Below are 72,089 nucleotides of genomic sequence, written 5' to 3' on the forward strand. Positions count from 1 at the left end.
AACACGATCGGTCTTGTAATAGAGGAAATTGGGCATCACTCAGAATCTAAGCCTAGCTGCCCCCAGCCCCTCTGATATCTGAGGACAAGCTGGAAGCTTTAACGTGACAAACATACACACACATCACTGCCCAGATTCGCAAGCACAGCATGTTCATGGATCCCTTAAATATTAGCATGGGAATTAAGTTCAATTAAAATCCGTGGCTGGCTGTCACACTACTTACCCCGTAATTGGCACAGACCTTGGGTCTTTCCAGAGCTGTATCTCCTCTTGCTCGTGAAGTGGTGCAGCTTCAAGTTCCCAAGTGAATTGCACACGCACACAGCGCTCCCACCAGTAGCTGGCCCTCGACACTCGGTGTCTCCAGCTGCTGGGTCCCTAGGACCTGTGTTCCCTTCTGCCATTGCTAGCAGGCAGGCCTCGGGACCCACCTCCCCACCCGGTACAGAGTGGGGCCACACAGAAAAGGATTTGGGAGCGCTCTCAGAAAGAAGGTAGGACAGACGGCGGGGATTAGGCGCAGGGCTCAGGCAAACAAGCAAATCAACCAGCGGTTGGCTTATGTGTGACTAGCTCCTTCATCCCCGTCTTCTCTCCATTTTCCATGCTTATACATCCCCCTCATCTTCCTCAACTCCTCTCTTTCTCTGCCCTTGGCTGCTCCCAAGCAAGGGACCTACCCCCCGTTATTTTTCCCCCCTTGCTCCCAGGTTTGCTACATCCGTAAACAGATTTGGTGTTGCAGGTGCTCTTAGCTAGGTCACCCTGGACTTCCATGGCATTACTGATGCGGTTTCCTGGGCACTGCTGGCCCTGGCAGATCCCTCTCCCCAGGATGACGCCAACTCTTTGTTCAACTACCTGTGAAGTGTAGCATCTCTCCCATCAAGCCCCCTCAACTACCCGTGAAATGTGGCTCTTCCTCATGGCCCTGTAACTGCTGTCAGCTTCTCAGTCTGTTTGCTCTGCTCAGCAATTTCTCTTGCCATGCTCAGGCGTTTCCCACAGGCTGTTCAGGGAGCTAAGGCTTACGCCAGGCCCTAGGCATCAGCCTGTGTGCCTTAATGCCTACCCCCAAAGTTGGCTGCATGTCCCATCATTTTTTCCTCTCCCTGTTCTAACTTCAACGTGCCAGTCTTCTCCACCCCATGGTGGCTCTGAGCACCCTCCTCTCTGACCAGGCCCGGTTTCAGCCCTTTTGAGTGGCTCTTTCCCTTTGTGCCCTACTTGACCGCCTGCAGCCTCGTTTTGCAGGCGCCGGGCGTGGAAGTCCTTGCCTCGCACGGGAGACTGAAAGGGACTGAAGCATGGTTTGCTGTGAAAATTGGCAACTTTATTTCAAGCGCTAAGTCACCTTCAGCATTTGTGTGTCCTCGGACGAGCATGGACAGGACAGAGCAGGCCTTTGACACTGAGGCTGCCTTTGGATGAGCAGCCATTGCCGGAGAAGGATCCAGTGCTGCTATGCTGCAGCCTCCACTGGATCCTGCTCAGCCTGCTGCTCAAGCCTTTCTTCCTCTCAGGACCTGCAGGAGCTCCTGCACCCAAGTGAAGAACTCCACCAGCCTCTGGAGTGGAAATGGGCAGGAGCTAAACCTGCCCGACTGTGTTGGTATTGGGCTTGGCCTCTGAAAGGGAGTTGAGGCGGTGAGAAAATGACTCCATGCCCGTGATGTTGGACTGCCCCTTCCTGCTGGGCGCAGTCCCATCTGTAGCAGGATCCAGTCGTAAAAGTGCTGAGCGGAGGTGTAGACTCCGGGCTATTTTGCTCTCGCACAGCCTTTCCTCCAGCTGGTCACTCCAACGAGCCAGAAGTAGTCAGCGTTGTTATCTTTGCAGGTGAGAGGACCACCGCCGTCACCCTGCAGCGGAGGAGAGAGGATTAAGTTCTTCTTGGGTGGCCTCTGTCAGCACTAGATTTCTCTGAGTTACCAAAATATAGACAATAGAAATAGCTACTAGTGTTAGTAGATACATTTTCAGAATGCTTTCTCTTGCCACACCAATCGGGCTAGAGAGGTTGTTAAAGCATTCTATTAAAGGAAATAATCCCTAGATTTGGGATTCCTGCAGTGCTATCTTCTGACAATGGGCCTCATTTTGTTTCAGAGGTGGTCCAGGGAGCGTCAAAATTTCTCCAATTTGAATGGGATTTACATACCCCATGGAGGCCACAGCCTAGTGGGAAAGGAAGGAATAAAATGAACCAGACTCTTAAAAGGCACATCTCAAAATTATGCCGAGAAACTCGACTTCCATGGGTGGATGTTTTACCAACTGCTTTAATGAGGAACAGTAGGGAAAGTGAGATGGTTAAATAAAATACTTCACGGGATGGGGTTCTCCTTAATGGGTTGGTTACAGAGCTTAGTTCAAACTCTGATTGTGTTTCTAATACTGATTGTAGTAGTTTGTATCGTTTTGGGATGTATCGAGAGTATAATCGTTCGGGCTGGAATGTCACGATCCTCACCCCTAATGATAACCACAACTCGGGAAAGAAAAAAGCCCCTTCCTCACAGGATATGCGCAGGAAAAAGAGAGGATCCTGTGACTTCAAGTGAAGACGAGGCACCTAAGAGGCAATGGGAACGAAGGCAACTAAGCTCAACTGTAAAAAGTACTGGTAACTGTTGCTGGGAACGTAGAAATGCTGAACCGTGTGTTTACCGAGGGGTGCTAGCCTTGTGGAGTTACCACCTAGCACCCATCTCTGCGCAAACATGAAATAAACTCGCCTCTGTGTGTGTATCGGCCTCTTGCACACCGGGTAAAGAACCCAACTGCTGGGACAACACTGGGAGCCAGCAGCTCCCCCCCACAGGCGAGCATCTCTGCTGCAGGGCCGGTGGCCCCACAGCCACCCCCGGGCCTGAAGCGCTGGGGGCTGCCTAGTCTGAAGAAAATAAAGGGAAAGTCCGGTGAGAGTCTGCACGCGAGGAAGAGGGTGGCAGGAACATGATCTCTGCCTCTCTAGTACCACACACCTCTCTCCAGCTTCCGCCTGACGTTGCTCAGACACGGTCTCTCTCACTTGTTTGGGTTTCTGCCTGTCGCTTGCAATATTTGTCTCTTCTTCTGATTTGCTCTTGAGAAGCGATGGGTTTTCTTGAGAGACATTGCCTTTTTTCCCCTCACGCCCATGAAGCTTTCTCCAAACAGAGATAACATCCAGCCAACACTTTGGCTCCTCGAGACAAGGCTCGAGGGGGGAGGGAGAGAGGGGAGGGAGAGGGGGGAGAAAAGAAAGCTTTATCCTGATAGAAGGTGTTTTGGACGATTGCTTGGAGCAAAGTGTTAGAATGGAAGGTGGGAGAAGAAAAATACTGCTGCTCTGTGACAGTGAAATCAGCCAGCAGGAAAGGAAAAGGATAATGAATACTCACATGCATTGTATGTTGGTTTTGGATTTTTTCTTAATGAGATGGATGCCTTCCAGTCCATTGGTGATACCGTAAATCCTCCTTTTTTGCACCTTGAGGACCTCTGCCGCTCTGTTCAAATCTAAGACCCCATCAGGAGATTGGCTCAGCAACTGAATGAACTTCTTTGTTAGAAGGGCAAGTGATGTATCATACCGAGTCTTTTCTGAAGGAGATTTTGGAGCTTGGCAAGAAAAGAGAAAAAAAACCAAAACAGGGAAATCAGTTTTCTCATTTTGGTTCCGAAAGCAGCATCCAGAAATGAAAGGATACATATTACAGATATTTCTTTCATTTTTACTACAGAAATCTCTCAAACCTCTGCATTAAGACACAGCTTACCACTGGGTATTTATTTGTATTTCAAGCTGCACTTTTCCAAAAGTCACAGGTACATGAGCAAAGACATACATTTTTTTAAATGCAAGTATTTCCATGATGGATACATATATGCAATATTCTACTTAGGTTTTCACTATGTGAAGTCTTAAGAGTATTTTTAGTATCTATTTATTCTGGCAGCAATACCAAAAATTCCCCTATGACTCTCCTCCATCAGGCTGATAGCCAGCTTTCATCAGGGTTTGATTTTCCCCTCTTGTAAGACGAGTGTTTCACATGCAATTAAGCAGGACTTGGGTGTACTTCAGTGGGTGAACACAACGACAGATTCCATCAGCGCCAGACTCCACGGCACGGCGTACAGAAAACTCAAGTGAATTAGAGGAGATTGACGCAAGACACAATGTATAATCATCATTTCCCCATAACCAAACAATGCTCAAACTGGGCAAGAGTCTCCCTCCACTTCTTTTAAATTAGAAGTCAGCACACGGCTTGGATCTTACTAGACAACGCGCTCTTTTCACGCACAAATGTAGCAACAGATGAGCTGTTAAAGAGTTTAAATATGGAGATCAGAATAATTTTTAACTCTAAATGTTTGAGGACTTTGTGTCAAGGGAAATGAGCCAGCCATTATTAGAAGTCTGCTGGGCTGGTACATCTCAAACCTTTCATTTGCTTCAAGTATTACGCAGGATGGATCTTAGGCTGATCTGGTGGTCATTTTCATGTTTTCAAGGTTCAGGTCCCCCACTTGATTGCAGAAGTCAGTCAAAACTGAAATCCTACCCGAAAGCAAACCTTTAGGCTACCCTGAAACATTTTGAAGGAAATGATGGCTTTTCAGTGAAAACCAATTCATTGCCTCTTTGCAAAGAGAACCTGCTGTATCTCATTCTTTGGTAGCTTCAGGGCTTGTCTGCATGGGGAACTGGAGGAAAATTCCTATCAATTAGGCGACATTCTGAATTTAGACCAGCATGATTGTTGTTTGTTTGTTTTAATTTGGGGTTTGGAAAAGAATGAGAGGGTCAGAGTGAGAAGGGCAAGAGGCTACTTGACCCCCAGCTAAACGGGGATGTGCTCCTGGTCATGCAGCAAGGGGGTTCTCTGTACGGCCTTAGCAACACTGCAGCAGCATCCTATGCACCGAATGGTACTGAACTTCTGCGAGAACGCACTTCGGTTTAAAACGGACTTCATTTAGCTTAACGAAGTTCAGTTTAATGAAGACAACTGTGCTTGTGTAACTTGTCCGCATTAAGTTCGTCTCTTCAGCTAATTTCACTTTTCCCATCTGCCTCAGCAGAAACAAGACTTAGACTGGTGAGGAGGGACAAGCACCCTCCACACCTCTTGCTCTCCCATCACTACCACTGCTGCCCCAGTCCTCCTCTTTCCCCATTCCCCTCCCTCTGCAAGCCTAACTCTCCTGCTGAAATCCCCCAAACAAGATGGCAAGGCTACACCCCCAGCGCCTGTTGCAAGAAACCTACTGCCCGAGGCAACGCAGGCGTGCAAAAATGAAGACTTGCAGCAACTAAGCAGCGGCAGTAGTAATCTAGTCGTACCGCAGGGAGAGAAGGCAGCTCACAAAAAGCAGGCAGCGTGCAACGCTGCTGGGGCACAGCTACCGCTCTTTGCAAATCCCTGCCTGGGGGAATAAGCCCTGCCCATCAGCTGCTGTAACTCCAGTGAGGAAGGAGGCGGCTGGCCCGATTAGCCCTGCCTAATAACTGTGCGTTTGAGCCCGTCGCAGTATCTTGATTCCTCAGCATCTACCTCTCCTAAGCATCCCCCGCTTCGTGTCCTTGGGTGAAGAGGAGGCCCTGGATGGCGAGGCTGCAGGCTGCCCGGCGGGCGGAGGGACAGAGCTGGCAGCCAGGAGCCTCTGCGGCCTCTCAGCGGCTCTGCACCAACCGATCGACGCACGCCGCAAACCCGTTGCGTGCTGCTGGCTGCGGGGGCGAGGATGTTGCACACACATCCGGGCGAGGACAGTAATAAACACGCGTCTTTAGCTAGGTAACGCAGCCTGTCGTGCTGGTTCACACTGATCTCAAGCTAGTAAAATCAAAAACTCTGTGCCATACAGCGTGTTACCAGTTCCCTTACTTGTTGGACTATCTGGACTTCTTGTCGCAGCTCTTCCTTTCCCCTTTGGAGTCTTTAGTCCTTCAGCCAGATACTGGTGGCCACTTCCTCCTAGCTCCAGCCTTCGTTTTGCCTGTTTAAAAAGAAAAAACGAGTAATTTTTTTTAATTGATGGGTTGTTAAGAAGTGTATTTTGCTTTATCAAACACAATATTGGGCTTACAGGAAAGGTGGACAGCAGTGAACTTTTCGCAGCAAAGTTCTGTATCAGTACAGGTTCATACCTCATATTCATCACAAGGGAATCTGAATATTTATGGGAACCCAAAGGCAGGCTTCAATGTTTCACTCTCAGAGGCTAGGTTGATGGTTTTGTTTGGAAAATTTAGCAATTTTTTTTAATTTGAAAAGCTGAGTGACAGTTGTATGACCCGCTTCAGTCCAGTCTGGACCTTTTCAAATACATATGAAAAATGTCTACCTCCACTTGAGTTGAGAACGTTTCGGTTAAGAAAACCAAAGACAAACGCTCAAGCACACAGGTATGCACCCAGAAACCTACATTTCTTCTGAAAAACTCCTTACGTCCATTGAAGTTTGGGCACAGGTAGTGTAAGTGCAAGGGGAAGGAAAAATGTAACTTGAAAGGATGGCTTTGAGAGGACGAGTAACTTCCACTACTGTAAGCTTTCCATCAACGACATACGAGACGTTACATCAAGAGCAGCATTGGACAACTGTTCTCCTCTGCTCGTCAAGAATTTTTGTCCTCATTGAAAGCACAACCACTACATTTATTTCATATTAACTAGCACGTTTGCATTAAAGCTGCCTACATAAAAGCAAGGTGGAGCAAAAGTAGTATCAGAAAGACGATGCCTGAAAATCAGCTAAATGTTGCATTCAGCTCAATGGAAAGCTCTGTACACCTTGAATAATAAAAATCATGAATGACACTGTTAAACTGTGCAACACACAAACTGCAACCAAAACCACCACCAATATGAATTTTGTTCCTAGACAGAAACACAATCTACTATCTTTGGTAACAATTCTATACCCTGCCGTGCTACTCGGGTTACTGAAACTAAACCTGGGGATACTTGTTATCCTAACAATAGGAAGGACATTACCTGGGAAGACACAGGAAAAAAAAGACAAAGAAGTTTTATGTCTAATGAAGTTTAGCCAAATAACTGTTTCCAAAGAACGTTGTTTATTCAATTAGGTAGAGTAATTCAGAGTATCTTATTTGCTTGCTCTTTAGACTTGCCCCAAAGGGCTGGATCATATTCTGCTCCTCAGTGAGCCAAGATAAAATAATACATTCCGCCATGGAGTTGGAGACAGATATTTCCATATTGTGGATTTAGCTTATGTGTTTTACTTAGGGTCTGTGACCAAGAGAAGACTCTAAATAAATTAATTTATATGCGTTATTTATGGATAGCTCACTAACATCTTTGTACTGGACTCCGTTCGCAAACCTCAAACTTATTAAAAGGTGAGTTAAAGCACATGAAATGTGTACAAGCCCTCGGTGTAAAAGCATGTACAGAGTGCTCAAGCCACTCTTCTGTATATTTTGTGCGAAGGGGCAAGGCACTAATTCCTCGGTGACAGAGCAAAACTGAACTAACTGCATCCTTCTAACCAGCACAGGCACTGGGCGCCGGGCAGCCCATGGGTGGCAGCTTCTCACGGCGCACAACACCTCTGCTCCGCTCCCCGAGGCATTGGCTCCGCCATCAAAGGACACAGATTTTAAAAAGGTCGGCTGTTAACAAAAGCGTCCAGCTAACATGTTTAGCCAACGTAATTGGATTAAATTACGATTACAGCTATTCCAGACGGAGAAATACATTTCACACTTTTTTTAAAGGAAGTGTTTTTCCACCCTGAACACTGTAAGAGCAAAGGCAGGAGGGGTGAAAAGGGAACAATCCAGGGCGTGGGAAGACTAGGCCAAAGGGATACAAGTAAAGATAAAAGAGAATCTCAAAAGCAGGTGTGAGAAGGAGGGGAAATCCTAAAGACTTAAAATCCAGAGATTTGCATCAGAAGAGGAACTCCGGTTTGGACTACACATCAACACTTTTTGTCTCAACTTGTTTGCAAGACAAGACCCAATGGTACTTCGCCCCTGCTTTTGTCGTTAAACACTTACAACTTTCTCCTGTGAACTTCAAAGAATCACGTTTGGTAGTGAGAGAAGACAAACAGCACCTTTCAGCTGTGCGCAGCAGCCCAAGCCTGTCCGAGTGTGTCGGGCTGTTACAAACAACCTGCTCTCGCCGGTCTCACCAGCGCGCCGTAGCTACGGGCAGCTACCTTGAGGTCACAAGGAAACTCCCCAGTCTGGTACGGCCCACCGATTACTACCCGCTGGTAGTTTTGCAGGTTGGCAGCGAGGAGATTGAGCAAAGAAGCGTGAAAGGGATGAAGAAGGACTTTAAGGCGCTGGGGAGACTGATTGACGGATCGGGTGCGCAGGTGGTGTTTTCTGCAATCCCTTCAGTGGCGGGGAGGAACACTGAAAGGAATAAGAAAGCAAACATGGTCAACGCGTGGCTCAGAGACTGGTGCCACCAGAGGAATTTTGGATTCTTTGACCATGGGGTGGTCTCCGTGGCACCGGGCCTGCTGAGTGCAGACGGTGTTCAGCTGTCCCCAAGGGGGAAAAGAATCCTTGCCCGTAAGTTGGCAAACCTCATCAGGAGGGCTTTAAACTAGACTCGAAGGGGGAAGGGGATGAAGCCAGGCTACCCAGAGGTGAGCCTAGGGGTGACATGCCATTGTCGGGGGCAAGACCGATAGCCCAGCTCAAGTGCATCTACTCCAATGCACGCAGCATGGGCGGCAAACAGGAGGAGCTGGAAGCCATCGTGCGGCGGGGCAGCTATGACGTGGTCGCCATCACAGAAACATGGTGGGACGACTCGCATGGCTGGAGTGCTGCGATGGAGGGCTATAAGCTCTTCAGGAGGGATAGGCAAGGAAGGAGAGGCGGTGGGGTGGCTCTGTACGTCGAGGAGTGCTTTGATTGTATAGAGCTGGATGATTGTCACGATGGGGTTGAATGCTTATGGGCAAGGATGAGGGGGAAGGCCAACAAGCCGGATATCCTGCTGGGGGTCTGTTATAGACCACCCGACCAGGGCGCAGAAGCTGATGAAGCGTTCTACAAGCGACTGGCAGAAGTCTCACAGTCGCAAGCCCTTGCTCTTGTGGGGGACTTCAACTTACCGGATGTCTGCTGGAAGTACAACACAACTAAGAGGAAACAGTCCCGGAGGTTCCTCGAGTGTGTGGAAGATAACTTCCTGACGCAGCTGGTAAGGGAGCCTACAAGGGAAGGTGCCCTGCTTGACCTGCTGTTTACGAACAGAGAGGGTCTGGTGGGAGAAGTGAAGGTCGGAGGCCGTCTTGGGCTTAGCGACCATGAAATGATAGAGTTTGCAATTTTTAGCCAAGTAAGGAGGCGGGTGAGCAATACCGCTACCATGGACTTCCGGAGGGCAGACTTTGCCCTGTTCAGGACACTGGTCGGGAGGGTCCCTTGGGAGACGGTCCTGAAGGGCAAAGGGGCCCAGGAAGGCTGGACCTTCTTCAAGAAGGAAATCTTGAAGGCGCAGGAGCAGGCAGTGCCCCTGTGCCGTAAGAAGAGCCGGCGGGGAAGACGGCCGGCCTGGCTGAACAAGGAGCTTATGCTGAGGCTCGGGGAAAAAAAGAGAACTTACCACCTCTGGAAAAAGGGGAAGGCAAGTGAAGAAGAATACAAGGACCTCGTTAGGTCATGCAGGGAGGGAATTAGGAAGGCGAAAGCCCAGCTAGAGCTCAACCTGGCCACGGTCGTGAGGGACAACAAAAAAAGCTTCTATAAATACATTAACAACAAAAAGGGGGCCAAGGAGGATCTCCATCCTCTACTGGATGCGGCGGGGAACATTGTCACGAAGGATGAGGAAAAGGCTGAGGTACTTAATGCCTTCTTCGCCTCAGTCTTTAACAGCCACACCAGGTATCCTCAGGGTATCCGTCTCCCTGAGCTGGATGACAGGGATGGAGAGCAAAATAGGCTCCCCATGATCCAGGAGGAAGGAGTTAACGACCTGCTATGCCACCTGGAGACTCATAAGTCTATGGGGCCTGATGGCATCCACCCAAGGGTGCTGAGGGAGCTGGCGGAGGAGCTTGCCAAGCCGCTCTCCATCATTTATCAACAGTCCTGGTCAACGGGGGAGGTCCCGGATGACTGGAGGCTTGCCAACGTGACGCCCATCTACAAGAAGGGTCGGAAGGAGGATCCGGGGAACTACAGGCCTGTCAGCCTGACCTCGGTGCCGGGGAAGGTTATGGAGAGGCTCATCTTGAGGGCGCTCACGGGACACGTGCAGAATACCCAAGGGATCAGGCCAAGCCAGCACGGGTTCATGAAAGGCAGGTCCTGCTTGACCAACCTGATCTCCTTCTATGACCAGGTGACCCGCCTAGTGGACGAGGGGAAGGCTGTTGATGTTGTCTACCTGGACTTCAGCAAAGCCTTTGACACTGTTCCCCACAGTATTCTCCTAGAGAAGCTGGCGGCCCGTGGTTTAGACAGGTACACTCTTCGCTGGGTAAAAAACTGGCTGGATGGCCGAGCCCAGAGAGTTGTAGTGAATGGGGTGAAATCCAGCTGGCGGCCGGTCACAAGCGGAGTCCCCCAGGGCTCAGTTTTGGGACCGGTCTTGTTTAATGTCTTCATTGATGATCTGGATGAGGGGATAGAGTGCTCCCTCAGCAAGTTTGCAGATGACACCAAGTTGGGAGGGAGTGTTGATCTGCTTGAGGGTAGGAAGGCTCTGCAGAGGGATCTGGACAGGCTGGATCGATGGGCTGAGACCAACCGGATGAAGTTCAATAAGGCCAAGTGCCGGGTTCTACACTTTGGCCACAACAACCCCAGGCAACGCTACAGACTTGGGGATGAGTGGCTGGAAAGCTCCCCCGCAGAAAAGGACCTGGGCGTGTTGATCGACACCCGGCTGAATATGAAATGAGCCAGCAGTGTGCCCAGGTGGCCAAGAAGGCCAACGGCATCCTGGCTTGTATCAGAAATGGTGCGGCCAGCAGGAGCAGGGAGGTGATCATGCCTCTGTACTCGGCTCTGGTAAGGCCGCACCTCGAATACTGTGTTCAGTTTTGGGCCCCTCACTACAAGAAAGACATGGAGGTGCTGGAGCGTGTCCAGAGAAGGGCGACGAAGCTGGTGAGGGGTCTGGAACACAAGTCTTATGAGGAGCGGCTGAGGGAGCTGGGGTTGTTTAGCCTGGAGAAGAGGAGGCTGAGGGGAGACCTTATCGCTCTCTACAACTACCTGAAGGGGGGTTGCAGAGAGGTGGGTGTTGGTCTCTTCTCCCAAGTGACTAGTGACAGGACTAGAGGAAATGGCCTCAAGTTGCACCAGGGGAGGTTCAGGCTGGATATTAGGAAAAATGTCTTTCCTGAGAGAGTGGTGAAACATTGGAATAGGCTGCCCAGGGAGGTGGTAGAGTCACCCTCCCTGGAGGTATTCAAGGAGCGTGTGGATGTGGCATTGTGGGATGTAGCTTGATGGACATGGTGCTGTGTGGTGTTGGGTGGGTTGGTTTTTGGTCTGTTGTGCCTTGTTGTTGTTGTGTGGTGGTTGGCTTGCGTGGGTTGTTTGTGTGGGTTTTTTTTTTGTTTTGTTTTTGGTTTGTTTTTTTTTTTTTCAGGTTGGACTTGATGATCTTACAGGTCTTTTCCAACCGTAGTGATTCTGTGATTCTGTGAGTACCGGACTACTGAGCGGCTTCTGCAAAAATACCCAACGGCAGAGACAGCACTACAGGATAGTTATTGTGTAGGGCACAAAGCATATGGAAAACCTGAGAGAGAGATACAGAGCAAAATATTTTAGAAGAGTTTAAAAGAGCTTGGTGAAGTTACCGAGAGGCGATTTTAGCAAACCCCAGGGGATGTTTAATTTCTGGCCAGATGCTACACGTCACTCAGCAAGTGCCTTCTTCCCCTTCCTGTTTTACAAACTTCATAACAAGATGCAGGATTGAAGTGGCATATTCTCTCAATTTCTTCTTCCCCGACTGTGCTGGTTTTGGCTGGGGTAGCGTTAGTTTTCTTCATAGTAGCTAGTATGGGGCTGTGTTTTGGATTTGTGCTGGAAACAGTGTTGATAAAGCAGGGATGTTTTCATTACTGCTGAGCAGTGCTTACACAGAGTCGAGGCCTTTTCTGCTTCTCACACCGCCCCACCAGCGAGTAGGCTGGGGGTGCACAAAAAGTTGGGAGGGGACATAGCTGGGACAGCTGACCCCAACTGACCAAAGGGATATGCCATACCATATGACGTCATGCTCAGCATATAAAGCTGGGGGAAGAAGAAGGAAGGGGGGGACATGCGGGGTGATGGCGTTTGTCTTCCCAAGTAACCGTTACGCGTGATGGAGCCCTGCTTTCCTGGAGATGGCTGAACACCTGCCTGCCGGTGGGAAGTAGTGAACGAATTCCTTGTTTTGCTTTGCTTGCCTGCGCAGCTTTTGCTTCACCTATTGAACTGTCTTTATCTCAAGCCGCGAGTTTTCTCACTTTACCCTTCCGATTCTCTCCCCCATCCCACCTGGGGGGAGTGAGCGAGTGGCTGGGTGGTGCTTAGTTGCCAGCTGGGGCTAAAGCACGACATCCATGGCTTTGGTAAATCCTGTATCAGCCTCATCTCCTCAGTCTACCTTCTAGAGCTGTATGGTGGAGCCTTGCTCCCATGCTGGAGTGCAGGGCAGTCACGGGAGGAAAGCAGGAGCCGGCCCCGTGCGTTGCATTTGCTGAGCGGGGCTAGGTCCCTGGAGGCTAGAGGGCATTGGCCGGTCCGGTTCCAGCAGGGCGATGTCGTTCCTCTGCGTGATGTTACTGTAGTGCTCGTGAACCAGTAGCCGCTTGATATTGCGCACTTGGGCCTCAGGGCCCAGCTGAGGCAACCGGGTGGCCCCGATCACCACGCGCCACATGGTGATGTGCCTGGAAGGCAGAGGGAGAGAGGGGTGAGAGGGAGCGGAGCCATGTGCTGCAGCAGCCCTGCAGTTCCCTGCCTTCTGCTCCACAAGGCAGAGAGGCAAGCAGCGCTAGGGAGGGGGCGAGTGCCCTGGCACGCCTTAGGCACAAGGAATGTCGAGCTGGAGGCTGCTAGGAAGCAGTGGCACAAGCCCAGCCTTCTCCCAGTGCCTTAAATATTAGCAAGGGAAGTTAAGTTCAACTAAAATCCGTGGCTGGATGTCAAACTACTTACCCAGTGGTTGGCACAGACCTTGGGGCTTTCCAGCTCTGTATCTCCTCTTGCTCGTGAACTAGTCCAGCTTCAAGCTCAAGAGCAACTTGCCCGCGCAGCCAGTGCTCCCACCAGTAGCTGGCCCTAGACACTTGGTGTCTCCAACCGCTGGGTCCCTGTGACCAGAGTTCCCTTCTGCCATTGCTAGCAGCCAGGCCCCCGGACCCACCCCCCGCACTGGGTACAGAGTGAGGCCACACAGAAAAGGATTTGGGAGCGCTCTCAGAAAGAAGGTAGGACGGACTGTGGGGATTAGGCGCTGGGCTGAGTCAAAGAAGCAAACAAGTTGGCTTAAGCGCGACTAGCTCCTGGATTCCCCACCCCCACCCCCTTCTCTCCATTTTCCGTGCTTATACAGCCCCCTCAGCTTCCTCAACTCCTCTTTCTCTGCCCTTGTCTCCTCCCAAACAAGGGACCTAGCCCCGCTTCTTTTCCCCCCCTTGCTCCCAGGTTTGCTACATCTGTGAATGGATTTGGTGTTGCAGGTGCTCTTAGCTAGGTCACCTTGGACTTCCACGCCATTACTGATGGGGTTTCCTGGGTACTGCTGGCCCTGCCAGATTCCTCTCCCCAAAATGAGCCCAACTCTCCCTTCAATTATCTGTGAAGTGGGGCCACCTCTCACATCAATCCCCCTCAACTACCCGTGAAATCTGGCTCTTCCTCATGGCACTGTAACTCCTGTCAGCTGCTCAGTCTGTTCTCTACGGTCAGCAATTTCTCTTGTCACGCTCAGGAGTTTTGCACAGGCCGTTCAGTGAGCTAAGGCTTACGCCAGGCCCTAATCGGCAGCTTGTGTGCCTTAATGCACACCCGCAAAGTCATCTGCATGTCCCATCATTTTTTCCCTATCCTCGTTCTAGCCACAGTGTGCCAGTCTTCTCCATCTCACGCTGGCTCTGAGAACCCTCCTCTCTGACCAGGGACGGTTTCAGCCCTTTTGAGTGGCTCTTTCCCTTTGTACCCTACTTGACTGCCTGCAGCCTCGTTTTGCAGGCGCCGGGCGTGGAAGTCCTTGCCTCGCACGGGAGACTGAATCGGACTGAAGCATGGTTAGCTGTGAAAATTGGCAATTTTATTGGAAGAACTGAGTCAGCTTCAGCCCTTCAGCACTGCCAAGGAAATGGCGGTGGTACGCTGCCGGCTGCACTGGATCCTGTCCATCCTGCTGCTCAGGCCTTTGTCCCCCTTAGGAACTGCAGGAGCTCCTGCAGCAGTTTAAAGAATTGCACCAGCCTCTGGAGTGGAAATGGGCAGGGTGTAAATGTGCCCGATTGAGTTGGTATCGGTCTTGGCCTCTGAAAGGGGCTTGAGGTGAAGCCTGGCTGTGGCGTTGGAGTAGCCGTTACTGCTGGGCGCAGTCCCATCTGTGCCATGATCCAGTCGTAAAAGTGCTGCGCGGAGGCGTAGACTCCGGGCCGTCTTGCTCTCGGCACAGCCTTTCCCCCAGCTGGTGACTCCAACGAGACAGAAGTAGTCTGCATCGTTATCTTTGCAGACGAGAGGACCACCGCCGTCGCCCTGCAGCGGAGGAGAGAGGACAAAGGTGTTGTTGGGTGGCCTCTGTCAGCACTACGGCTGGCTCCTTCTCTCTCACAGCACCGGCCAGAGCTGTGCTCTGAGGCACAGAAAGGCCCCGCTCAGGTGCCGGGGCCTACAGGAGCTTGTGGGAGGGGGTCGTGGGCCTGTAAGGTAGGGCTCTGTGGAGGAATGGCTTAGTAACAAGGGACACGATCTGATTCCCATGAGCAACCCAGTCTCTGATGAGGGGAAAGGCTCAGAGGAAACCGTTAACTGTCCTTGAAAGCCTGTTGTGATAAGAGACAGTGGAATGGTAAACAAGAAGGAGCTACATTCGCGAAGAGGAGAGGTAAGAGCACTGTACCAATCTCACTCGCCGCCTTGGCGCGTGAACAGAGGCTGTAAGCCAATCAGACAACTGTTGCGGACGCGTGTTCTTGGCATCTGTCTATATATACTCTGTAAGCTTGAATAAAGGGGAGAACGACTATACTCATATTGAGATTCCATCGTTACTCCGGGTCCGTCTCCCACTCCAACAGGGCTCTCTCTCATCTCTGCACAGCGATCCTGCGTGTGTGGAACGCACATGCTCCAGGCTTGGGATGTGGAGCTGCGTGCTGCCAAGAGCACTGGATGGGCTTTGTGGGCAGAGTCGCAGGCCTCTGGGGGAAGGGGGGCACTGGGCAAGGAGCTGCAGGTGGGGAAGGGGAGGTCAGCCCCAGCAGCGGTGGGGACCCAGCGGTGGGAGGGTGACTTGCCAGGCAAAGCACGCGCTGGGGTCTGCGTGGGACGGTTGTGAGAGGGCTGCCCATGCTGCTGGGGCTTGACTCGTAGCACGCTCCTACCTGGCAGGTGTCGATGCCACCCTGCGCATAGCCAGCACGCAGGTTGTGGGTGTGGATGGCCCCTCTGTACCACCCGCTGCTGTTACAGAGGTTGACATCAATGAGGCGGACCTTGGCCTCCTGCAGGACATCAGTTGATCCTCCAGCTGCGAGCACAGAAAGGAATTAACACCAGGCAGCTCGTTGCCATTTCTCCTCCCCTGTCTGGGTGAAGCCCTTCCCTAGGGCTTGGCTTTGCACCTTGAAGGCACTGTACCGGTGGTCCCCTTGTGCCTCCCTTTGGGGAATGGCTCAGGCCCATCTCTCTAGAGGCATGCGTCCCCGCAGCCTGACTCTGGCTTTCGCCTCTGCTCTCAGGAAGCCCAACCCGTCTCCCCTGCGTGCCAAGCTTGCGCTCAGGACACGAGTACTTTTTGGGAACTCACATCTTGCAGTCGTGGAACCCCAGCCGCTGGCGTAGCAGGTTGTCAGCTCTGACACTCTCAGCGAGGCGTCGGGCACACAGGCAAGCTGGATGGAGTAGCTGCACTGCACAGGCCGGTCCAGTTCCAGCAGGGCGATGTCGTTCCTCTGCGTGATGTTACTGTAGTGCTCGTGAACCAGTAGCCGCTTGATATTGCGCACTTGGGCCTCAGGGCCCAGCTGAGGCAACCGGGTGGCCCCGATCACCACGCGCCACATGGTGATGTGCCTGGAAGGCAGAGGGAGAGAGGGGTGAGAGGGAGCGGAGCCATGTGCTGCAGCAGCCCTGCAGTTGCCTGTCTTCTGCTTCATAATGGAAAGGGGAAAGCAGCGCTACGGAGGGCGTGACTGCCATAAAGGGCTCCTATAAAAAAAATGGTGAACCACTGCAAACAAGCCCAAGGGTGAAGAGCTCCGAAAGCCCCCCAGCGTGGAGCGCTCCCAAAATAATACCAAACACTGCAGGGATCCCCCACACACAAAAAAAAGAATGGTACAGGATTCCCCCAAAAAGGTAATGGTGACAAGCTCCCAAAAGCCACAATGGTGAGGCACTCCTGCGGGGCTGCACTCCAGAAATCCTAGGTATTGTAATGTTCCAAAAAACAGCAAAACCATAAAGAGCTCCCAAAAAGCAAGATCGTGAAGCCCTCCAGCAAGCCCCAGGGTGCTAAGTTCCAAAAAAGTACCAGGCTGCAGAGCTCCAAACAAGGCCCAGGATGCCCGACTCCCGAAAATACCAAACGCACACTGCAGAATCTCCCCCCAGAAAAACCCCAAATGGTGCAGGGACGCCTTCCAAAACACCACCAAACGGTGCAGGACTCCCCCCAAAAAACACCCAACAGCGAAGGACTCGCGCAAAAAAACACCCAAAGGTGCAGGACTCCCCCCCAAAAATTAACGGTGAACGGCTCCCAAAAATCCAAATGGTGCTGCACTCCCCCGGAGCAGTGACATGAAGGCCTCAAAAAATCCCGCGTTTTGTAATATTCCAAAACATAGCAAAACCATGAAGGCCTCCAAAACACACAATGGTGAAGCCCTCCAAACAAGCCCCAGGGTGCAGAGCTCAAAAAAAGTGCCGGGTTGGAGACTCCCAAACACCCCAAATGATGCAGGACTCCCCAGAAAAACATGCAAATGGTGCAGGAGTCCCCCCCAAAAAAACCCTAAATGGTGCAAGACTTACCAGGAAAACAAAAAAGAAACGGTTTGCCCTCCTCTGGGGTGGAACAGTGAAGCACTCCAAGAATTCCCCGTTTTGTAATATTCCCCAAAATAGCAAAGCCATAAAGGGCTCCAAAAAACAAAATGGTGAACCACTGAAAACATGCCTGTCACGTTACAAGGACTGAGCAATTTGGCAGAAAATAAACCCCCGTGCGTTCCAGCTTGTCCTCAGATATCAGAGGGGCTGGGGGCGGCTAGGCTTAGATTCTGGGTGGTGCCCATTTCCTGTATTACAAGTCCGATCGTGTTCTATATAAACATATACACACACACACAGAGTCATGTATAGATAGATAGATATAATCTTAACGATTACGGATGCACTTGTAACTCCATACACTTTCAGTCTAGCCACGTTGCATGAACTAGCACGGCCACCCTTAAGGAATTTAACTGCGTTCAATGAGAACTCTTACTGCCCACAAAGGTGGTACAGATAGTTTGAATATGAGTAATACAGCCTGGCTACAAGCGCGCTAGATCACAAAACACGTGGTATAGCCAAGTGTTAGTATGCGAAAGATAGCCACCTACAAGCGCATTAAATCACAAAACAACTCTACAGAGGTTGCCAAATCTCCCGGGGGGGGACACACTTGGTATAGCCAAGTGTCCAAATCTTACTCAGAGGCATCCCTCTGGGGGGGAAGAGAGGTTCAGCCCGTCGACTGATCCCAGATGTCAGAGCAGGTCTGCGATGGTATCTTCCCTAACATCCCTCCTCTCTTAAGCTTTTATACTATTCTTACTTTACAGGTGGAGCTTGAGTGACTCTAGTCATATTTGTCTTTGTTGTAATTGGTGTAAAAGTTTCTCGCTTTGCTTTTAAAGGTAGAGACCAAGAAAAATTCAGAGCGCAGGCTCAGTGAGGGGTGGTCGCACCTTGGAGGTGGGTAGCTTTGGGATGGAGGTGCGTTTTTTAGTATTATAATGAGATTATAATGAGTATTTTGTCAAAAGGTGAGAGACTGTCGGCCCATTCCCAGGCACTCCGCTACACACCATTACACACACTAAATAGGTTATTGTATCTTTGTACAATAGCATTGTCTTTGACCAGGTACCTATCCTAGTTATCAGGGTGAGTCTCCATCGCATTGTTCCATAGCACCTTCCAGTTCCTGTCTTATCACAGAGCCTGGCCGCGGTGTCTCTACTCTGCTCCACCCTCTGTACAGTTTCTCTTAGAGTCAGCACACCAAGCTCCCCTGGCATTGCCAACACCTAAGGTTGCCTAGGGAACTTCTGCGGGATGGAACTCTTGCATGACCACCCCGAAAGTTTCTTCAGTGCTGTACCTTTCCTAAAAATGCAAATATAGATTTAATTTCCAAGTCACCTCCAGCAATAATTCCACAATGCCCAAGGGTGAAGAGCTCCGAAAACCCACCAGGGTGGAGTGCTCCTAAAACAATACCAAACACTGCAGGAGTCCCACCAAAAAAAAGATGCAGGAATCCCCCAAAAAGGTAACGGTGACCAGCTCCCAAAACCCAAAATGGTGAGGCACTCCTGCGGGGCAGCAGGCTGAGGCACTCCAGAAACCCCGGCTTTTGTAATGTTCCAAAAACCAGCAAAGCCCTAAAGGGCTCCAGAAAACAAAACAGTGAACCCTTCAAACAAGCCCCATGGTGCAGAGTCCCAAAAAAGTACCGGGCTGGAGAGCTTCAAAACAGACCCAGGGTGCAGGACTCCACAAAATACACCAAACAGTTCAGAAACTGCCCCCAAAGGGTGCAGGAGTCCCCCAGAAAAACACCAAACGGTGCAGGACTCCCCCAGAAAGATAAGTGAATGATTCCCAAAAAACAAATCGTCAGGCACTCCTGCCGGGTGGCGCGGTGAGGCACTCCAAACATCCCGGGTTTTGTAATATTCCAAAACATAGCAAAACCATAGAAGGCTCCAAAACCCAAAATGGTAAAGTCCTCCAAACAAGCCTCAGGGGGCAGAGCTCCAAAAAGGACCGGCTTGGAGAGCTCCAAAAAAGCCCCAGGTTGCAGGACTCCCAAAAAACCCACCAAACTGTGCAGAATTTCCCCCAAAATAACCTTAAAATGGTACAGTACTCCCTCCAAAAAAACACCAAACGCTGCAAGACTCCTCCAGAAAATACTAACTGGGAATGGCTCTGAAAAACCAAATGGTGAGGCACTCCTCCAGGGCGGCGTTGTGAAGGCCTTCAGAAATCTTGGGTCCTGCAATATTCCAAAAAATACCAAAACCACAAAAGGCCGCCGAAAAACAAAACTGTGAAGCACTCCAAACAAGCCCCAGGGTGCAGAGCCCCCAGACACACAGAGGGTGCAGGACTCCCCAAAAGAATACCAAATGGTGAACAGCTCCCAAAACACCAAATGGGGATGCACTCCTCCGGGGCAGCGCAGGGAGGTGAAGCACTCCAAAAAATCCCGGGTTTGGTAAAATTTCAAAAAATAGCAAAACTGTGAAGGGCTCCCTCCCAAAACAAATAAAATGGTGAAGCCCTTGAAAAAAGCCCCAGTGTGCAGGGCTCCCCCCTAAAAAAAACCCAAATTGTGAAGGACTCCCAAAAGCCCCAAACTGTGAAGGACGCCCAAAAAAACAAATGGTGATGCAGTCCTCCAGGACGGCGCGGTGAAGCACTCCAAAAAATGCCAGGTCTCCTACTATTCCACAGAATAGCAAAACTGTAAAGGGTTCCCAAAATACAAAATGGTGAAGCCCTCCAAACAAGCCACAGGGCGCAGAGCTCCAAAAAACCACCGGGTTGGACTGCTCCCAAAAAGCCCCAGGGTGGAGAGCTCCAAACACCACTACGAGGGAGGACTCTGAAAAAGCCCAGGATGGAGCACTCTTAAAAAGCACCGGGGTTAAGCGCTCCAAAATATCCAACTGGTGAAGCAAACCAAAAAAGCCCCGCAAAGAGGGCTCCCAAAAAGCCAAACAGTGACAGACTCCCAGAAAAACCAAATGGTGAAGCACTCCTCTGGGGTGGCGCAGTGATGCACTCCAGAAATGCCGGGTCCTGTAGCATTCCAGAAAATAGTGAAACCATGAAGGGCTTCCAAAAAAACGAAATGGTGAAGCATTCCAAAAAAGCCCCGGGGTGCAGAGCTCCAAAACACCCAAGTGATGGAGCGCTCCCAAAAAGCCCCATGGTGAAGCGCTCCCAAAAAGCCCCCGACAGAAAGCTCCAAAAGCGCCACACAGTGCAGGACTGCGAGAAAAGCCCCACGGTGCAGTAAAGCACTCCTCCAGAGCCATATGCTGATGTGCTCCTCACATGCTTCAAAACTAGCGTGGGCAATCCTAGATTGGGGGCAATCCTAGAAAACAGCAGTGGAATAGGTATTTTTATTCCCTTTCGGAAATTCCCAGCCAACAACTCTACAATGCTCCTGCCAATCTCCTAAAGACAGTCATTCCTAGCAAGTCCTGTCAAAGTCCTTGAATGCATCCCAATTCTTCATCTCCTAGGGGTTCCTGGGAAATTCCTCATTTCTCCCTCCTTTTGCTGTGCCAGAGAGCCACACTACACATTTCCACAACGGAAAGGCTGCCTGCGCAGAGCCAGACTGCACCTGATGGGGACACAAATGCCACACCTCTTCCCAGACCCCTGCTATTTATTGCACAGGGATTAGTCCATTCTGTGGCCAACTGCTCTTCATGCTTCCTAGAGAGCTTTCACCCTTCACAGGTGGCACCTCCACAGGGGCACAACCCACTTCTCTGCCTTTGAGGAAACCCGCAACCCACAGGCGGCCCTTTCTCGCTGAGATACAAGGTGGCCCCCAAAACATTCCCCTCAGCCCCTTCAAATGACCACCTGCAGAGCTCCCAGTTCACCTGGGAGCCACCTCTCTGCTCCTCTGGTCACTCTCACCTCGCCCTCGCTGTTCACCTGCTACCCAAGCAGCACAAAGTCCACGTCCGTGGCAATGCAGAAGGCTCAGCCGAGCTCCCCAGGCTGAAGCTAGAAGACATGCAGACAGCAGAGCCTCGGCGGATGGACAAAAGGGTTGGGGCTATGTCCCTGCTTGCCATCTATAGCTTGACTAGAACTTGACAGTATGTTACCTGCCTACACTCAGAAGAGTCTGGCTCGACAGACTCTGTCGCCTACCTCGACATCGAATACCAACCATCTGCGTACACGCAACATACCTGCAACAAGGGGAAGCTTTTCTGTTGCTATACAGACTACATACTGTCTTCCTCACCACTGCGCATGGACAGGCAAAGCCAGGCTTGCTTTCTCAGCATGTATCAGGCTATACTCTGCCTATCAGAAAAGAGACAGGGAGGCTTTTCTCTCCAGATACAGACTGTATTTTGTCTGTAGATAGACTGTATGCAGGCAAAGCATGTCTAGTCATAGACTAGATACTGCCAAGGCAGGGCTTTTTGGTCTGCTTATACAGTGTACGCCAGCCGTATAGAGGACAGAAACCAACAGAAGGGTGAGGTGGGGCGATAGCTTTCTCTCACCGTACAGACTGTAAAAATGGCTGTACGGAGAATACACATGGAGAGCACCGCACTCCACTGCCCTGTCAGGACACAGACCGTATGCCGGTTACGGAGCAGAGACGGGCCAGGTGAGGCAGGGCTTGCCCACCCACCCGCACATGAAATCTGGGGAGGCTGGGGGTGGAGGGGGAGCGTCTCTGTACATCAGGCACGCTCTGCCTACAGAAGCACACAAACAGGGGAGGTGAGGCTTTTCTCTTTGCAGAGCAAACACTCGGTGCACACCGGTAGTAAGTACGGGTGCTCAGGGCCATGCTGCTCCAGGGAGGCTGATGAAGCTCATCAGGCCCTCATCCCCACAACATCCAGGGGGAAGAGCCCCTCACCCTGGCAGGGCTGTCCTCAGGAAGGCTCAAGTAGGAGCAAACACATCCTGCTGCTTAGCACCATCGGGCTGGTGGCACAGTCAGGACTTCGGCTCCTATGACCACAGGACCCTTCTTTGAGGAGCACAAGGAATAAGGACTGCTGGCCCAGGGACAGGGCTTCCTTGACTGAGCAGGCAAGAGAGTCTCTGCTAGCATATGCTTTGCCCAGCAATACCTCAGCGCAAAAGGCAGAGCTGACAGCCTTGACGAAGGCGTTAGAACTGAGCGAAGGAAAGAGAGTAAACATTTGGACTGACTCAAAGGATGCTTTTGGTGTAGTACGTGTCCATGGGATATTATGGAAAGAAAGAGGACTATTATCCTCTCAAAGGGGCAAACATCAAATACAAAGAGGAAATACTGGAATTGTTCCAAGCAGTCCAGAGACCGATCAAAGCGGCAATCGTGCACTGTAAAGCACATCAATCAGGAAACAGGAAAGAAGCTATAGGGAACAATTAGCTGATAGAACAGCTAAAGGAATAGCACAAAGGAATGCCTTACAAATGGCATTAATTCCTACAAAGAACATTACATTACCAAAAGAGAAACCTCAATATTCGGAGGAAGATGAGAAACTAGGGAAGTTATTAGACGCAAAAAGGAATTTAGCAGGATGGTGGGTCACAGTTCAGGGACAGGTAGTAATTCCCCCACTTCCGATGAGAGAAATATTATAAACAAAACATAAAGAGTGCCATTGGGGTCCAGAAGCATTAGTCACCTTTTTAAAGAGATATGTGGTGTCTCTAAGAATGTTAGAAGTGGCTCAAATGATTTCTGCCAAGTGTGAGATTTGTTTGCGAAACAATCCGGTGGTAAAGAGAAGACTTCCAATGGGAACCTTGAAATCGGGAGTACAACCTGGAGATTATTGGCAACTTGATTTTTCAAAATTACCCAGACAAAAAGGGTATCGATACATTCTGGTGGGGGTTGATACTTTTACAGAATGGCCTCAAGCTTTTCCTTGTCAGACCAATCAAGCAAAGAAAATCATTAAATGGTTGTTACAAAAAATAATTCCAAGATTTGGAGCACCTATTGGAATATCTTCTGATAGAGGCCCACATTTTGTTGCAGATGTAGTACAAAATCTTAGCAAAGTTCTGGGAATTACCTGAAATTTACGTACCCCCTGGAGGCCTCAATCGAGTGGAAAAGCAGAAAGAATGAATCAGACATTAAAAAGGCAAATTAGCAAAATACATCGGGAGACAAATTGGCTACTACAACTAGTGAACTGGCTAAATTGCAACAGCCTTTGCAATCTTCCCTATTGGCTTTAGAAACTAATCAGTGGCTGTTGTCAAACATAGTACCAAAATGGGAAAAGGTGAATGGAGACGACCATGAAATGATTGTAGATGGACTCGGGTGGTCCAAGATAACCTATCTTTGGCTCCCAGTTGTATCCAGGCTCAACTGTGGGCGCAATCAGTAGCTGCTTCAATCATAAGAGAGGGTGAAGAAGGCACTCTCCCCACCAAGATTCGAAAAATAATCTGCGAGAGTGCCACTAATTTAGAGAAAAAACTCCAGTCCTGGTGGAATTTGGTAAACTTTACCTACGATCCCGTCACAAGTACAGCCACAACTTTTGTATGAACTATGCACAATGCTTCAATATATTCGACTTACCCTGTTATTGCATTAGGATTGAATCACAATGGAACCATACTCTATCCATTTGAGCACAGAATATGAGCCCAAAAAGTGGGACAGAAATGACAAACTCTAGATTTTGAACAACAAGGGTTGTTGTACGAGAACAACAAGGGTTCATCTGTGAAGGTAATGCAATCACAGGTCGGGATATCTGTTTAGATACTGAACAAAATGTTTGCCATTTTGAGACTCGCCCTGACGAAAACCCTGAAACACTGCTTATATATATATATTGGTAAGGGCTGTGTATGTTTGAGAACAGCTTGTGATTTTATATCCGTAGATGATGTAGTTATAGATACTAGGAATCACTCAGATTTTTGCGTTTGTAATTTCACTGAAATCATGGGACGTGATTTTTTTTTCTTATTTGACTCCAGTCACACCTCACCAGCTCTTGCAATCTAATTATACATCAATTCAGGAACTGTTGCCTACACCCATTGGATTGAATCTCACTTTAGTGAAACAATTGCTACAACACCAGGATTTAATCAAAATTTTGAAAAAGGTCAAGGAAAATGGACAAAGAACTTGAATAACTCTTCATCACAATGTAGAAGAAATACACCGTGTTTTAGGGAGGGTGGAAAAGGATGCGGAACATAAATGGCGGGACACTCTTTTCGGGTGGTCACCTACTGCTACAGGCATCCTAAATAAGTTATGCCACCCTATCGTTGTTCTCCTGATATTGATTTTTAATCAGTCTTGTTTTATCAAGAATATATTATAAACTGGAGGATGATGAATCAATTAACTCGTTTGGCATCTATACTTGATGCACATAATCTACTTAACTGATTAAAATCAAACTATTGAAATCATTTTCAAAACTTTCAAAGGGGGGAATTGTTGTAAATACTCTGATTTTTAAAAAAATAATCACAATATGATCATATAGAAAGGTTAAATTTGATTAATAAATAAAATAAATAAAATAATAAAATACAAATGCATAAGTTAGGATTCTTAAGTTAGAAACAATAACCATAGGAACCTCACCAGGGAGTCGCTGTTCTGTACTAAGGAACCAACAGTGACGAGATGGAACGATGAAGAATCAAATAGAAAAGTCTTGTTTGAGTCCTGTGACAATGTGACCTGATACGCACCAGTGATGCGGCTTGGAAAATTCCTTACCTTTCCCATCTTGATTCGAATATCAAGAATGCCAATCAATAAATATTAATAGAAATAACCACTGATTAATTTAAGTATGGATATTGAGAGAATAGTATAATCCAGAGAGCGATTAATAAAAATTAAATTATATATATTCTGTATGAAGGTAACCAGGTATGATTTATCTGTGATTCAATCATAAACTAACTGTTGAACAATGTAGCATTGTGAATAGGTAGAATTTGCCTGTCAAGAGAACGATAAGTTACAGGCCTGGCCCCTAAACCGAGGAAAACTTAAGAAGATTCCAAGAATGGGATTTAGCATGCGCAAAGATGGGGTTCAACTAGAGGACACCATGAGGAAGACTATGGACGACCACCAGAGGACCTTAGACGACCACCTGCGTACCTGAAGGCGCATGCGTCACGAGCATTTACATAGACTAACGAGTTCTCGGAAACTCCATGAATATGTTAAGTGTTTCTTGGAAATATGATGAATATGTATCCTTTGATTGTCTATAACTTTTGTAGCAGAGAAACTAAACACGCACGCTAGGTGGAGTGATGCCCTGTGCGTCCAGCGCTGCACTAAAGAAGTGCCTGCTCACCTACATACACTGTGTAGATGAGTTTTTATATTACAGATTTGTAACAGGCTGGCTAACCCAGGGAGGAACTGCAACCACATACACCAGCATAGGCTTCTCAGACTCTGCAGGCAGGGTGCCGGGGGCAGTGAGGAGGCGTCCAGGGGACAGCAGCATGGAGCAACATCATCTCACACCCCGTGTGTGAAAGCAGAATGACGGGGCACCCGTCTCCACCCTCCGCTGGACTCCTTGCCCACAGACATGGAAAAAACTGATCGAGGACGCAAAGTTCAAGGGCACGCTGGGCTGCAGCCACCATTCGGTCGTAGAATTTAAAAACCAGAGAGAAGCGAGCAAACCAGCAGAATCACAATGCTGGACTTCAGCAGAGCAGACTGCTGCTTCCTGAAGAGCTTCTAGGCAGGAGCCAACAGGAGACTGGCCTGGAGGGCAAAGGGGAGCAGGGCAACGGGTTGAACTTCAAGGACAACAGCCCCCACCTCCCCAGACACCAGAAGGGTCCATGCCAAGACACAGAGTTGGTCACAAGTAGCAGAAGGCCAGCACTGACAGACAGGAAACTCCTGACCCAGCTCAAACACCAAAAAGGAAGAACACCCAAGGCGCACGCAGAGATGGGACACCCAGGACGAACAGAGAGACACTGCGCAAGCATGCAGGGATGGACTGTGGAAAGCCACAGCTTAGCTGGAGACAAACCAGGAAGAGAGGAAGGACAACAGGAAGGGCTTCTGGAAGCAGAAGGAAGCCTAAGGGAAATGCAAGCCACTGCTCAACAGGAAGGGAACTTACTGGCAAAGGACAGGGGAAAAGCTAGAAAAGATGCTACCCGGGGCAGGGATGTGTGGGCAGGGGGGGTGTGGGGGTGTTTCTGGGTGGGATTCTGACTCAAGACAAGGAAAGGTGCTCACCACGAGGGTGCCCAAGCACTGGAACAAGTTGCCAGAGACGATGCTGAATCTGCCTCCTTGGAGATACCCCAAACAGGACTGCACGCAGCACGGAGCAACATGATCTGACTGGACCTGCTCTGAGCAGGAAATCAGACCACATGGCAGCGGGAGGACCCCCCCGGCCTACCCCAGTCTACGAATCCCCAGTGATTTCTCATGTCACTCCAGTATTCCCCAAATTCATCACCAGCAACTGCTCATGTTAAGAGCTCTACAAAAGCGTTTGCAGAGCACTATACTTGCTCCTAGGACACCCGGGGACTTGCTGAAGACAGCAACCCTTGCCTTCCATCGCTTCTAGAGAACCAAAGCACAGCAAGCCTAGGGCACACTAAAGCCATTGCAGACAGGCAACAGAAACGAAGGCAGAGTTTAAAGGCTAGGTCTTCCCATCTGAAGCCATCTGAGGCCACACGGGGGCAAGTAAAACAGTTCTAGAAAGCACAGGGCTGGCAGGCACATGAGAAGACACAGCAGAGTTCCTCCTGGGGAAAGCTGGCCATGTTCAGCTCAAGTTCCTCCCCCCACCTTTCTCTCCCTGGGGAGGAAGAAGAAACCACATTCAGCTAACCTTGCTTTCACCCTGTTGTGGAGGGCACCCAGTAACTCAATGAACTGGTCAGACTCTTGGGCGGTATCTGATACAGAGACATCCCCCTTCGGGCTCAATAGAAAAGTCTTTATAGCTAGACAATAGAAATCTACATACAGGTATCAGTATTTACAGACTTCTAAACTATCAGTACTTTTACAGAAATAGCATCCATAAAAACATTCCCATTTAAGTACAACTGCGGGCAGGACTACGCTTCAAGCACAGAGAACCACACAGAGCAAAGGGAAAGCACGTTGACCCACGACAGCTATCTCAGGATGGCTCAGGAGCGATATTACTCTGCAAGGGTCCACAACAACTAGAAACCTTGCTACTGGCCTCCCCACAGGGAACAAGTGTTCCACGCTTGCTTTTCCCAAATGCAAGATGCTACCACAAGTGCCAGCCATGACGCCGTCTTTACCAAGCAGAAAGGGGAATCCCTCCACCCTACTAAGTGAATTCCCCTTGGGAAGGCAGAGAGGAAGGAACCAAGGAGATTGCCCTTCAGGAATGCAATAAGCCTTGGACAGAACAGGCTGATCTAAGAACAGACAGGAATTTTTATGAAATACGTCAAGTGGAAGGTGGTTTGGCCTTGGCCTTTTCCCACTTGCTAGCAAGAAGTAATGCATTTCAAAGCAAAGGCTATTCTAGAATAACCTGAGGTGCTGCTGCTAAACGTCCCCATTTCGCGTGGCTGGGTGCAAGCGGACCTGTCAGACAGACAGACAGGAGCTGTCAGGTACCGGTACTTGGAGGATACGCATATAGGAAAAGCTAGGAGAAGGCAGAACAGGCTACACGTGGCTTTCAGTCGGGTCAAAGCATTCCGCACCATCACTAAGCACGAGTGGGAACACGAGCTACCGCTACACTAGCTTGTGAAATCTGGATTAGGTGTCAGCTAAACAAGGCATTCCTTTCTACCAGGTTTTGCTTCCATTCAACTTCTCACCTCCAGAATACTCTTTCTTTGCAACTCGTGTTTCTTACCATCAAGCTTGAAAGACATCTAAGAGCGGATCCCTGCCCTGTATCGCAGAGAAGCCGACTTGGTGACCAGTCTGCTCTAGTCTCCTCACCTTAGTTTCAAGCTTGTCAGAAGATCCTGCAAGAGACGAGCGGCATTACTACACTGTGATACAGAAGAACAATAACACAGAGCGACTCACTTCTGGGTTGCCAAACGTAACGGTTCTTTGAATTAGAGGTGGATTTTTCTTTTTTAAAAGTACAGATACTCCTGCGACAGCTCTTTAGAATACAATACATCATCAACTAGCTGTCCCTACCTGTATTTCCTTGTTGTTAGTTTAGACAAGATCTTTCAAAACTCAGAGAAAAAAAAGGAAGATGAAAAAAACCAAACCCCAAACCCTAAAAAAACTCTCAAAATCCCAAACTACAAGCCCAAAGAATCTGTTTCTTCAAGTCATAATAAAGTATTGAAACAAAATGTTATCTTACCTTCCAAAGTCCTACTACGAGTCCTGGATTCAGACTGAAGAGCTGGACAAGCTCATCAGCACCAACGGCTACACTACTTTCAGTCAGGTTAGCAAGATGGTATTCAGCAATTAAGGAACGTCGACGAGGTCTTTGAAAAGAAGAGACAGAATGTAGCAACAAGACTATGTCTCCTTATTTATGTAAAAGTTCAGCCCAATTTCATTTTTCACTCTGAAGTCTGACCAACAGCACATGATGGAAACAGTTTGGAAAGCATTCAGCATGCACAGCCATAAAATCACTTTTAAACAACTGCAGCATACGAGCAGGATCTCAACACCTAACAACTGAAATGCACAACGGTGAACAACATTTCACAAAGGTGAACAACAATTCTCTCTTTTCAGAGCTCTACTGCTAGGGGTTTTGTGTAAGCAGCATGTAGCCAATACTGTATGTATTAAAATGACACGTAAGACAGAGACAAGTGGAAAACTCCTTGACAGCAACCTAATACGTACATACCTCAAATACACACTTTTAATTTAAACATCTTTGCTCAGAATATAATGCCAAAAGAATATAGTACACACTTAAGTTACAAAACAACAGCTATCCCACATTGTGCTGTGGGCTATTTTTTTTATATGCATATACTTATATTGTACACGCAGCCAAACACCAAGTTCCCTACATTCACATACACACCTCTCCAACAGAAAAAAATAAACCTTAGTAACAGAGATCACCCCATTGTAGCCATCAACAGTTCCACTCTCAATGTCTCACATTAAATTCTCCTAGATTTACATGTTTGTTTCATGCTCATTTCGAGCTATGCCTTAGATTCAGCTTGCCAAGGCAGGACCTATCAGTCTGTATCTTGCATGCCAGTAGCTACATTAACCTATGAATTCATGTCAGAGCTTGCTGCATTATACCTATCTCTTGCTAAAAAGCCCGAGCAATGAAGAGAAGGACACAGGCTTTGGAAGAAATATTACAGAGCAGCTTTCTAAGAAACAGTTAACTTGTTAAGTCAAACCAAGGCCAGATAGCTCCTACAGACACATTATCAACCAGTTACACCAAAACCCCCTCAAAAATCCTCTATTAACACTCGCCCATTCTTGCTGGGAGCTCTGCTTTGGTTCTGAGAACCCTCCTCTCTGACCAGGCACGGTTTCAGCCCTTTTGAGTGGCTCTTTCCCTTTGTACCCTACTTGACTGCCTGCAGCCTCGTTTTGCAGGCGCCGGGCGTGGAAGTCCTTGCCTCGCACGGGAGACTGAATTGGACTGAAGCATGGTTAGCTGTGAAAATTGGCAAGTTTATTGGAAGAACTGAGTCAGCTTCAGCCCTTCAGCACTGCCAAGGAAATGGCGGTGGTACGCTGCCGGCTGCACTGGATCCTCTCCATCCTGCTGCTCAGGCCTTTGTCCCCCTTAGGAACTGCAGGAGCTCCTGCAGCAGTTTAAAGAATTGCACCAGCCTCTGGAGTGGAAATGGGCAGGGTGTAAATGTGCCCGATTGAGTTGGTATCGGTCTTGGCCTCTGAAAGGGGCTTGAGGTGAAGCCTGGCTGTGGCGTTGGAGTAGCCGTTACTGCTGGGCGCAGTCCCATCTGTGCCAGGATCCAGTCGTAAAAGTGCTGCGCGGAGGCGTAGACTCCGGGCCGTCTTGCTCTCGGCACAGCCTTTCCCCCAGCTGGTGACTCCAACGAGACAGAAGTAGTCTGCATCGTTATCTTTGCAGACGAGAGGACCACCGCTGTCACCCTGCAGCGGAGGAGAGAGGACAAAGGTGGTGTTGGGTGGCCTCTGTCAGCACTACGGCTGGCTCCTTCTCTCTCACAGCACCGGCCAGAGCTGTGCTCTGAGGCACAGAAAGGCCCCGCTCGGGTGCCGGGGCCTACAGGAGCTTGTGTGGGAGGGGGTCGTGGGCCTGTAAGGTAGGGCTCTGTGGAGGAATGGCTTAGTAACAAGGGACACGATCTGATTCCCATGAGCAACCCAGTCTCTGATGAGGGGAAAGGCTCAGAGGAAACCGTTAACTGTCCTTGAAAGCCTGTTCTGATAAGAGACAGCGGAATGGTAAACAAGAAGAAGGAGCTACATTCGCGAAGAGGAGAGGTAAGAGCACTGTACCAATCTCACTCGCCGCCTTGGCGCGTGAACAGAGGCTGTAAGCCAATCAGACAACTGTTGCGGACGCGTGTTCTTGGCATCTGTCTATATATACTCTGTAAGCTTGAATAAAGGGGAGAACGACTATACTCATATTGAGATTCCATCGTTACTCCGGGTCCGTCTCCCACTCCAACAGGGCTCTCTCTCATCTCTGCACAGCGATCCTGCGTGTGTGGAACGCACATGCTCCAGGCTTGGGATGTGGAGCTGCGTGCTGCCAAGAGCACTGGATGGGCTTTGTGGGCAGAGTCGCAGGCCTCTGGGGCAAGGGGGGCACTGGGCAAGGAGCTGCAGGTGGGGAAGGGGAGGTCAGCCCCAGCAGCGGTGGGGACCCAGCGGTGGGAGGGTGACTTGCCAGGCAAAGCACGCGCTGGGGTCTGCGTGGGACGGTTGTGAGAGGGCTGCCTGTGCTGCTGGGGCTTGACTCGTAGCACGCTCCTACCTGGCAGGTGTCGATGCCACCCTGCGCATAGCCAGCACGCAGGTTGTGGGTGTGGATGGCCCCTCTGTACCACCCGCTGCTGTTACAGAGGTTGACATCAATGAGGCGGACCTTGGCCTCCTGCAGGACATCAGTTGATCCTCCAGCTGCGAGCACAGAAAGGAATTAACACCAGGCAGCTCGTTGCCATTTCTCCTCCCCTGTCTGGGTGAAGCCCTTCCCTAGGGCTTGGCTTTGCACCTTGAAGGCACTGTACCGGTGGTCCCCTTGTGCCTCCCTTTGGGGAATGGCTCAGGCCCATCTCTCTAGAGGCATGCGGCCCCGCAGCCTGACTCTGGCTTTCGCCTCTGCTCTCAGGAAGGCCAACCCGTCTCCCCTGCGTGCCAAGCTTGCGCTCAGGACACGAGTACTTTTTGGGAACTCACATCTTGCAGTCGTGGAACCCCAGCCGCTGGCGTAGCAGGCTGTCAGCTCTGACACTCTCAGCGAGGCGTCGGGCACACAGGCAAGCTGGATGGAGTAGCTGCACTGCACAGGCTGGTCCGGTTCCAGCAGGGCGATGTTGTTCCTCTGCGTGATGTTACTGTAGTGCTCGTGAACCAGTAGCCGCTTGATATTGCGCACTTGGGCCTCAGGGCCCAGCTGAGGCAACCGGGTGGCCCCGATCACCACGCGCCACATGGTGATGTGCCTGGAAGGCAGAGGGAGAGAGGGGTCAGAGGGAGCGGAGCCATGTGCTGCAGCAGCCCTGCAGTTGCCTGTCTTCTGCTTCATAATGGAAAGGGGAAAGCAGCGCTACGGAGGGCGTGACTGCCATAAAGGGCTCCTATAAAAAAAATGGTGAACCACTGCAAACAAGCCCAAGGGTGAAGCGCTCCAAAAGCCCCCCAGCGTGGAGCGCTCCCAAAATAATACCAAACACTGCAGGGATCCCCCACACACAAAAAAAAGAATGGTACAGGATTCCCCCAAAAAGGTAATGGTGACAAGCTCCCAAAAGCCACAATGGTGAGGCACTCCTGCGGGGCTGCACTCCAGAAATCCTAGGTATTGTAATGTTCCAAAAAACAGCAAAACCATAAAGAGCTCCCAAAAAGCAAGATCGTGAAGCCCTCCAGCAAGCCCCAGGGTGCTAAGTTCCAAAAAAGTACCAGGCTGCAGAGCTCCAAACAAGGCCCAGGATGCCCGACTCCCGAAAATACCAAACGCACACTGCAGAATCTCCCCCCAGAAAAACCCCAAATGGTGCAGGGACGCCTTCCAAAACACCACCAAACGGTGCAGGACTCCCCCCAAAAAACACCCAACAGTGAAGGACTCCCGCAAAAAACCACCCAAAGGTGCAGGACTCCCCCCCAAAAATTAACGGTGAACGGCTCCCAAAAATCCAAATGGTGCTGCACTCCCCCGGAGCAGTGACATGAAGGCCTCAAAAAATCCCGCGTTTTGTAATATTCCAAAACATAGCAAAACCATGAAGGCCTCCAAAACACACAATGGTGAAGCCCTCCAAACAAGCCCCAGGGTGCAGAGCTCAAAAAAAGTGCCGGGTTGGAGACTCCCAAACACCCCAAATGATGCAGGACTCCCTGAAAAACATGCAAATGGTGCAGGAGTCCCCCCCAAAAAAACCCTAAATGGTGCAAGACTTACCAGGAAAACAAAAAAGAAACGGTTTGCCCTCCTCTGGGGTGGAACAGTGAAGCACTCCAAGAATTCCCCGTTTTGTAATATTCCCCAAAATAGCAAAGCCATAAAGGGCTCCAAAAAACAAAATGGTGAACCACTGAAAACATGCCTGTCACGTTACAAGGACTGAGCAATTTGGCAGAAAATAAACCCCCGTGCGTTCCAGCTTGTCCTCAGATATCAGAGGGGCTGGGGGCGGCTAGGCTTAGATTCTGGGTGGTGCCCATTTCCTGTATTACAAGTCCGATCGTGTTCTATATAAACATATATACACACACAGTCATATATAGATAGATAGATATAATCTTAACGATTACGGATGCACTTGTAACTCCATACACTTTCAGTCTAGCCACGTTGCATGAACTAGCACGGCCACCCTTAAGGAATTTAACTGCGTTCAATGAGAACTCTTACTGCCCACAAAGGTGGTACAGATAGTTTGAATATGAGTAATACAGCCTGGCTACAAGCGCGCTAGATCACAAAACACGTGGTATAGCCAAGTGTTAGTATGCGAAAGATAGCCACCTACAAGCGCATTAAATCACAAAACAACTCTACAGAGGTTGCCAAATCTCCCGGGGGGGGACACACTTGGTATAGCCAAGTGTCCAAATCTTACTCAGAGGCATCCCTCTGGGGGGGAAGAGAGGTTCAGCCCGTCGACTGATCCCAGATGTCAGAGCAGGTCTGCGATGGTATCTTCCCTAACATCCCTCCTCTCTTAAGCTTAAGCACCAGGGTGGAGCGCTCCCAAAACAATACCAAACACTGCAGGAGTCCCACCAAAAAAAAGATGCAGGAATCCCCCAAAAAGGTAACGGTGACCAGCTCCCAAAACCCAAAATGGTGAGGCACTCCTGCGGGGCAGCAGGCTGAGGCACTCCAGAAACCCCGGCTTTTGTAATGTTCCAAAAACCAGCAAAGCCCTAAAGGGCTCCAGAAAACAAAACAGTGAACCCTTCAAACAAGCCCCATGGTGCAGAGTCCCAAAAAAGTACCGGGCTGGAGAGCTTCAAAACAGACCCAGGGTGCAGGACTCCACAAAATACACCAAACAGTTCAGAAACTGCCCCCAAAGGGTGCAGGAGTCCCCCAGAAAAACACCAAACGGTGCAGGACTCCCCCAGAAAGATAAGTGAATGATTCCCAAAAAACAAATCGTCAGGCACTCCTGCCGGGTGGCGCGGTGAGGCACTCCAAACATCCCGGGTTTTGTAATATTCCAAAACATAGCAAAACCATAGAAGGCTCCAAAACCCAAAATGGTAAAGTCCTCCAAACAAGCCTCAGGGGGCAGAGCTCCAAAAAGGACCGGCTTGGAGAGCTCCAAAAAAGCCCCAGGCTGCAGGACTCCCAAAAAACCCACCAAACTGTGCAGAATTTCCCCCAAAATAACCTTAAAATGGTACACTACTCCCTCCAAAAAAACACCAAACGCTGCAAGACTCCTCCAGAAAATACTAACTGGGAATGGCTCTGAAAAACCAAATGGCGAGGCACTCCTCCAGGGCGGCGTTGTGAAGGCCTTCAGAAATCTTGGGTCCTGCAATATTCCAAAAAATAACAAAACCGCAAAAGGCCGCCGAAAAACAAAACTGTGAAGCACTCCAAACAAGCCCCAGGGTGCAGAGCCCCCAGACACACAGAGGGTGCAGGACTCCCCAAAAGAATACCAAATGGTGAACAGCTCCCAAAACACCAAATGGGGATGCACTCCTCCGGGGCAGCGCAGGGAGGTGAAGCACTCCAAAAAATCCCGGGTTTGGTAAAATTTCAAAAAATAGCAAAACTGTAAAGGGCTCCCCCCAAAACAAATAAAATGGTGAAGCCCTTGAAAAAAGCCCCAGTGTGCAGGGCTCCCCCCTAAAAAAAACCCAAATTGTGAAGGACTCCCAAAAGCCCCAAACTGTGAAGGACGCCCAAAAAAACAAATGGTGATGCAGTCCTCCAGGACGGCGCGGTGAAGCACTCCAAAAAATGCCAGGTCTCCTACTATTCCATAGAATAGCAAAACTGTAAAGGGTTCCCAAAATACAAAATGGTGAAGCCCTCCAAACAAGCCACAGGGCGCAGAGCTCCAAAAAACCACCGGGTTGGACTGCTCCCAAAAAGCCCCAGGGTGGAGAGCTCCAAACACCACTACGAGGGAGGACTCTGAAAAAGCCCAGGATGGAGCACTCTTAAAAAGCACCGGGGTTAAGCGCTCCAAAATATCCAACTGGTGAAGCAAACCAAAAAAGCCCCGCAAAGAGGGCTCCCAAAAAGCCAAACAGTGACAGACTCCCAGAAAAACCAAATGGTGAAGCACTCCTCTGGGGTGGCGCAGTGATGCACTCCAGAAATGCCGGGTCCTGTAGCATTCCAGAAAATAGTGAAACCATAAAGGGCTTCCAAAAAAACGAAATGGTGAAGCATTCCAAAAAAGCCCCGGGGTGCAGAGCTCCAAAACACCCAAGTGATGGAGCGCTCCCAAAAAGCCCCATGGTGAAGCGCTCCCAAAAAGCCCCCAACAGAAAGCTCCAAAAGCGCCACACAGTGCAGGACTGCGAGAAAAGCCCCACGGTGCAGTAAAGCACTCCTCCAGAGCCATATGCTGATGTGCTCCTCACATGCTTCAAAACTAGCGTGGGCAATCCTAGATTGGGGGCAATCCTAGAAAACAGCAGTGGAATAGGTATTTTTATTCCCTTTCAGAAACTCCTAGCCAACAACTCTACAATGCTCCTGCCAATCTCCTAAAGACAGTCATTCCTAGCAAGTCCTGTCAAAAGTCCTTGAATGCATCCCAATTCTTCATCTCCTAGGGGTTCCTGGGAAATTCCTCATTTCTCCCTCCTTTTGCTGTGCCAGAGAGCCACACTACACATTTCCACAACGGAAAGGCTGCCTGCGCAGAGCCAGACTGCACCTGAGGGGGACACAAATGCCACACCTCTTCCCAGACCCCTGCTATTTATTGCACAGGGATTAGTCCATTCTGTGGCCAACTGCTCTTCATGCTTCCTAGAGAGCTTTCACCCTTCACAGGTGGCACCTCCGCAGGGGCACAACCCACTTCTCTGCCTTTGAGGAAACCCGCAACCCACAGGCGGCCCTTTCTCGCTGAGATACAAGGTGGCCCCCAAAACATTCCCCTCAGCCCCTTCAAATGACCACCTGCAGAGCTCCCAGTTCACCTGGGAGCCACCTCTCTGCTCCTCTGGTCACTCTCACCTCGCCCTCGCTGTTCACCTGCTACCCAAGCAGCACAAAGTCCACGTCCGTGGCAATGCAGAAGGCTCAGCCGAGCTCCCCAGGCTGAAGCTAGAAGACATGCAGACAGCAGAGCCTCGGCGGATGGACAAAAGCGTTTGGACTATGTCCCTGCTTGCCATCTATAGCTTGACTAGAACTTGACAGTATGTTACCTGCCTACACTCAGAAGAGTCTGGCTGAGGGGTTTGCATCTGTGAACGGGGCATAAACAAGACAGTGTGTGTTTTACACGGAAACAAAATAGCCTCACCTTGCTTAGCTGAAGCTTGCTTCATTTCCTTTACATTGTCTGTACATTGCATATATTCTACATATGGAACAAGTCCTGCATTGCCCAAGCGAGGCAACTTCTGCCTGCATGTAAAATACACACAGCTAGGACACCATCTAGGTACCTTCATACGCATAGAATATACACAGAAAACATGCAGCAAGTATAAACAGAATATAGACGGAGAGACACAGAGAGATGCATCCAAATACATGTCTTTCGTCAACATAGAGAAACACCCCCACCCCCAACCCCACCCCGCACGGTCTATACAGAACATCCACAGACATGATACACTATCTGCAGGAAGAGAAGCCTCAGCTGACCTCATCTCACTGAGGCTTTTTTCCTCTCTCTATTCAGAAGACAGAGTATCTACACATAAAAATAGTATACAGACACAGGAAGCACAACCATGTAGATGCACTCTCTGCACAGAACACACACATAGAACGTGCAGAATAGACGTACAGTGTGTCAGCTGCATACGGACTGCACAAAGCAGACAGACAGGTGAGGGGAAGTTACGCTTTATGTCCAGCATGAATGTTGATGTCTTTATGTGGAGTCAATACTGTCTCTACATGGAACGCAGCCATTTTCAAGGCCAACGGAGGAAGGGCATTTCTCTCTGTGTGTGGAGCGTATGCTGTCCTGACTTGGAACACATGCACATGGATACACATACTTTACGCATACACGGAATATACGCACACAAGGTGATGAGAGGCTTTTCTGTCTGCACAGAGACTATATGGGCTAAATGTAATACACGTACATAGAAAAGCAGTGCCTCGCCTACCTCGACATCGAATACCAACCATCTGCGTACACGCAACATACCTGCAACAAGGGGAAGCTTTTCTGTTGCTATACAGACTACATACTGTCTTCCTCACCACTGCGCATGGACAGGCAAAGCCAGGCTTGCTTTCTCAGCATGTATCAGGCTATACTCTGCCTATCAGAAAAGAGACAGGGAGGCTTTTCTCTCCAGATACAGACTGTATTTTGTCTGTAGATAGACTGTATGCAGGCAAAGCATGTCTAGTCATAGACTAGATACTGCCAAGGCAGGGCTTTTTGGTCTGCTTATACAGTGTACGCCGGCCGTATAGAGGACAGAAACCAACAGAAGGGTGAGGTGGGGCGATAGCTTTCTCTCACCGTACAGACTGTAAAAATGGCTGTACGGAGAATACACATGGAGAGCACCGCACTCCACTGCCCTGTCAGGACACAGACCGTATGCCGGTTACGGAGCAGAGACGGGCCAGGTGAGGCAGGGCTTGCCCACCCACCCGCACAGGAAATCTGGGGAGGCTGGGGGTGGAGGGGGAGCGTCTCTGTACATCAGGCACGCTCTGCCTACAGAAGCACACAAACAGGGGAGGTGAGGCTTTTCTCTTTGCAGAGCAAACACTCGGTGCACACCGGTAGTAAGTACGGGGCTCTCTGCCTGTATGGGGAATAGAGGCTGTTTATGGAGTAGAGACGCCTCTGTACTTAGAACATGCACTGCTCATCTGCACAACAGACCCAGAGAGGGAGGGGAAGGTGGGGGGCTCCTGCCCCTACACAGGTGATGCCCTCTTTGTAGAGCACAGGCAGAAGGGTGAGGCAAGGCGAGGCTGCAAGAGGGCTGTCAGTTATCAGAGCCAACCTCTTGCAGCTACGGAGAGGCATCCTTCTGCCAACCTGACCTGAAGTCTCAAGTGGCTGCAGCTCACTGGGTGCTCAGGGCCATGCTGCTCCAGGGAGGCTGATGAAGCTCATCAGGCCCTCATCCCCACAACATCCAGGGGGAAGAGCCCCTCACCCTGGCAGGGCTGTCCTCAGGAAGGCTCAAGTAGGAGCAAACACATCCTGCTGCTTAGCACCATCGGGCTGGTGGCACAGTCAGGACTTCGGCTCCTATGACCACAGGACCCTTCTTTGAGGAGCACAAGGAATAAGGACTGCTGGCCCAGGGACAGGGCTTCCTTGACTGAGCAGGCAAGAGAGTCTCTGCTAGCATATGCTTTGCCCAGCAATACCTCAGCGCAAAAGGCAGAGCTGACAGCCTTGACGAAGGCGTTAGAACTGAGCGAAGGAAAGAGAGTAAACATTTGGACTGACTCAAAGGATGCTTTTGGTGTAGTACGTGTCCATGGGATATTATGGAAAGAAAGAGGACTATTATCCTCTCAAAGGGGCAAACATCAAATACAAAGAGGAAATACTGGAATTGTTCCAAGCAGTCCAGAGACCGATCAAAGCGGCAATCGTGCACTGTAAAGCACATCAATCAGGAAACAGGAAAGAAGCTACAGGGAACAATTAGCTGATAGAACAGCTAAAGGAATAGCACAAAGGAATGCCTTACAAATGGCATTAATTCCTACAAAGAACATTACATTACCAAAAGAGAAACCTCAATATTCGGAGGAAGATGAGAAACTAGGGAAGTTATTAGACGCAAAAAGGAATTTAGCAGGATGGTGGGTCACAGTTCAGGGACAGGTAGTAATTCCCCCACTTCCGATGAGAGAAATATTACAAACAAAACATAAAGAGTGCCATTGGGGTCCAGAAGCATTAGTCACCTTTTTAAAGAGATATGTGGTGTCTCTAAGAATGTTAGAAGTGGCTCAAATGATTTCTGCCAAGTGTGAGATTTGTTTGCGAAACAATCCGGTGGTAAAGAGAAGACTTCCAATGGGAACCTTGAAATCGGGAGTACAACCTGGAGATTATTGGCAACTTGATTTTTCAAAATTACCCAGACAAAAAGGGTATCGATACATTCTGGTGGGGGTTGATACTTTTACAGAATGGCCTCAAGCTTTTCCTTGTCAGACCAATCAAGCAAAGAAAATCATTAAATGGTTGTTACAAAAAATAATTCCAAGATTTGGAGCACCTATTGGAATATCTTCTGATAGAGGCCCACATTTTGTTGCAGATGTAGTACAAAATCTTAGCAAAGTTCTGGGAATTACCTGAAATTTACGTACCCCCTGGAGGCCTCAATCGAGTGGAAAAGCAGAAAGAATGAATCAGACATTAAAAAGGCAAATTAGCAAAATACATCGGGAGACAAATTGGCTACTACAACTAGTGAACTGGCTAAATTGCAACAGCCTTTGCAATCTTCCCTATTGGCTTTAGAAACTAATCAGTGGCTGTTGTCAAACATAGTACCAAAATGGGAAAAGGTGAATGGAGACGACCATGAAATGATTGTAGATGGACTCGGGTGGTCCAAGATAACCTATCTTTGGCTCCCAGTTGTATCCAGGCTCAACTGTGGGCGCAATCAGTAGCTGCTTCAATCATAAGAGAGGGTGAAGAAGGCACTCTCCCCACCAAGATTCGAAAAATAATCTGCGAGAGTGCCACTAATTTAGAGAAAAAACTCCAGTCCTGGTGGAATTTGGTAAACTTTACCTACGATCCCGTCACAAGTACAGCCACAACTTTTGTATGAACTATGCACAATGCTTCAATATATTCGACTTACCCTGTTATTGCATTAGGATTGAATCACAATGGAACCATACTCTATCCATTTGAGCACAGAATATGAGCCCAAAAAGTGGGACAGAAATGACAAACTCTAGATTTTGAACAACAAGGGTTGTTGTACGAGAACAACAAGGGTTCATCTGTGAAGGTAATGCAATCACAGGTCGGGATATCTGTTTAGATACTGAACAAAATGTTTGCCATTTTGAGACTCGCCCTGACGAAAACCCTGAAACACTGCTTATATATATATATTGGTAAGGGCTGTGTATGTTTGAGAACAGCTTGTGATTTTATATCCGTAGATGATGTAGTTATAGATACTAGGAATCACTCAGATTTTTGCGTTTGTAATTTCACTGAAATCATGGGACGTGATTTTTTTTTCTTATTTGACTCCAGTCACACCTCACCAGCTCTTGCAATCTAATTATACATCAATTCAGGAACTGTTGCCTACACCCATTGGATTGAATCTCACTTTAGTGAAACAATTGCTACAACACCAGGATTTAATCAAAATTTTGAAAAAGGTCAAGGAAAATGGACAAAGAACTTTAATAACTCTTCATCACAACGTAGAAGAAATACACCGTGTTTTAGGGAGGGTGGAAAAGGATGCGGAACATAAATGGCGGGACACTCTTTTCGGGTGGTCACCTACTGCTACAGGCATCCTAAATAAGTTATGCCACCCTATCGTTGTTCTCCTGATATTGATTTTTAATCAGTCTTGTTTTATCAAGAATATATTATAAACTGGAGGATGATGAATCGATTAACTCGTTTGGCATCTATACTTGATGCACATAATCTACTTAACTGATTAAAATCAAACTATTGAAATCATTTTCAAAACTTTCAAAGGGGGGAATTGTTGTAAATACTCTGATTTTTAAAAAAATAATCACAATATGATCATATAGAAAGGTTAAATTTGATTAATAAATAAAATAAATAAAATAATAAAATACAAATGCATAAGTTAGGATTCTTAAGTTAGAAACAATAACCATAGGAACCTCACCAGGGAGTCGCTGTTCTGTACTAAGGAACCAACAGTGACGAGATGGAACGATGAAGAATCGAATAGAAAAGTCTTGTTTGAGTCCTGTGACAATGTGACCTGATATGCACCAGTGATGCGGCTTGGAAAATTCCTTACCTTTCCCATCTTGATTCGAATATCAAGAATGCCAATCAATAAATATTAATAGAAATAACCATTGATTAATTTAAGTACGGATAGTGATAGAATAGTATAATCCAGAGAGCGATTACTAAAAAATTAAATTATATAGTCTGTATGAAGGTAACTAGGTACGATTTAGCTGTGATTTGATCATAAACTAACCGTTGAACAATGTAGCATTGCGAATAGGTAGAATTGGCTTGTCAAGAGAATGATAAGCTGTAGGCCTGGTCAGTAAACCAAGGAAAACTTAAGAAGATTCCAAGAATGGAATTTTGCAACCAAGCTGAGCATGCGCAAAGACGGGGTTCAACTAGAGGACACCATGAGGAAGACTATGGACGACCACCAGAGGACCTTAGACGACCACCTGCGTACCTGAAGGCGCATGCGTCACGAGCATTTACATAGACTGACGAGTTCTCAGAAACTCTATGAATATGTTAACTGTTTCTTGGAAATATGATGAATATGTATCCTTTGATTGTACACAACTTCTGTAGCAGAGAAACTAAACACGCACACTAGGTGGTGCAATCCCCTGTGCGTCCAGCGCTGCACTAAAGAAGTGCCTGCTCACCTACATACACTGTGTAGATGAGTTTTTATATTACAGATTTGTATCAGTTATCACAAAAAACCAAGCATACTTAACTGCTTCATCCATCAAAATACATTCAAGAAGCTTGGGCCAAATCCCATCCACTCCACAGAACCAGAAACCTATAGATGCCAACAAATGCTGATATGACTACCCGCTTCACAAGTCAATTCCTTCTATGTCTGACTATACACGTTCGGTTCCATTTTTTGGAGAGAAAGTACTGTTAGGTGGCACACATACTGAATTCCCTTCCCAAACAAACATTTGGCTCGCGGTATTTGAGAGCTCCCAGCTCGCCTGATTCCTCTTTTTCACAGGAGGCATTACTTGTCTGTACCATGGGAGTTGCTTCCTCCAGGGTGTATCTGAAAGGGAGCACTCTAGCAGGTCTGCAGGCATATCTAAACTATACAGGGAGTCACGCTGCCAAGAAACCAAAACCAGTTTTAGAACCAATAAAGCCACCATCAGCTATCTAGTTTTCAGAACATGAACAAGTGCCATGGTACAGCCCTAGGCTGATTGCATCTGGTCCACACATTTCTGCATGGCTCACACTAACAAAGGAGCTTTGTGTTCCCACAGGATGGTATGCAAGATTTGTTGAGAACACTGCCTACCTTCACACTGTAAAAGCAGATACAAAAATAGGTTCAGCTCTTCTGCTGGTTTCCCTTTGCCTCTTTTTAAGCTGATGCAGTTCCTGATTTTTAATCAGCACCGCTGTTACCGCACGCTCTGTATATTGCAGATTCACGCTGCGCTCTCCCCCCAGACAGAGGTAGTCTTTGCTGTGAAAAACTGTAGCACAGCCCTCAGTTTTCACCTTTGGATAGAGCCACTCTTGAAAGCAACAAAGGGTTCTTGTACAGAAAGAACATTTTTGAAACAGGTGAAAGAAAGGCAAGGAAAAAAAGAAAAGAAAAAAGACTTCCGCGTCTCTTGAACACAGTTCAAATCAAGAACAGGGTAGAAAATCCGCCCAATAAACAGCGATAAGGAATAATATTAGAATAAGATTTTTGCAACAAGTCACAAAAACTTATTTCTATCATTAGAAGACATCATTATACCTATGCCCAGTTTCAGCTAAGCCAACTTACAAGGCAGGTTGCATTGTTACAACTTCTAGTTCGCAATAAAAGACTATCCGATGTGTCTTTTCTACCCTCTTTTTTTCTTCAATCTTGCAGTTAGATAGAAGACACTAGAAACAGTGCTTGACCATTTCCCTTATAGTGAAGCAGTAACTGCAAGTAAAGGTCACATTTTATTTACTAGAACCAGAACTTCACTCCAGCATCTCTTCAACAAGTGTTGTTGACTCTAAAGCTTAGGAACATACAGGAAACAGGCTAATCAAAACACTTACTTAGGTAATAGCTGTCCAAGATGCTGTGACAACAGACAGTCTTTCACCTTAGTGAGTATTTCTATCTTTTCCTCAAGTTTATAACAGTTTTACATTAAACTAACAAATTCTAGCAACAGAGAGAGGCATCGATTTAGGAAATAGCTCTTGCAAAACTTTTTTTTTTGTTATTTTGTGCATAGTGCAAACAACGTTAATTTCAAGAAATGGTTGAAATTTGGATTACGTAAGCAATACCTACTGAGTAACTACTTCACTGTATAGTACAAAAAAGATTAAATCCCTTCTTGACATTCTAGCTGGACTTCCCAGATGACTCACTGTAAAAAAAATAACATGCTTCCTTAAAAAGGGACTGATGAGAGATACTCGAGAAATGTTGGAAAACTTTCTATATTGGCATTTCCTCTATCAAAGGCTGGACAGCATGAGCAATAAGTTACGCACTGGATGCTAAAAATCTTAACTGCCACTTTGTCAAGGGCAAGACTCTGCTGTCCTTTGTTTCACTGCACACCTTTGACAAGTGATTGACTCCATTTTCTCTGTACCTTCCTACTGGCTATTGCTATCTGCAACTAGGATCTTCCATGAGCTCTCTCTTCTTAAGGCTGAAGAAACCCGGTCTCTCCTCATACATCGTGTGCTCCCAAACCATCTTGGTGGCCCTCCGTCGGACTCGCTCCACTACATCAACCTCTCTCGTTTTGGGGAGCCCAAAACTGGGCGCAAGCTGGCTCACTGGACACAGCACTCCAAACGCTGTCTCACAAGTACCACTAGAGCTGAAGGATCACTTTCCCAGACCTGCTGGCTACACTCTTGCTAGCACAGCCCAGGATGCAGTGTGCCTTTTTTTGCCTCAAGAATACATTGCTGACTCATGTTCAATTCTTGGCTACCTGAATCCCAAAATCTTTTTCTGTAAGTTACACAAAAGCATTCAGACAATAATTCTCCACTGAAACACAACATCAATCTGTGTTTTCAGCTTTCGGCAAGCTTTTCTTTCAACACATTTTTCATTAAGGAGATGAAACGTGGCCAGCACAACCACAAGTTTGGGGGGTTTTTTTAGGGTTGGGGAGGTGGAACAAGACGACAGGGAGTGTTTTAAAGTATTTGGAAGGAAAGGAAAAATAGCATCTTCAGCCCTTTCAAATGTACAAGATACAATCCTAGATCATCCCGCCTCCATCATACTGATCATCCCTCCCAAAACAAAGGATCGTTCACATGGAGTAGTTCACCTCTGCTCCAGCAGCAAACACACTCATCACTAAGTGACAACACTTCTCCTTCCTCTCTCTCTCTCTCTCTCTCGCACTTGGGTTCCACCAGTTACAATCAGACAACCAGCTAGATTCTGCCCAAGAATTAAGATCTTTCCCTTCCACTCCTACGGAAACTTTTCAATTCAGTTTAGCAAGCAAAATGCCCACAAAAGGCACTGCATGACATCTATCAGATGGCTGCCCTGTCAGGAAAACCTAACCATTCTGAAAGCCCTCATCTTGTAATCATTCTCCTTAATGCCAGGAAAACACTTTACCTCCTCACCTTCAAATCAGAAAGGGATCAAAGGGGCATTTTAAAAAAGTGTAATTAAGACTAAAAACATTCAACAACAGCTTGACAGCTCTGAACATTCACCCCAAAAAACTGAATTATGCGACTTGTCCCATATTGTTACCTGTAATTTCGTATCCATATGCAGCCAGCTGTCCAGCCATATATGCACCATCTGAATGACTGTGAGAACATCCCCATGTACGAATCCACATTTTCTGAGCACCAGGAATAACGCTGTTAAGGAAAAATTAACGAAGAAGTTAAAAGATGAACAAGCTTCCCCATCAGGCCCACTGAACAGACTCAATTAATTGTAGTTCTTCAACTATAAAATAAGCAACACAAACAGTAACAACTCCAAAACAGGCAGGGAAAAACATTATAATTATGCGAGTTTAGTGGAGCGGGTAATAGATCTGGCTGGGATAGAGTTAACTTTCTCCACAGCAACCCGTATGATGCTGTGTTTTGTATTTATGACTCAAACAGTGGTGATAACACACCTGTGGTTTAGCTATTGTGGAACAGTGCTTGCACAGCATCAAAACCTCCTGTTGCCCACCGTGCTCCACCCCGCCACAAGCAGGCTGGAGATGGACAAGAGGCTGGGAGGGAACATGGACAGAATAGCTGACCCAAACTGACCAAAAGGATAATCCACACCAGATGACATCATGCTCAGCAATAAAAACTGGTAGTTTGGTCTTCCCAAACTAACCATTGTTCTGAGACTGATTGGGCATCAGTCTGCTTGTGGGAGGTGGTGAGCAATTGCTTTTGCATCCCTTGAAGTTTATCCTTACTCTTGCCTTCACTTAAACTGCCTTTACCTCAACCCACAAGTTTTCTCGCTTTTGCTCTTCCAGTTAGCTCCCTCAGCCTACTGAGAGGAGGGCTGAGCAAGTGGCTGGGTGGCTGCTCAGTTGTTGGCCAGGGTCAAGCCACCACAAGTGGCAAGAAAAGAGTTTTAGAACGGAGAATGTACAAGAGCTGTAGGATAAGAAGAGATTCAGTACGCTGCAGTTGTATTTGAAAAAACAAACCAAACAACTCACTTTCTGAAAATTATCATTTAACAAGGGACCTTCAAGTGACTGCACTGAAATGAGGCCACCAGCAAACGAACTGTTAGAGCTAAACTGCGGCCTTTTGATATTATGGCACCCATTGACTGTAGTTCCCTCCATACAAGGCATCTTTATAAATTCTTAACTTAAGCCTGCCACCAGCCACACTAACGTCTGAAAGCTCATATCCCAACCTTTCTGGGCTACAGAAGCAGCATGGCAGATGTGCACCATGGAGCTGGCACACACAATGGTTTAAGAACCAACAAAAAATTCTGCAAGAAGCTCTCACTGAAACTCCTGGGATAAATGTGCCAATGAGCTAAAGATGCCAGTACAAGAACAACAGACATCCTGCAACACCATCCTTTGCCCTGCCCACATTTTTTTTTTTCCTCCCCCACGCTTCTTTTTTTAAAGCTACTTCCCCTAGCTAGAAAACACAAATTGTTGATGGCACATTAATGATCATTAGACGTGTGCAACACGTGTTGCACATATACAATGTATTTAGCATTCCTACTGTCTAAACAACGTACATTCAATGTGCATTCTTGGGTCAAAAACACTAAAATACAGCCTGTTAAATAACATACAGTATTCTCCTGAATACTTAGGAGAATGGAGTGCTAGTGTCAAGTACGTATAGGCCACCGGTTCAGCTGTACACACACTCCTGGCAGAATGGGCCTTCACATAAAGGTGGACTGTTATGCTTATAAAAATCTCTTTTGAACACTAATGAGAAACCAAAATCGAATTTCCTGCACATTCTAGACATACTTTATTTCCATCTTTATAATGCAGGGAAATTTCATCCACCAGCTCGAAATTAAGGGGGGGCAGGGGGAGGAGGAGCAGGGGGTGGCACCAACCAAAATCCAGATCTCTGAAATGCAGTAGAAACTAGAATCGATAACTGAGTTCATTTATACTTTGATCAATTCCACTGCAGCAGAAAGTTGATTCGGCTCCCAGGGGAATCACAAGAAGGAAAAACACAAAAGATACGTTCCATAGTTATTGCATACGATTTCCACTGAAATAAAACAGTAAGTTCAAAAGAAGTCTCACTGTATCACTTGCAGGAGGATGTACAAACAACAAGTACAGCCTTTGGAAATCCCAGGTTCCAGAAACCAGCTGGAAAGACTGAAGCAAGGAAGATGTACCCTTGGTGGAAGAGGGGCAGGTCAGGGAATACTTCAGCAAACTGGACATACCTAAGTCCCTGGGCCCTGATGGGATGCACCCACAAGAGAGAGATGGACATACTGGAGACAGTCCAACAAAGGGCCATGAAGATGGTTAAGGGACTGGAGCATCTCTCCTAAGAGGAGAGGCTGAGAGAGCTGGCACTGTTCAGCCTGCAAGAGAAAGGCTCGGGGGAAGCTCATCAATGGATATTAAATACCTGAAGGGAGGGTCCAAAGAGGACAGACACAGGCTCTTTTCAGCGGTGCCCAGTGACAGGCCAGGAGGCAACGGGCACAAACTGAAACACAGGGTCCCTCTGAACATCACGAAACACTTTTTGACTGTGAGGCTGACTGAGCGCTGGCACAGGTTGCCCAAGGAGGTGGTGGAATCTCCCTCTTTAGAGCTATTCAAAAACTAGCTAGGCACGGTCCTGGCCACCTGGCTGTAGGTGGCCCTGCTGAAGCAGGGGGTTTGGAGAAGATGACCTCCAGAGGTCCCCTCCAGCCTCAATCCTTTCGTGATTCTCAGAATTTTATTCTTATTTCTCATTCCAGATGGCACAAGGCTACTCCAGGACTGCATTTTGAAGAGCTCAGCTTCTATTTAGGTAATTAAGGCGAAGCAGACAATTTTTCAGAAATGTTTTACACATACAAGCTGAAGTAACAGGAACCATTTTTCCAGTCTGATTACTCCATTAATCAATATCTCAGTCATAACTGATTTCTAGAGAAAGTTTGTCTAGGGCAAGAAATCTGCCCAGGATTTATTGTTCATTATCACTACATTTTATCAACACTATTTTACTCATTTTTATCTTGTATTCAAATTTTACACTATGAGACAATGAGAACTTCCACCTTATTTTTAGAAGCTGACAGTGCACACAAGATACGAGCAAAGCAACAAGATAGGGTTGATGGAAGAATTTACCTGTCACTTGGGGGATCATCGTCTGCCTGAGTATTTTTTTGTGAATTGCGTTTTCGCACTTTTGGAAAAACATTCTTTCTTACAAACTGCCGATCACGTGGCTTCAAGTCTTCTGCTGACACAGTGTCTTCAATAGCTTCAAGCACTGGTTCACAGGCAGCAGGCATCTTCAAGAAGCATTAGAGAAGACTGGTATTAGCAAGCATTTGAATACAAAGCCAAGGCCTAGTATCTACTGCATATGTTCTCATAAAGAAAAGTCAGATGTATTTCTACATATACCTGCGACAGATCATATAGATGAGGGAAGGTGAGCACATAAAAACAATCAACTACCCAGAGATATTTCCTGAGGCCCTCTTCCCCCGAGATCTCAAACACAGCCAGGGAGAAAGCCACAAACCAGAGAGAGTTTTTTAATTTTTTTTTTAATAATCTGTACCTTGCCATCTTCTAACTCAAAAACCCTGCAGCTCCTCTGACGTGACATATCCAAGATACAAGTATTCTTAACCATGTCAGGCAGCACAGTGGAATACTGAGTTCATGTTATGCGATAGATATGCTTCCACTCACATCACAGAAGAATGAAAGACACAGCATTCAAGCGCCTCCTTCAGAGGTTGTTCTGGCTCTTTTATTTGTGTGCTGAAAACAGGTGCACAGTATTTCAATGTCTTCATAGTCCTTTTGAAAAGAAACCAAACTATTCCTAGAATTCCCGATCCCACAGGACTTTCATCTGAATTACTTCATCCATTAGGACAGCAAAAGAAAAATTCCTGTCCTCAGGTACAAGGTGTTAAACAACTACACCTAGCTAACATCAAATAGCCAATTACCATCTGGCTCATATAATACACGAGAAAATCATTACAATCTATTTATATTTTCCACAAGAAAATAAATATACACGCATCTATAGCTCCCAGCAGATCTCAAGATCCAGATCAGTTGTCAGGAAAGGAAAAAAAAGTTATTTACTAAAGGAGCCTGTGAAAAACAAAACAAAGCTATGCATTAATTACACGCCTCACACTGTGCTGTGTGTAATTCTTCATCAGAATAATGTCTGATTTAGCATTGGAAACTTGGTTTTGTACATGTCTCAACAGTTTACTAAGGAAATCACACAGGGGCATTTCACACAGTTTACAGGGAAAACACAACACTTTCCTAACTGGCAGTGAAGAACAAAAGAAACAAGGCTTTCATTTCTTTAAAACCAGATTTCAGGAACAGAAATCTCAGGCTACTGGCAACACCTCAAAGTATTTTGTACACAACTGAATTACTCAAGGACATAAGAAGTTAAACACCTGTGCATTTTCCCCCGGTGTGAGTCCTTCAGTCCATCTTGCAAAGTACACTTCAAAATCAAACTTCATATAACTTTTATAACATTTAACTTAAAAAGGAATATGATGATGTCACAAAGAGGATGCATCTGACAAAGATATAGAAGCGTTTAGCATTCTTCTAGATCAAAAATCCCAGGATCGCTAAAAATGCCACAAAGGATGAACAAAAATAAAAAGCTGTGGAAAGTCTAGCAATAAAGAATACTGGGGGGGGTGGGTGAGGCGACATCTCTTACACCACTTTATACTGTTGTAAATATTCTGATTTTTTACATCAAAATATGATTATATACTTTATACCACTAACAGTATGTACAAATAGGTAAAGTTATCTACTCAATACAGGGAAGGAAAAAAGGTTTTGATTTGTTGTTTTTTCTCTCTTCCAGAAAAATACCTGCTATAATGGAGCAGCTGGCAAAACAAAGCAGCTTAGTTTATTTCCGTGGCCCCCAAAAGAACGAATACAGCCAAAAGAAAAGTCATACCTTCTGAAGCAAGGTCTAAATCCTCTTGGAGAATAATCCTGGGGAAAAAAAAGAACAAAAAGCCATGGCAGGAACGAGCAGAACTAGCGGACAGAGAACCATGAGTTCGTGTTCTTGTCCAACAAGCATTCATGCCCCCTTTGCAGAAACGCGTTTCTTGCTCACTCTGACCTCCTTCAGACCGGGTACACACGCTGACTCGCTGACGGCACCCGACCCCCGGGCAGCAACCCGGCCGCCAGAACCTCTGGAGGCTCCCGCCAAAGGGGCCACCCCCCCCCGGCTTTAACGCGCAGCCCAGAGGAGGCCCCGCAGAGGACGGGAGCATCGCGCGGGGGGGGGTGGGGAGAAGGAGCGGGGGAGGGAGTGGGGGAGGGAGAGGGGGGAGAGAGTGGGGGGAGAGAGAGGGGGGAGAGAGTGGGGGGAGGGAGTGGGGGGAGGGAGGGGGGGAGAGAGTGGGGGGAGGGAGTGGGGGGAGGGAGAGGGGGGAGGGAGAGGGGAGGGAGAGGGGGGAGAGAGTGGGGGGAGAGAGTGGGGGGAGAGAGAGGGGGGAGAGAGTGGGGGGAGGGAGAGGGGGGAGGGAGAGGGGAGAGGGAGAGGGGAGAGAGTGGGGGGAGGGAGAGGGGAGAGAGTGGGGGGAGGGAGTGGGGGGAGAGAGTGGGGGGAGGGAAAGGGGAGAGAGTAGGGGGAGGGAGAGGGGGGAGGGGAGAGAGTGGGGAAGGGGAAGGGGCCTCCACGGCGAGCCCCGGCTCTCACCCCGCCGGGCCCCGCACGCCCTCAGCAGGGCTCCGCCATCGCGGCCGCCGCGCCCCGCCTCAAGCCCCCGCGCGCGCGCAGCAGCGCCGCGACGGCGGTCGGCAGCGGCCAAACCGGTGCACGCGCTCTGGGACGCAGCCTCGCGAGAGAGAGCGCGGCTGCGCCGCCCGGCGGGGTGGGCAGCGGCAGCGGCGCGGCAGCGCGGGCCTGCCCGTCCCGCTGCGCGACCGGCGAGGGGTTTGTCCGCATGGTTAGCTGTGAAAATTGGCCATTTTATTGGAAGAACTGTCAGTTTTAGCACTTGCGTGCACTCGGAGGCTGCTAGGAAGCAGTGGCACAAGCCCAGCCTTCTCCTGAGCAGTCTGTCAGCTGGGCCCTGGAGTGCCCAGGCACGGGGCGTGCTGCAAGGGAACGGGACGGGACGGGAGTAGCACATGGTGCCGTGCACAGGGCACCTGCTAGTGCTGTGGGGATACCCCCATTCCCTGCTCCTCCTTATCTGGCCTCAGTGAAGAGGTGGGCTGCCGCGAGGACCCACTGTGGGCTGATGAGGGACCCTCCGCACAGATGCCCTGTGCCCGTTTTCCAGGGACCCTGGATGCCGATGATCCAGGAGGGGCCAGGTCGCTGGCTGGGCATCTGTGCCACCCACGACGCGTGACATGCCGTAGTGAGAAGCCATGGGCCGGAGCGCACAGGTCCCTCTGGAAACAGAAACTCCTTACTGTCCTGCTCGAGGGCTTGCTGCTCTTCAGGCTACGAGTCAGCCGTCTTCCCGCTCCACATGCCGTTGCGTGGACAGCAAGGCCAGGGAACCCCGTGGGGCGTGCGTGCATCCACCCCTGTTTCTGCTTTGTCCCCGCAGGCCAGTTGTGCCAGCAGCATGGGTGCTGGCAAGGAACTGAGGTTCCCAGGTGGGGTTCAGGAAGCTGTGGCGAGGCTCAAGGGAACGAGCAGGCACCCTCCAGTGACCCCCATAAGGGTTGCCCAAGTTCCCAGTCAGAGCCTCGGGCCACTTACCCACATGTGCTGTGTGCAGGCCAGCACAGGGCCAGCAGGACGAGGAGGGGGAGCAAATTCATCGCTGCCAGCAACACGTGGCAGCTGCAAGAACGGAGAGCTCGTCGCCACCAGTGCGGCAACCTTGGTTCCGGGGCTGATGTCACAGAGTCGCTGGTTCCGGGTGCTGGGCGTGGTGGCCTCCAAGCATGAGGGGAGGCAGAAGCTGGCATCGGACACCCCCGACAGACCCTCCCCCTGCCAAATGCTGTGCTTGTGGGATGAGGGCGTGCAGGCCCCGTGGCAGGCAGCAGCGCCTGGGTCCAAGCACTGCCTGCTAGTAGCTGGCAGGAAATAAGTGGGGCATCATAGCCTCTTTGGGAAGTTCACTGCCACCCTGCTCCCTGCAGCCGTTTGCCACCAGCTCCTTCCCAAAAAGCATACGCCAGAGAACAGAACTGCTCCAGGCAGTAGGCACATGTCTGGACATTGAAGAGCCGGTCTGGTTACAGCCCCGGCACGCAAGCAGAGATGTGCAAGCCAACTAAGGCAGGCGTACCCAAGCAGTGTCAGCCTTCCGGCACAAAGCCCAGTGAAACGCAGACGCAGCACAGGCCACCCTGAAGATTTCTTCAGTGCTGTACCTTCAATATAAATTTAATTTCTAAGTTACCTCCAGCAATTATTCCACAAGTGGTAGTGATGTTTTACAGGAATAATATATGGAAGTGGTAAGAAAATCTGACTACTTCAAAAGAGGGGATTGATACCAAAGATTTAAACAATTTAGCTGTAAGACAAACCCTTTTGGATAAACCTTATCAGAGAGGGAAGTTACCAAACCTTAAACGGTGATCATCTATGCCCTAACTACATTGCTGAATTGTTATAATGAACACAGACTGAACTCATGTCTCAACTACCGGAAAGGTCCTGGATCTACTATGCATGAGTTAACCAACTCCTCCGTCAGAGTTTGACAACAACAAGAAGAGAACCATTTCAACAGGACTCTTAAAGGCTGTATTATTGCATAATCAAGTTAAATTTGAAATATTATCTATTTCTGTTTCTTTTCCAGGTTGTAAGAAGATGGGATAGATTTGAGGCCTAATTAGAAAAGTGACAAATGCCACCACCTTCTGTCTAAGTGGTGGAACCTAAGTAAAGGGAGATTGAGACTTATGGTGTCGCGTTAAAGGAATGCAGTTTCGAAATTTGTCTGTCAGAGTCCCAGGGCTTTCACTGACCCATTTATCAGAGCCCCAGCAAGAGGACTTGCACTGAGCAGATGCACAAAAATTGAAATGAGTTATTTTATTGAAAGCGACAGAAACAGATTCGAGATTGCCGTTGATAAATTCACTAACTACAACAGAGCTACTAATTAAGGGTAATATTGCTAGCAGACTTGATAGTAATACAAGAACCCGGGGATAACTGTCACCCAGAGGGTGAGAGGCGCAGCGCTTACCCAGAGAGGCGTCCCTGCCTGGGGTGGAGGAAGAGAACACAGCCCGTCGACTGGTCCGTCAGGTATCGAGGTTCTTCTCTCCCACCTTAACAATCATTTTCTCTTGACTGTTATCCCCAAAACGACGAGGTGTCCCCCCCATGTGTGACGTGTAGCATGATTTGGGTGGAGAGACGAGTGCTATAGTCATATATGTTTAGCATGACCTCTATAATCTTCATTAGCATATGCAGGGTGTGAGTTGTAATATGCATTTCACAGGTAATGAGGCAAAGGTCAGTTATCGGACACGAAGCCTTTTCAAAGAACAAAGGACCTCTCACATTCCTGTTATCTTACTGTCTTTGCTGACCATAAGCAGGGCTGTCCTGCCTCCACAGGACCCCCTCCTTATCTGCATCCTGTGTTAGCCAGGCAAGTCTCCATTCCCCCGGGTCGCACAAGAGAGAGCAAGGGCAGTCTTAACAGCTCTTTGTGCCCAGGAATCCCACCTCATTATCCAAATTCCACATATGGGAATTATAAAATATATCCAGAAGTCTCCAGGGGGGAAATGTTAGAGAACAGCTTGAAACACAAGGTCAAAAACAAGTGAAAAAGAATGGAAAGAGTGGAAGGAAGATACTTCCTAACGAATGCACCTGGTATTTAGACATGTTAAAGATACAAACTGTCTCCACTAACTTTCCACTAACTAGCAGTAACGATTAACACAAGGACCAATTTGAGAAAAATAGAACAGAGTGCCAAAATAGTGCCCTGAAGTTAACTTGCCTCATTATAATCTCACGCTCATGTGAAAACCACACCTCCTAGCTAGAAAAAGCCCCCAACCCAAAGAAGGCCGCTACTCTCTGAGCATGCGTAGAGAATTCAAAGAGAACTGTAGCTCTAAGATGAAGGAAGAAAAGTAGTAACCAATAGTTAATTAAGGGGTAGCACCAGGAAGCGTGACTAACGTTGTTAACTGTTTTAAATACCTGTTACGATTTTAAGCCAGTGTGCATGTTAGGAGGAGAAATGCCTCATGCACCCACCGCTGCAATGAACCAATGTCAGCTTTCTAAACTATCATTTGGTCTGGAGAGTTTTCTTCGTTACAGTTTTGGGTAACAGTTGGCTTATGTGTGACTAGCTCCTCGATCCCCTTGATCCAGTGTTTCCCCGGGAGATTTAGGAACCTTTGTGATCTAACGCATTTGTATCCAGGCTACATTACTCATATTCTTGCTATTTGTACCACCTTTGTGGGCAGTAGTTCTATCACCGGCAATCCAAAAGAGCTTCTGCATCTGTTCCTTTAATAAACTACACTATTCATTAATCTAGCCAGAAGAGTTCTCATTACACACAACCAAATTCCTTAAGGGTGGCCGTGATAGTTCAGGCAACGTGGTTAGACTGAAAGTGTATGGAGTTACAAGTGCATCTGTAATTGTTGGCATTATATATATATGTGTGTGTGTGTCTGTGTATGTATGTGTGTATATATATATTTTGAACACGATCGGTCTTGTAATAGAGGAAATTGGGCATCACTCAGAATCTAAGCCTAGCTGCCCCCAGCCCCTCTGATATCTGAGGACAAGCTGGAAGCTTTAACGTGACAAACATACACACACATCACTGCCCAGATTCGCAAGCACAGCATGTTCATGGATCCCTTAAATATTAGCATGGGAATTAAGTCCAATTAAAATCCGTGGCTGGCTGTCACACTACTTACCCCGTAATTGGCACAGACCTTGGGTCTTTCCAGAGCTGTATCTCCTCTTGCTCGTGAAGTAGTGCAGCTTCAAGTTCCCAAGTGAATTGCACACGCACACAGCGCTCCCACCAGTAGCTGGCCCTCGACACTCGGTGTCTCCAGCTGCTGGGTCCCTAGGACCTGTGTTCCCTTCTGCCATGGCTAGCAGGCAGGCCTCGGGACCCACCTCCCCACCCGGTACAGAGTGGGGCCACACAGAAAAGGATTTGGGAGCGCTCTCAGAAAGAAGGTAGGACAGACGGCGGGGATTAGGTGCAGGGCTCAGGCAAACAAGCAAATCAACCAGCGGTTGGCTTATGTGTGACTAGCTCCTTCATCCCTGTCTTCTCTCCATTTTCCATGCTTATACATCCCCCTCATCTTCCTCAACTCCTCTCTTTCTCTGCCCTTGGCTGCTCCCAAGCAAGGGACCTACCCCCCGTTATTTTTCCCCCCTTGCTCCCAGGTTTGCTACATCCGTAAACAGATTTGGTGTTGCAGGTGCTCTTAGCTAGGTCACCCTGGACTTCCATGGCATTACTGATGCGGTTTCCTGGGCACTGCTGGCCCTGGCAGATCCCTCTCCCCAGGATGACGCCAACTCTTTGTTCAACTACCTGTGAAGTGTAGCATCTCTCCCATCAAGCCCCCTCAACTACCTGTGAAATGTGGCTCTTCCTCATGGCCCTGTAACTGCTGTCAGCTTCTCAGTCTGTTTGCTCTGCTCAGCAATTTCTCTTGCCATGCTCAGGCGTTTCCCACAGGCTGTTCAGGGAGCTAAGGCTTACGCCAGGCCCTAGGCATCAGCCTGTGTGCCTTAATGCCTACCCCCAAAGTTGGCTGCATGTCCCATCATTTTTTCCTCTCCCTGTTCTAACTTCAACGTGCCAGTCTTCTCCACCCCATGGTGGCTCTGAGCACCCTCCTCTCTGACCAGGCACGGTTTCAGCCCTTTTGAGTGGCTCTTTCCCTTTGTGCCCTACTTGACCGCCTGCAGCCTCGTTTTGCAGGCGCCGGGCGTGGAAGTCCTTGCCTCGCACGGGAGACTGAATTGGACTGAAGCATGGTTAGCTGTGAAAATTGGCCATTTTATTGGAAGAACTGTCAGTTTTAGCACTTGCGTGAACTCGGAGGCTGCTAGGAAGCAGTGGCACAAGCCCAGCCTTCTCCTGAGCAGTCTGTCAGCTGGGCCCTGGAGTGCCCAGGCACGGGGCGTGCTGCAAGGGAACGGGACGGGAGTAGCACATGGTGCCGTGCACAGGGCACCTGCTAGTGCTGTGGGGATACCCCCATTCCCTGGTCCTCCTTATCTGGCCTCAGTGAAGAGGTGGGCTGCCGTGAGGACCCACTGTGGGCTGATGAGGGACCCTCCGCACAGATGCCCTGTGCCCGTTTTCCAGGGATGCTGGATGCCGATGATCCAGGAGGGGCCAGGTCGCTGGCTGGGCATCTGTGCCACCCACGACGCGTGACATGCCGTAGTGAGAAGCCATGGGCCGGAGCGCACAGGTCCCTCTGGAAACAGAAACTCCTCATTACTGTCCTGCTCGAGGGCTTGCTGCTCTTCAGGCTACGAGTCAGCCGTCTTCCCGCTCCACATGCCGTTGCGTGGACAGCAAGGCCAGGGAACCCCGTGGGGCGTGCGTGCATCCACCCCTGTTTCTGCTTTGTCCCCGCAGGCCAGTTGTGCCAGCAGCATGGGTGCTGGCAAGGAACTGAGGTTCCCAGGTGGGGTTCAGGAAGCTGTGGCGAGGCTCAAGGGAACGAGCAGGCACCCTCCAGTGACCCCCATAAGGGTTGCCCAAGTTCCCAGTCAGAGCCTCGGGCCACTTACCCACATGTGCTGTGTGCAGGCCAGCACAGGGCCAGCAGGACGAGGAGGGGGAGCAAATTCATCGCTGCCAGCAACACGTGGCAGCTGCAAGAACGGAGAGCTCGTCGCCACCAGTGCGGCAACCTTGGTTCCGGGGCTGATGTCACAGAGTCGCTGGTTCCGGGTGCTGGGCGTGGTGGCCTCCAAGCATGAGGGGAGGCAGAAGCTGGCATCGGACACCCCCGACAGACCCTCCCCCTGCCAAATGCTGTGCTTGTGGGATGAGGGCGTGCAGGCCCCGTGGCAGGCAGCAGCGCCTGGGTCCAAGCACTGCCTGCTAGTAGCTGGCAGGAAATAAGTGGGGCATCATAGCCTCTTTGGGAAGTTCACTGCCACCCTGCTCTCTGCAGCCGTTTGCCACCAGCTCCTTCCCAAAAAGCATACGCCAGAGAACAGAACTACTCCAGGCAGTAGGCATATCTCTGGGTGTTGAAGAGCCGGTCTGGTTACAGCCACGGCACGCAAGCAGAGATGTGCAAGCCAACTAAGGCAGGCGTACCCAAGCAGTGTCAGCCTTCCGGCACAAAGCCCCGTGAAACGCAGACGCAGCACAGTCCACACTGGCTACGTCAGCCACAGCAACACCCTCTGGCAGGCTTCCTGTCCTTGCTGTCTGTGAGTTACGTTGCTGTTCTGGGCCAACACCGACAAGGGCAGTTGTGGCCCCTGGTACGCGTGGCCAAGGACATGCAATTTTTGGCTCTAGCCAGAGAAGGATGCTCCTGCTCTCAGCCCCACATGCCATTCTCCACGGCTTTGGTAAATCCTGTGTCAGCCTCATCTCCTCAGTCTACCTTCTAGAGCTGTATGGTGGAGCCTTGCTCCCATGCTGGAGTGCGGGGCAGTCATGGGAGGAAAGAAGGAACCAGCCCCGTGCATTGCATTTGCTGAGCAGGGCTAGGTCCATGCAGGCTAGAGAGCATTGGCTTGAAGAATGACAGTCTCAAAGCTCATGATAGGTGCGGGGGCTTCCCGCTGCCATTCTCTGGAACAGCCTTTCCCCCAGCTGGTGATTCTAACGAGCCAGAAGTAGTCTGCCTTGTTGTCTTTGCAGACGAGAGGACCACCGCTGTCACCCTGCAGCGGAGGAGAAAGGACAAAGGTGGTGTTGTTGGGTGGCCTCTGTCAGCACTACGGCTGGCTCCTTCTCTCCCACAGCACCTGCCAGAGCTGTACTCTGCGGCACAGAAAAGCCCCGCTTAGGTGCCAGGGCGTACAGAAGCTTGTGTGGGAGGGGGTCATGGGCCTGTAAGGTAGGGTTCTCTCTCATCTCTGCAGAGTGACCCTGCACGTGTGGAACGCAGATGTTCCAGGCTTGGGCTGTGGACCTGTGGGCTGCCAAGAGCACTGGATGGGCTTTGTGGGCAGAGTCGCAGGCCTCTAGGGCAAGGGGGGCACTGGGCAAGGAGCTGCAGGTGGGGAAGGGGAGGTCAGCCCCAGCAGCGGTGGGAGGGTGACTTGCCAGGCAAAGCACGCGCTGGGGTCTGCGTGGGACGGTTGTGAGAGGGCTGCCCGTGCTGCTGGGGCTTGACTCGTAGCACGCTCCTACCTGGCAGGTGTCGATGCCACCCTGCGCATAGCCAGCACACAGGTTGTGGGTGTGGATGGCCCCTCTGTACCACCCGCTGCTGTTACAGAGGTTGACATCAATGAGGCGGACCTTGGCCTCCTGCAGGACATCAGTTGATCCTCCAGCTGCGAGCACAGAGAGGAATTAACACCAGGCAGCTCGTTGCCATTTCTCCTCCCCTGTCTGGGTGAAGCCCTTCCCTAGGGCTTGGCTTTGCACCTTGAAGGCACTGTACCGGTGGTCCCCTTGTGCCTCCCTTTGGGGAATGGCTCAGGCCCATCTCTCTAGAGGCATGCGGCCCCGCAGCCTGACTCTGGCTTTCGCCTCTGCTCTCAGGAAGGCCAACCCGTCTCCCCTGCGTGCCAAGCTTGCGCTCAGGACACGAGTACTTTTTGGGAACTCACATCTTGCAGTCGTGGAACCCCAGCCGCTGGCGTAGCAGGTTGTCAGCTCCGACACTCTCAGCGAGGCGTCGGGCACACAGGCAAGCTGGATGGAGTAGCTGCACTGCACAGGCTGGTCCAGTTCCAGCAGGGCGATGTCGTTCCTCTGCGTGATGTTACTGTAGTGCTCGTGAACCAGTAGCCGCTTGATATTGCGCACTTGGGCCTCAGGGCCCAGCTGAGGCAACCGGGTGGCCCCGATCACCACGCGCCACATGGTGATGTGCCTGGAAGGCAGAGGGAGAGAGGGGTCAGAGGGAGCGGAGCCATGTGCTGCAGCAGCCCTGCAGTTCCCTGCCTTCTGCTCCACAAGGCAGAGAGGCAAGCAGCGCTACGGAGGGCGTGACTGCCATAAAGGGCTCCTATAAAAAAAATGGTGAACCACTGCAAACAAGCCCAAGGGTGAAGCGCTCCAAAAGCCCCCCAGCGTGGAGCGCTCCCAAAATAATACCAAACACTGCAGGGATCCCACACACACAAAAAAAAGAATGGTACAGGATTCCCCCAAAAAGGTAATGGTGACAAGCTCCCAAAAGCCACAATGGTGAGGCACTCCTGCGCGGCTGCACTCCAGAAATCCTAGGTATTGTAATGTTCCAAAAAACAGCAAAACCATAAAGAGCTCCCAAAAAGCAAGATCGTGAAGCCCTCCAGCAAGCCCCAGGGTGCTAAGTTCCAAAAAAGTACCAGGCTGCAGAGCTCCAAACAAGGCCCAGGATGCCCGACTCCCGAAAATACCAAACGCACACTGCAGAATCTCCCCCCAGAAAAACCCCAAATGGTGCAGGGACGCCTTCCAAAACACCACCAAACGGTGCAGGACTCCCCCCAAAAAACACCCAACAGTGAAGGACTCCCGCAAAAAAACACCCAAAGGTGCAGGACTCCCCCCCAAAAATTAACGGTGAACGGCTCCCAAAAATCCAAATGGTGCTGCACTCCCCCGGAGCAGTGACATGAAGGCCTCAAAAAATCCCGCGTTTTGTAATATTCCAAAACATAGCAAAACCATGAAGGCCTCCAAAACACACAATGGTGAAGCCCTCCAAACAAGCCCCAGGGTGCAGAGCTCAAAAAAAGTGCCGGGTTGGAGACTCCCAAACACCCCAAATGATGCAGGACTCCCTGAAAAAAACCCCAAATGGTGCAGGAGTCCCTCCCAAAAAATCCAAATGGTGCAAGACTCGCCAGAAAAAAAAAAAAACCCTAAACGGTTTGCACTCCTCCGGGGCAGCACAGTGAAGCACTCCAAGGATCCTGGGTTTTGTAATATTCCAGAAAATAGCAAAGCCATAAAGGGCTCCAAACAACAGAATGGTGAAGCCCTCCAACAAGCCCCAGGGTGCTGAGTTCCAAGTAAGTACCAGGCTGCAGAGCTTCTAAAAAGCCCCAGGGTGCAGTAGTCCTAAAAAAACCAACAAACACTGCAGAATCTCTCCCAAAAACAACTCCAAACAGTACAGTACTCCTTCCAAAACTACACCAAACACTGCATGATTCCCCAAAGAAACACCCAACGGTGCAGGACTCCCCCCAGAAAACACACCCAAAGGTGCAGGACTCCCCCCAGAAAACACACCCAAAGGTGCAGGACTCCCCCCAGAAAACACACCCAAAGGTGCAGGACTCCCCCCAGAAAACACACCCAAAGGTGCAGGACTCCCCCCAGAAAACACACCCAACGGTGCAGGACTCCCCCCCAAAAAATTAGTGGTGAACGGCTCCCAAAAATCCAAATGGTGCTGCACTCCCCCGGAGCAGTGACATGAAGGCCTCAAAAAATCCCGCGTTTTGTAATATTCCAAAACATAGCAAAACCATGAAGGCCTCCAAAACACACAATGGTGAAGCCCTCCAAAGAAGCCCCAGGGTGCAGAGCTCAAAAAAAGTGCCGGGTTGGAGACTCCCAAACACCCCAAATGATGCAGGACTCCCCAGAAAAACATGCAAATGGTGCAGGAGTCCCCCCCAAAAAAACCCTAAATGGTGCAAGACTTACCAGGAAAACAAAAAAGAAACGGTTTGCCCTCCTCTGGGGTGGAACAGTGAAGCACTCCAAGAATTCCCCGTTTTGTAATATTCCCCAAAATAGCAAAGCCATAAAGGGCTCCAAAAAACAAAATGGTGAGCCACTGAAAACATGCCTGTCACGTTACAAGGACTGAGCAATTTGGCAGAAAATAAACCCCCGTGCGTTCCAGCTTGTCCTCAGATATCAGAGGGGCTGGGGGCGGCTAGGCTTAGATTCTGGGTGGTGCCCATTTCCTGTATTACAAGTCCGATCGTGTTCTATATAAACATATACACACACACACACACAGTCATATATAGATAGATAGATATAATCTTAACGATTACGGATGCACTTGTAACTCCATACACTTTCAGTCTAGCCACGTTGCATGAACTAGCACGGCCACCCTTAAGGAATTTAACTGCGTTCAATGAGAACTCTTACTGCCCACAAAGGTGGTACAGATAGTTTGAATATGAGTAATACAGCCTGGCTACAAGCGCGCTAGATCACAAAACACGTGGTATAGCCAAGTGTTAGTATGCGAAAGATAGCCACCTACAAGCGCATTAAATCACAAAACAACTCTACAGAGGTTGCCAAATCTCCCGGGGGGGGACACACTTGGTATAGCCAAGTGTCCAAATCTTACTCAGAGGCATCCCTCTGGGGGGGAAGAGAGGTTCAGCCCGTCGACTGATCCCAGATGTCAGAGCAGGTCTGCGATGGTATCTTCCCTAACATCCCTCCTCTCTTAAGCTTAAGCACCAGGGTGGAGCGCTCCCAAAACAATACCAAACACTGCAGGAGTCCCACCAAAAAAAAGATGCAGGAATCCCCCAAAAAGGTAACGGTGACCAGCTCCCAAAACCCAAAATGGTGAGGCACTCCTGCGGGGCAGCAGGCTGAGGCACTCCAGAAACCCCGGCTTTTGTAATGTTCCAAAAACCAGCAAAGCCCTAAAGGGCTCCAGAAAACAAAACAGTGAACCCTTCAAACAAGCCCCATGGTGCAGAGTCCCAAAAAAGTACCGGGCTGGAGAGCTTCAAAACAGACCCAGGGTGCAGGACTCCACAAAATACACCAAACAGTTCGGAAACTGCCCCCAAAGGGTGCAGGAGTCCCCCAGAAAAACACCAAACGGTGCAGGACTCCCCCAGAAAGATAAGTGAATGATTCCCAAAAAACAAATCGTCAGGCACTCCTGCCGGGTGGCGCGGTGAGGCACTCCAAACATCCCGGGTTTTGTAATATTCCAAAACATAGCAAAACCATAGAAGGCTCCAAAACCCAAAATGGTAAAGTCCTCCAAACAAGCCTCAGGGGGCAGAGCTCCAAAAAGGACCGGCTTGGAGAGCTCCAAAAAAGCCCCAGGCTGCAGGACTCCCAAAAAACCCACCAAACTGTGCAGAATTTCCCCCAAAATAACCTTAAAATGGTACACTACTCCCTCCAAAAAAACACCAAACGCTGCAAGACTCCTCCAGAAAATACTAACTGGGAATGGCTCTGAAAAACCAAATGGCGAGGCACTCCTCCAGGGCGGCGTTGTGAAGGCCTTCAGAAATCTTGGGTCCTGCAATATTCCAAAAAATAACAAAACCGCAAAAGGCCGCCGAAAAACAAAACTGTGAAGCACTCCAAACAAGCCCCAGGGTGCAGAGCCCCCAGACACACAGAGGGTGCAGGACTCCCCAAAAGAATACCAAATGGTGAACAGCTCCCAAAACACCAAATGGGGATGCACTCCTCCGGGGCAGCGCAGGGAGGTGAAGCACTCCAAAAAATCCCGGGTTTGGTAAAATTTCAAAAAATAGCAAAACTGTAAAGGGCTCCCCCCAAAACAAATAAAATGGTGAAGCCCTTGAAAAAAGCCCCAGTGTGCAGGGCTCCCCCCTAAAAAAAACCCAAATTGTGAAGGACTCCCAAAAGCCCCAAACTGTGAAGGACGCCCAAAAAAACAAATGGTGATGCAGTCCTCCAGGACGGCGCGGTGAAGCACTCCAAAAAATGCCAGGTCTCCTACTATTCCATAGAATAGCAAAACTGTAAAGGGTTCCCAAAATACAAAATGGTGAAGCCCTCCAAACAAGCCACAGGGCGCAGAGCTCCAAAAAACCACCGGGTTGGACTGCTCCCAAAAAGCCCCAGGGTGGAGAGCTCCAAACACCACTACGAGGGAGGACTCTGAAAAAGCCCAGGATGGAGCACTCTTAAAAAGCACCGGGGTTAAGCGCTCCAAAATATCCAACTGGTGAAGCAAACCAAAAAAGCCCCGCAAAGAGGGCTCCCAAAAAGCCAAACAGTGACAGACTCCCAGAAAAACCAAATGGTGAAGCACTCCTCTGGGGTGGCGCAGTGATGCACTCCAGAAATGCCGGGTCCTGTAGCATTCCAGAAAATAGTGAAACCATAAAGGGCTTCCAAAAAAACGAAATGGTGAAGCATTCCAAAAAAGCCCCGGGGTGCAGAGCTCCAAAACACCCAAGTGATGGAGCGCTCCCAAAAAGCCCCATGGTGAAGCGCTCCCAAAAAGCCCCCAACAGAAAGCTCCAAAAGCGCCACACAGTGCAGGACTGCGAGAAAAGCCCCACGGTGCAGTAAAGCACTCCTCCAGAGCCATATGCTGATGTGCTCCTCACATGCTTCAAAACTAGCGTGGGCAATCCTAGATTGGGGGCAATCCTAGAAAACAGCAGTGGAATAGGTATTTTTATTCCCTTTCAGAAACTCCTAGCCAACAACTCTACAATGCTCCTGCCAATCTCCTAAAGACAGTCATTCCTAGCAAGTCCTGTCAAAAGTCCTTGAATGCATCCCAATTCTTCATCTCCTAGGGGTTCCTGGGAAATTCCTCATTTCTCCCTCCTTTTGCTGTGCCAGAGAGCCACACTACACATTTCCACAACGGAAAGGCTGCCTGCGCAGAGCCAGACTGCACCTGAGGGGGACACAAATGCCACACCTCTTCCCAGACCCCTGCTATTTACTGCACAGGGATTAGTCCATTCTGTGGCCAACTGCTCTTCATGCTTCCTAGAGAGCTTTCACCCTTCACAGGTGGCACCTCCGCAGGGGCACAACCCACTTCTCTGCCTTTGAGGAAACCCGCAACCCACAGGCGGCCCTTTCTCGCTGAGATACAAGGTGGCCCCCAAAACATTCCCCTCAGCCCCTTCAAATGACCACCTGCAGAGCTCCCAGTTCACCTGGGAGCCACCTCTCTGCTCCTCTGGTCACTCTCACCTCGCCCTCGCTGTTCACCTGCTACCCAAGCAGCACAAAGTCCACGTCCGTGGCAATGCAGAAGGCTCAGCCGAGCTCCCCAGGCTGAAGCTAGAAGACATGCAGACAGCAGAGCCTTGGCGGATGGACAAAAGGGTTGGGACTATGTCCCTGCTTGCCATCTATAGCTTGACTAGAACTTGACAGTATGTTACCTGCCTACACTCAGAAGAGTCTGGCTGAGGGGTTTGCATCTGTGAATGGGGCATAAACAAGACAGTATGTATTTTACACGGAAACAAAAGAGCCTCACCTTGCTTAGCTGAAGCTTGCTTCATTTCCTTTACATTGTCTGTACATTGCATATATTCTACATACGGAACAAGTCCTGCATTGCCCAAGCGAGGCAACTTCTGCCTGCATGTAAAATACACACAGCTAGGACACCATCTAGGTACCTTCATACGCATAGAATATACACAGAAAACATGCAGCAAGTATAAACAGAATATAGACGGAGAGACACAGAGAGATGCATCCAAATACATGTCTTTCGTCAACATAGAGAAACACCCCCGCCCCCCCGCACGGTCTATACAGAACATCCACAGACATGATACACTATCTGCAGGAGGAGAAGCCTCAGCTGACCTCATCTCACTGAGGCTTTTTTCCTCTCTCTATACAGAAGACAGAGTATCTACACATAAAAATAGTATACAGACACAGGAAGCACAACCATGTAGATGCACTCTCTGCACAGAACACACACATAGAACGTGCAGAATAGACGTACAGTGTGTCAGCTGCATACGGACTGCACAAAGCAGACAGACAGGTGAGGGGAAGTTACGCTTTATGTCCAGCATGAATGTTGATGTCTTTATGTGGAGTCAATACTGTCTCTACATGGAACGCAGCCATTTTCAAGGCCAACGGAGGAAGGGCATTTCTCTCTGTGTGTGGAGCGTATGCTGTCCTGACTTGGAACACATGCACATGGATACACATACTTTACGCATACACGGAATATACGCACACAAGGTGATGAGAGGCTTTTCTGTCTGCACAGAGACTATATGGGCTAAATGTAATACACGTACATAGAAAAGCAGTGCCTCGCCTACCTCGACATCGAATACCAACCATCTGCGTACACGCAACATACCTGCAACAAGGGGAAGCTTTTCTGTTGCTATACAGACTACATACTGTCTTCCTCACCACTGCGCATGGACAGGCAAAGCCAGGCTTGCTTTCTCAGCATGTATCAGGCTATACTCTGCCTATCAGAAAAGAGACAGGGAGGCTTTTCTCTCCAGATACAGACTGTATTTTGTCTGTAGATAGACTGTATGCAGGCAAAGCATGTCTAGTCATAGACTAGATACTGCCAAGGCAGGGCTTTTTGGTCTGCTTATACAGTGTACGCCGGCCGTATAGAGGACAGAAACCAACAGAAGGGTGAGGTGGGGCGATAGCTTTCTCTCACCGTACAGACTGTAAAAATGGCTGTACGGAGAATACACATGGAGAGCACCGCACTCCACTGCCCTGTCAGGACACAGACCGTATGCCGGTTACGGAGCAGAGACGGGCCAGGTGAGGCAGGGCTTGCCCACCCACCCGCACAGGAAATCTGGGGAGGCTGGGGGTGGAGGGGGAGCGTCTCTGTACATCAGGCACGCTCTGCCTACAGAAGCACACAAACAGGGGAGGTGAGGCTTTTCTCTTTGCAGAGCAAACACTCGGTGCACACCGGTAGTAAGTACGGGGCTCTCTGCCTATATGGGGAATAGAGGCTGTTTATGGAGTAGAGACGCCTCTGTACTTAGAACATGCACTGCTCATCTGCACAACAGACCCAGAGAGGCAGGGGAAGGGGGGGGGCTCCTGCCCCTACACAGGTGATGCCCTCTTTGTAGAGCACAGGCAGAAGGGTGAGGCAAGGCGAGGCTGCAAGAGGGCTGTCAGTTATCAGAGCCCTCCTCTTGCAGCTACGGAGAGGCATCCTTCTGCCAACCTGACCTGAAGTCTCAAGTGGCTGCAGCTCACTGGGTGCTCAGGGCCATGCTGCTCCAGGGAGGCTGATGAAGCTCATCAGGCCCTCATCCCCACAACATCCAGGGGGAAGAGCCCCTCACCCTGGCAGGGCTGTCCTCAGGAAGGCTCAAGTAGGAGCAAACACATCCTGCTGCTTAGCACCATCGGGCTGGTGGCACAGTCAGGACTTCGGCTCCTATGACCACAGGACCCTTCTTTGAGGAGCACAAGGAATAAGGACTGCTGGCCCAGGGACAGGGCTTCCTTGACTGAGCAGGCAAGAGAGTCTCTGCTAGCATATGCTTTGCCCAGCAATACCTCAGCGCAAAAGGCAGAGCTGACAGCCTTGACGAAGGCGTTAGAACTGAGCGAAGGAAAGAGAGTAAACATTTGGACTGACTCAAAGGATGCTTTTGGTGTAGTACGTGTCCATGGGATATTATGGAAAGAAAGAGGACTATTATCCTCTCAAAGGGGCAAACATCAAATACAAAGAGGAAATACTGGAATTGTTCCAAGCAGTCCAGAGACCGATCAAAGTGGCAATCGTGCACTGTAAAGCACATCAATCAGGAAACAGGAAAGAAGCTATAGGGAACAATTAGCTGATAGAACAGCTAAAGGAATAGCACAAAGGAATGCCTTACAAATGGCATTAATTCCTACAAAGAACATTACATTACCAAAAGAGAAACCTCAATATTCGGAGGAAGATGAGAAACTAGGGAAGTTATTAGACGCAAAAAGGAATTTAGCAGGATGGTGGGTCACAGTTCAGGGACAGGTAGTAATTCCCCCACTTCCGATGAGAGAAATATTACAAACAAAACATAAAGAGTGCCATTGGGGTCCAGAAGCATTAGTCACCTTTTTAAAGAGATATGTGGTGTCTATAAGAATGTTAGAAGTGGCTCAAATGATTTCTGCCAAGTGTGAGATTTGTTTGCGAAACAATCCGGTGGTAAAGAGAAGACTTCCAATGGGAACCTTGAAATCGGGAGTACAACCTGGAGATTATTGGCAAATTGATTTTTCAAAATTACCCAGACAAAAAGGGTATCGATACATTCTGGTGGGGGTTGATACTTTTACAGAATGGCCTCAAGCTTTTCCTTGTCAGACCAATCAAGCAAAGAAAATGGTTGTTACAAAAAATAATTCCAAGATTTGGAGCACCTATTGGAATATCTTCTGATAGAGGCCCACATTTTGTTGCAGATGTAGTACAAAATCTTAGCAAAGTTCTGGGAATTACCTGAAATTTACGTACCCCCTGGAGGCCTCAATCGAGTGGAAAAGCAGAAAGAATGAATCAGACATTAAAAAGGCAAATTAGCAAAATACATCGGGAGACAAATTGGCTACTACAACTAGTGAACTGGCTAAATTTCAACAGCCTTTGCAATCTTCCCTATTGGCTTTAGAAACTAATCAGTGGCTGTTGTCAAACATAGTACCAAAATGGGAAAAGGTGAATGGAGACGACCAGGAAATGATTGTAGATGGACTCGGTGTGGTCCAAGATAACCTATCTTTGGCTCCCAGTTGTATCCAGGCTCAACTGTGGGCGCAATCAGTAGCTGCTTCAATCATAAGAGAGGGTGAAGAAGGCACTCTCCCCACCAAGATTCGAAAAATAATCTGGGAGAGTGCCACTAATTTAGAGAAAAAACTCCAGTCCTGGTGGAATTTGGTAAACTTTACCTACGATCCCGTCACAAGTACAGCCACAACTTTTGTATGAACTATACACAATGCTTCAATATATTCGACTTACCCTGTTATTGCATTAGGATTGAATCACAATGGAACCATACTCTATCCATTTGAGCACAGAATATGAGCCCAAAAAGTGGGACAGAAATGACAAACTCTAGATTTTGAACAACAAGGGTTGTTGTACGAGAACAACAAGGGTTCATCTGTGAAGGTAATGCAATCACAGGTCGGGATATCTGTTTAGATACTGAACAAAATGTTTGCCATTTTGAGACTCGCCCTGACGAAAACCCTGAAACACTGCTTATATATATATATAGGTAAGGGCTGTGTATGTTTGAGAACAGCTTGTGATTTTATATCCGTAGATGATGTAGTTATAGATACTAGGAATCACTCAGATTTTTGCGTTTGTAATTTCACTGAAATCATGGGACGTGATTTTTTTTTCTTATTTGACTCCAGTCACACCTCACCAGCTCTTGCAATCTAATTATACATCAATTTAGGAACTGTTGCCTACACCCATTGGATTGAATCTCACTTTAGTGAAACAATTGCTACAACACCAGGATTTAATCAAAATTTTGAAAAAGGTCAAGGAAAATGGACAAAGAACTTGAATAACTCTTCATCACAGTGTAGAAGAAATACACCGTGTTTTAGGGAGGGTGGAAAAGGATGCGGAACATAAATGGCGGGACACTCTTTTCGGGTGGTCACCTACTGCTACAGGCATCCTAAATAAGTTATGCCACCCTATCGTTGTTCTCCTGATATTGATTTTTAATCAGTCTGGTTTTATCAAGAATATATTATAAACTGGAGGATGATGAATCGATTAACTCGTTTGGCATCTATACTTGATGCACATAATCTACTTAACTGATTAAAATGAAAGTACTGAAATCATTTTCAAAACTTTCAAAGGGGGGAATTGTTGTAAATACTCTGATTTTTAAAAAAATAATCACAATATGATCATGTAGAAAGTTTAAATTTGATTAATAAATAAAATAAATAAAATAATAAAATACAAATGCATAAGTTAGGATTCTTAAGTTAGAAACAATAACCATAGGAACCTCACCAGGGAGTCGCTGTTCTGTACTAAGGAACCAACAGTGACGAGATGGAACGATGAAGAATCGAATAGAAAAGTCTTGTTTGAGTCCTGTGACAATGTGACCTGATACGCACCAGTGATGCGGCTTGGAAAATTCCTTACCTTTCCCATCTTGATTCGAATATCAAGAATGCCAATCAATAAATATTAATAGAAATAACCATTGATTAATTTAAGTACGGATAGTGATAGAATAGTATAATCCAGAGAGCGATTACTAAAAAATTAAATTATATAGTCTGTATGAAGGTAACTAGGTACGATTTAGCTGTGATTTGATCATAAACTAACCGTTGAACAATGTAGCATTGCGAATAGGTAGAATTTGCCTGTCAAGAGAATGATAAGCTGTAGGCCTGGTCAGTAAACCAAGGAAAACTTAAGAAGATTCCAAGAATGGAATTTTGCAACCAAGCTGAGCATGCGCAAAGATGGGGTTCAACTAGAGGACACCATGAGGAAGACTATGGACGACCACCAGAGGACCTTAGACGACCACCTGCGTACCTGAAGGCGCATGCGTCACGAGCATTTACATTGACTGACGAGTTCTCGGAAACTCTATGAATATGTTAACTGTTTCTTGGAAATATGATGAATATGTATCCTTTGATTGTACACAACTTCTGTAGCAGAGAAACTAAACACGCACACTAGGTGGTGCGATCCCCTGTGCGTCCAGCGCTGCACTAAAGAAGTGCCTGCTCACCTACATACATTGTGTAGATGAGTTTTTATATTACAGATTTGTAACAGTTATCACAAAAAACCAAGCATACTTAACTGCTTCATCCATCAAAATACATTCAAGAAGCTTGGGCCAAATCCCATCCACTCCACAGAACCAGAAACCTATAGATGCCAACAAATGCTGATATGACTACCCGCTTCACAAGTCAATTCCTTCTATGTCTGACTATACACGTTCGGTTCCATTTTTTGGAGAGAAAGTACTGTTAGGTGGCACACATACTGAATTCCCTTCCCAAACAAACATTTGGCTCGCGGTATTTGAGAGCTCCCAGCTCGCCTGATTCCTCTTTTTCACAGGAGGCATTACTTGTCTGTACCATGGGAGTTGCTTCCTCCAGGGTGTATCTGAAAGGGAGCACTCTAGCAGGTCTGCAGGCATATCTAAACTATACAGGGAGTCACGCTGCCAAGAAACCAAAACCAGTTTTAGAACCAATAAAGCCACCATCAGCTATCTAGTTTTCAGAACATGAACAAGTGCCATGGTACAGCCCTAGGCTGATTGCATCTGGTCCACACATTTCTGCATGGCTCACACTAACAAAGGAGCTTTGTGTTCCCACAGGATGGTATGCAAGATTTGTTGAGAACACTGCCTACCTTCACACTGTAAAAGCAGATACAAAAATAGGTTCAGCTCTTCTGCTGGTTTCCCTTTGCCTCTTTTTAAGCTGATGCAGTTCCTGATTTTTAATCAGCACCGCTGTTACCGCACGCTCTGTATATTGCAGATTCACGCTGCGCTCTCCCCCCAGACAGAGGTAGTCTTTGCTGTGAAAAACTGTAGCACAGCCCTCAGTTTTCACCTTTGGATAGAGCCACTCTTGAAAGCAACAAAGGGTTCTTGTACAGAAAGAACATTTTTGAAACAGGTGAAAGAAAGGCAAGGAAAAAAAGAAAAGAAAAAAGACTTCCGCGTCTCTTGAACAGAGTTCAAATCAAGAACAGGGTAGAAAATCCGCCCAATAAACAGCGATAAGGAATAATATTAGAATAAGATTTTTGCAACAAGTCACAAAAACTTATTTCTATCATTAGAAGACATCATTATACCTATGCCCAGTTTCAGCTAAGCCAACTTACAAGGCAGGTTGCATTGTTACAACTTCTAGTTCGCAATAAAAGACTATCCGATGTGTCTTTTCTACCCTCTTTTTTTCTTCAATCTTGCAGTTAGATAGAAGACACTAGAAACAGTGCTTGACCATTTCCCTTATAGTGAAGCAGTAACTGCAAGTAAAGGTCACATTTTATTTACTAGAACCAGAACTTCACTCCAGCATCTCTTCAACAAGTGTTGTTGACTCTAAAGCTTAGGAACATACAGGAAACAGGCTAATCAAAACACTTACTTAGGTAATAGCTGTCCAAGATGCTGTGACAACAGACAGTCTTTCACCTTAGTGAGTATTTCTATCTTTTCCTCAAGTTTATAACAGTTTTACATTAAACTAACAAATTCTAGCAACAGAGAGAGGCATCGATTTAGGAAATAGCTCTTGCAAAACTTTTTTTTTGGTTATTTTGTGCATAGTGCAAACAACGTTAATTTCAAGAAATGGTTGAAATTTGGATTACGTAAGCAATACCTACTGAGTAACTACTTCACTGTATAGTACAAAAAAGATTAAATCCCTTCTTGACATTCTAGCTGAACTTCCCAGATGACTCACTGTAAAAAAAATAACATGCTTCCTTAAAAAGGGATTGATGAGAGATACTCGAGAAATGTTGGAAAACTTTCTATATTGGCATTTCCTCTATCAAAGGCTGGACAGCATGAGCAATAAGTTACGCACTGGATGCTAAAAATCTTAACTGCCACTTTGTCAAGGGCAAGACTCTGCTGTCCTTTGTTTCACTGCACACCTTTGACAAGTGATTGACTCCATTTTCTCTGTACCTTCCTACTGGCTATTCCTATCTGCAACTAGGATCTTCCATGAGCTCTCTCTTCTTAAGGCTGAAGAAACCCGGTCTTTCCTCATACATCGTGTGCTCCCAAACCATCTTGGTGGCCCTCCGTCGGACTCGCTCCACTACATCAACCTCTCTCGTTTTGGGGAGCCCAAAACTGGGCGCAAGCTGGCTCACTGGACACAGCACTCCAAACGCTGTCTCACAAGTACCACTAGAGCTGAAGGATCACTTTCCCAGACCTGCTGGCTACACTCTTGCTAGCACAGCCCAGGATGCAGTTTGCCTTTTTTTGCCTCAAGAATACATTGCTGACTCATGTTCAATTCTTGGCTACCTGAATCCCAAAATCTTTTTCTGTAAGTTACACAAAAGCATTCAGACAATAATTCTCCACTGAAACACAACATCAATCTGTGTTTTCAGCTTTCGGCAAGCTTTTCTTTCAACACATTTTTCATTAAGGAGATGAAACGTGGCCAGCACAACCACAAGTTTGGGGGGTTTTTTTAGGGTTGGGGAGGTGGAACAAGACGACAGGGAGTGTTTTAAAGTATTTGGAAGGAAAGGAAAAATAGCATCTTCAGCCCTTTCAAATGTACAAGATACAATCCTAGATCATCCCGCCTCCATCATACTGATCATCCCTCCCAAAACAAAGGATCGTTCACATGGAGTAGTTCACCTCTGCTCCAGCAGCAAACACACTCATCACTAAGTGAC

At 48.4% G+C, this 72,089-nt stretch overlaps 1 protein-coding gene across 1 annotated transcript; it reads right to left on the reverse strand.

Moving 5' to 3' along the window:
- Nucleotides 1–14,378: 14,378 nt before the first annotated feature.
- LOC132321745 (acrosin-like) lies at nucleotides 14,379–56,579 on the reverse strand. Its single transcript, XM_059835185.1, is given in 8 exon segments — nucleotides 14,379–14,636; nucleotides 14,638–14,727; nucleotides 15,576–15,721; nucleotides 16,001–16,266; nucleotides 53,741–53,745; nucleotides 55,999–56,106; nucleotides 56,108–56,198; nucleotides 56,518–56,579. Coding segments are annotated over 8 exon segments (1,026 nt in total).
- Nucleotides 56,580–72,089: the final 15,510 nt, after the last annotated feature.

This window comes from Gavia stellata, unplaced genomic scaffold (genome assembly GCF_030936135.1).
Source record: "Gavia stellata isolate bGavSte3 unplaced genomic scaffold, bGavSte3.hap2 HAP2_SCAFFOLD_44, whole genome shotgun sequence".
Lineage (NCBI taxonomy): Eukaryota > Metazoa > Chordata > Aves > Gaviiformes > Gaviidae > Gavia > Gavia stellata.